Source organism: Gorilla gorilla, chromosome 23, assembly GCF_029281585.2.
Source record: "Gorilla gorilla gorilla isolate KB3781 chromosome 23, NHGRI_mGorGor1-v2.1_pri, whole genome shotgun sequence".
Taxonomy (NCBI): Eukaryota; Metazoa; Chordata; class Mammalia; order Primates; family Hominidae; genus Gorilla; species Gorilla gorilla.
This window is the reverse complement of record NC_086018.1, coordinates 24,859,632-24,919,469: the sequence shown is the minus strand read 5'-3', so window position 1 is coordinate 24,919,469 and position 59,838 is coordinate 24,859,632. Positions and strand designations below refer to the sequence as shown.

General features: G+C 42.5%; 1 long non-coding RNA gene and 1 pseudogene across 5 annotated transcripts; one reads left to right on the top strand and one right to left on the bottom strand.

The window, feature by feature from the left end:
- Nucleotides 1-7,712: 7,712 nt before the first annotated feature.
- Nucleotides 7,713-41,776, bottom strand: LOC109024560 (uncharacterized). Of its 5 annotated transcripts, none has more exons than XR_008675092.1 (7): nt 41,586-41,776; nt 40,249-40,372; nt 24,922-25,006; nt 20,027-20,148; nt 12,373-12,490; nt 10,507-11,757; nt 7,713-8,957 (listed from the first exon to the last, which is right to left on the bottom strand). It is a non-coding gene; the product is annotated as an uncharacterized lncRNA (long non-coding RNA). The 5 variants fall into 5 exon arrangements; XR_008675094.1 differs by having other exon boundaries at nt 10,507-11,449; XR_008675093.1 differs by lacking the exon at nt 12,373-12,490 and having other exon boundaries at nt 10,507-11,449.
- On the top strand, nt 14,726-15,359 carry LOC101144976 (large ribosomal subunit protein eL15-like; annotated as a pseudogene).
- Nucleotides 41,777-59,838: the final 18,062 nt, after the last annotated feature.

The following is a 59,838-nucleotide window of genomic DNA, read 5'->3' as shown; positions in this document are numbered from 1 at the left end:
TCCCAGCACTTTGGGAGGCCGAGGGAGGCAGATCACCTGAGGTCAGGAGTTCAGACCAGCCTGGCCAACAAAGTGCAACCCTATCTTTATTAAAACAAACAGGAGGCTAAGGCAGGAGAATTGCTGGAACCGGGGAGGAGGAGGTTGTGGTGAGCCGAGATCGCACCCACTGCACTCCAGCCTAGGTGGAAAAGGAAAGAAAGAAGGAAAGAAAGGGAGGCGGGGTGGGGGTGGGGAGAGAGAGAGGGAGGAAGAAAGAAAGAAAGAAAAAACAAAGAAGGAAAGAAGGAAAGAAAAAGAAAGAAAGAAAGAAAGGAAGAAAAAACAAAGAAGGAAAGAAGGAAAGAAAAAGAAAGAAAGAAAGAAAAAAGAAAAGAAAGGAAGGAAGGGAGGGAGGGAAAGGAGGGAGGGAGAGAGGAGAAAGACAGGAAGGAAAGAAGGAAAGAAAGAGAAAGACAGGAAGGAAGGAGAGCGAGAGGAAGGAAGGAAAGGAGGGAGCAGGGAGGGAGGGAGGGATTGGTGTTTTTTGAAATCAGAACAGCAAGGATGTATTCAGCTCCTGCTCCCTGCAAGGCACTGTGTGCCTACCACCTAAATGAAGGTATGTTGTTGACCTAGAAAAGACTCCAGGAGCATCTCTTCCAGCCTGCTTGCTTTTTTTAAAGACAGCGTCTTGCTCTGTCACCCAGGCTAGGGTGCAGTGGTATAATCACAGTTCACTGCAGCCTTGAATTCCTGGGCTCAAACAATCCTCCAGCCTCAGTCTCCTGAGTACTATAGGTGCACACGTGCCACCATGCCCAGCTAATATTTTTAAAATATTTTTTGTAGAGAGCTTTGTTTCCCAGGCTGGTATCAAATTCCTGGCTTCAGGTAATCCTCCTGCTTTGGCCTCCTGAGTAGCTGGGACTACAGGCATGTGCCACCATGCCTGGCTAATTTTTTTAAAAAAATTTTTATAGAGACAGAGGTCTCACTATGTTGCTGAGGCTGGTCTCAAACTCCTGGCCTCAAGCGATCCTCGTTGCCTGGGCCTCTCAAAGTGTTGGGATTATAGGAATGACCCACCATGCCAGGCCCTTGATTTTTTTTTTTTTTTTTTTTGTCTTTGTTGAGACAAGCTGTCACTCTGTTGCCCAGGCTGGAATGCAGTGGTGCAATCTCACCAGCTCTTGATTTTTTTTTTTTTTTTTTTTTTTTTTGAGACAGAGTCTCGCGCTATTGCCCAGTGGCACAATCTCAGCTCACTACAACCTCTGCCTCCCTGATTCACGTGATTCTCCTGCCTTCACCTCCCGAATAGCTGGGACTACAGGCACGCACCATCACGCCCAGCTAATTTTTGTATTTTCCGCAGAGGCAGGGTTTCACCATGTTGGCCAAGCTGGACTTGAACTCCCAACCTCAGGTGATCAGCCCGCCTCCACCTCCCAAAGTCCTAGGATTCCAGGCGTGAGCCACCGCGCCGGCCCAGCCTTGGTTTTAAAGATAGTTGAACCTATGTTCCACCACCAATGATGCATCCAAGGTCAAGCAGCAGGGATGGGCTGGAAGGCAGCCTCCCAGTCCCCCACCAGCCTGGGCCTTTCTGCTTAACATCCCTCGTTCCAAACAGCACAGCCTAAAGTAGCTGAGCTCTTCTGGCAGCCTTGTGCCTGCTCCCTTCAAGTGCAGAACAAAGCAAAATAAAGGCTTTCCCTAAACAGGAAGAATTGTGTTGTCAGCCGGTTGGTGCTGCTGCAGCAAATCTCCTGGATGTGGCTCCCCAAACAGAGATGGGAGGGGGTTGGCTGCCTCTGGAATCTGGGGGCAGAGCAGGCAAGGCGTCTAGGACTCAGCGTCGTAAATGGGTTTTTGAAAGATGCAAGATGTCGGACATTTGCTGGGGTGCTAACAAGCAGGGCTGTCATTCATTTGTTCGTTCACTTATTCGACCATCATTTATTCAGGAAATATTTATTGTCCATAGTGCCTGGGCCAGAGTGAATCCCAAAATATATTTCTGCCCACAAAACCAGGTAACCCACTTGTCTACAAGAAACCAAGATCACCATATGCAAACAGCCGTCTGACACCAAGTCTTTCCTGGTGGCCAAATCTCCTCCCTCCTCCCCCAGCAACCTGGCATCTGAATAAAGGACCTACATTTGGAAATCCCCATCATCATCTTGTTTCTTCATTTTCATTTCTGCAAAGAAGTAATATACGTCTGCGCGTAGTCCTGAGGACAGTTCATCCTGAAAGGCAGTTTATCCTGGAGGAGAGGATCTGGAGTCACGCACGGGTTCAAATCTACAAGCTTTGGCAAGGCACCACTTTCAAAGCCTTTTTATTCTCATCTGTAAAAGGGGTATCACAACCATGCCTAGCTCTCAGGTTGAAGGGGGATTAAATGGAGAAATGGGAAAATGTAGAAAATATCACCCTCTTTCTGAGATAAAAGCCTGTTCACAGAATCTCTATTGAAGCCATCAATTTCTCATTGAGGTTTCAAAAACGAGGATAGAAAGCCAGAATTCTTGTAAGTTTTTGGTGAGAATTTTGTTATAGTGGAGATATCTTTGAAGATAGTTTTTGAAAGCACTTTGATCTGGTCACTCTCTGAGCCTCAATTTTCTCAGTGCTAAAATGGGAATAATAAAATTAGCCACCTCAAAGGGTTATAGGAAGGAATTAATTAGGGAGGTCTTAGTACTATGTGAGTCACATAGTTATGACTCTGTGAATCTCAAAGAACATAGACATAGATACACTCAATTACACTAGGCAACGGGGAATTTTTTGAACGTCAATTAATTAATTAAAAGTTAGTTTCCCAGTTTCTCTATTAAGAAAAGTTTTTTTTTTCTTTTTTCCCAGACATGTAAAGGGTGATTTAAACAGAAATGTTGGATTATGTCTTTATTTCTATTTGAAAAAAAAAAAAACAAAAAACAACACATTTTAGTGATCATGGAAATTACTGAGTTTGCTTATTCCAATAGAAGGCAAATCATTGTCTCTGAGATTTAGCATTCAGTGAGCCTGTATATCCTGAGGTCCTAAACGCTCAGCTTAAGTAAACAGAGGGTATGGTCTGACCATACCCTCTATGGATATACTTAAGGATATATTCATACATCCAATGACAAATGCTAGGATACACGTGGTATACTTTATAATTTTATATAATTATAGAGCCTTCCCACAATGCCTTTCCATCCCCTCTGCTTTGAAATGCTATCATGTGGACAACAGAACGCCAGCCACTACAGATGGTACTAGGGTTCTAGCTCATCAGCAACAATCAATCTCACATGGAAATGTTGCTTAGTCCCATAGTGCAAAGAGGCCTCCTTTAGCACGCCAACTCCCATTAACTGGTAGCTGTGGCCTGAGGTACGGTGTTAAGAAGGATTCTGATGTCTTGTTTAAGCCCAGTGCCAAAGAGTGCCTAATTGATGAGTGATGTCCGCTACGGAACCAGGTGATGGTCAGTGCATGGGCGCCTCTTGTTTGCTAATCCCAAGCTAGTATAACCCCCGTGTGTGATAACCGAAGTAGCTGAGATTCAGAGAGGGGACTAGATTTGCCAGGGTCACCCAGCTATTTAGGGACAGAGCCAGAACTAGAGTAAATACCTCCTGGCTCCATGCCCAGGTCTCTTTTCTCCCCATCGGGATGCATGTGGGTTCTTAATCAAGGCTCAGGGGTATCTACGTAACAGTCATAACACTTGGCATTTGTCACACTATTTACCCCCATATGGTTCCAGAGAAATTTACAGTGATTACACACCAGAAATACACACGTTAGAGAGAAAAGAGGTCTCCCAAAAGAGGTCAGACTCACATATTCACCTGCTCCCTTGACCTCTCCATTTGGAAACTAACGGCATCTCAAGCTTCACAACCCCTCGCCAAAATCTAGATCCTATGCCACTCTTTCTCTAACCTGGTATCACCTCCAGTCCTCATTTCAGGAACAGGCACCATCATGCAAATAGGTGCTCAGGCCTAAAACAACTCAACCTTCACTCAAACGACCCAACCTTTATTCCTCCCTCCTTGTCACATCCAATGTCCAATTCATCAACAAGTCCTGGCAGCTCTACTCCAAAAATGACTTCAAGTGCACTCATCTCTCCCCTCTCTACCTCTTGGTCTTGGCCACCTTCCTTTCCCACCTGGATAGCAGGAATGCCTCCGATCTTGCTCCTGGCCCTACAGTCATTTGTCCAAACAGTATCCAAAACAATTATTTTTGAAATGTCTATCTGAGTAGGTCACCACCTCGTTCAACCCTCCCCTATGGCCTCCCCATCACCAGAAATCCAAGGTCTTGGCAGCGCGTGGCCTGAGCCCTGACTCCACTCCCCGATCCCCCCATCGCTCACTCTTCTGCAGTCACACTGGGCTCTTCCCTGTTACTTATGTGTGCTGGGATGCTGTCTTCTCACAGCCTCTGCATTTACTACTGATCTCTCCTCCTCAGAAAGAGATCTACCAATGCTCTTTCCCCAGACAGACCCTGGCTCACTCCTCCACCCCTAAAACAAAGGAAACACCTCCTCCTCCAGGGGGCCTTCCTCGACAACTTTATTTTAAATGGACTCTACATCCTCCCTCCCACCCCTTACCAGCCTCCCCTGTATCCCTGTAACTTCCCCCTCACCTCCCACCAGCCTCCCTTCCCACTCTCCAACAGCCTAGCTTCTCTCCCACTTCCTACCACCTTCTCTCTCACCCATTACCCGCATCTCTCCAACCTCCCACCTACATTGGCCTCTGCCTTACCTCCTGTGTGTAGAGGATGAGGTCTCTTCTCCACAACACTATGAGAGCAGAGATATTTGCTTCATTAGTTGACCACTGTATCCCCAGAACCTTGCACATAGTAGGTGCTCAATAAACACATGTTGCACGAGTGATACTCTCATGGTCTGATTTGTTCCAAGAAACTTCTTCGGCTGAAAACTCCAAGGGGATCGGCCCGTGGGAAGAGCAGGGTGGACTCTGAGCCCCTCAGTGGTGGCTGACATGCCTAGAGAGACCCACACTGAGGGTTTTGCCTTTGATGATGACACACGGAGTCAGGCCTGGCAGTCCCCTTGGCTGATGCCACCAGGGACACTCCGGTAGTTCTGCAGCTTTCCCTTAATCATAAATATCTCCCCTTGGTGTCAGCTGACCCCTTGGAAATCACCAGAGGAAATCCTGTCATCAAACCCCGATAAATTCCTAAATGCCCAAGCCAACCGCACCAATTTACAGCAGGTTTTGACTTTAATAATGTTTTGTCTTAGATTTGGCCCTAATTATAAATCATTTGCAACTGTGGTTTAAACCATAAGCAAATCTTACATGGCATTCTTATTATCTACTTAATATCGCAAAGAGAAAGATTTATGGAATCACATTCTGGGAATTAAGCAAACGAGGAAACTTTTAGGTGAGGGTGAAACACGTGAAAATTATAGTTTTATCATAAAACGTTGATTGATCAATGATTATTGTAAAACAGTGGTAACTGTGCTGGCGTCAACATAAATCTGTAATTGGCTGGATTTATTCTTTTTCAAAATACTATATTTCCTACAGTTTTGACCATCGTGTTAATATGAATCTGTCAGATTTACTGTGGTTTTAACTTAATTAACTCCATTTAGCTTATGCATATATGTGTGTGTGCCTGCGTGTAGGATGTGTGTGTGTGTGTATATATATACACACATAGATTTATATATGTTATACATATCCTTAAAATGCAATGTCCACAGTCACTTTTACTTTTTACATAATCGTTTGTGGTTTTCTTCAAATATAATTTTTTACACATTTGGGAAAAACCCATTTTGCGTATGAAGCCAACTCTTGCTGCAGAAATGGGTTCAAAGCACTGTTAGAGTTTTTTACCTGTGGGGTGACCACATCAGGTAATGATATTGCATCTTAGGAGACAGGGAAGACTGCAAAAAGATCCTGAGTCAGGCTCAAATCTTGACTCTGCCACTGAGTGGCTGTATCACCCTAAAGAACCTATTCTACCTCTCTTTGCCTGTCTCATGTGTAAAATGGGAATGGATTACTTGCCCCTACTTCAGAGGCTACCGTGAGGCTTAATAAAGTGACGAATGTTATGTGGTTGGCATGAGGCTTGGCATGCAGTGGATGCTGAGTGCATGTTGTAGATGGCCCTTCCTTCTGCTTCCCAGCCAGGGAGTGGACTTGCGATGTTTGGGGTAGCATGCCCCAAGGAGTGAGGTCAAGGGAGAATCCTAACCCTCAGAGGAACCATCTTAGGAAGGGCCAGTTCCAGTGCCAGAGGGAACCAGCCCAAACACCAGAATCACCTTCTAAACCCGATAGGACCAGGGAGATGGTGGGTTCAGATCAAAGCCATACAGGGACAGATAACCATACACTAAATCAAATTTAAAATAATAATAATAAAACAGTAGCTCCCACTTACCCAGAAACACTTTCTTTGCATCAGGTCCTATGCATTTTTTTAGTGGAGAGTAAAGGTCTCACTCTGCCACCCAGGTTGGAGTGCAATGGTTCAGTCAGAGCTCACTGCAGCCTCCAACTCCTGGGCTCAAGAGATCTTCCCCCTCAGCCTCCCAAGTGTCTGGCACTACAGGTGCTCGTCACCACACCCAGCTAGTTTTTCTAGTTTTTGTAGAGATGGGAGTCTCACTATGCTGCCCAGGCTAGTTTCAAACTCCTGGCCTCAAGCGATCCTCCCACCTTGGCTTCCCAAAATGTAGTATTACAGGTGTGAGCCACAGTGCCTGGCCCATAATTCTTTATAGACTTGATTTTGTTAAAGCTCAGCAAAGCCCACTAGCACATCAACCTTGAGATGAGAAAATTATGATTTCAGAAATGTGACTTGCCCAAGGTCACACAGCTAGTAAGTAGTGGAGCTGAGACTCCAGGCCTACATTCTGAGGCACGGAGTGTTACTACCTCTGACTGTTACTGGGCCACACATCCCTCCAGCAGCTGCCCTCTCTCCTGGCAGCATGCATTCTGAACCGATAATTCCTTCCAAGTCTAAGCCAAGGAAAAAGGAGGCCCAGTTCAGCCACTGCAGTCTCTTCCTGTCTAATTGCTAAGAACAGAGCTAAGAAGTCATTGCTTTGAAGCTGAAACTCTTCTCTTTCCGTGGAGTTTCACGTTTGTATTTAATCGTGCTTTATTTTTCTTGATTCACACTGTGGAGCCAGTCAAAAATATTTTCTGAGGGCCCATTCTGAGTCATTGATTCGTGGTGTCTGTTCTGAAGTTGCCCAGGGTCAAGTGAGTCAGCTGTGGGTAAATGAACCCAGACATTGGATTTCACTGAAAAGTAAACACTCCAAGCAATGGAAAAAAAATGTTGGTTTCACATATAACTTTCACATGCAAACTTCCCTCCAGTCTTCCCCTTCTTCCTCCACTTCTCCCCCATCTTTCTTCTCCCTCTCCCTTTCCTTCCTTTCCACATTGATTTTTCCCTTTTCTCATCTCTCTCCCTCTTTATTTTCTCCAGTCTTCTCTCTCCTTCTTTCAAACTTTTTTCTCCCGTTCCCTTTTCCCTCTTATTTCTCTCTCCATCTCCCTTCTTTCTTTTCTTTCATTTTTCTCTTCCTTCTTCTATTCTCTTCTCGTTTCCTATATTCTTTTCTATTTTGCACACAGGATTTTGTTTTTATTTAGGTGAGACCCACACAGCAGGAAGACAACTGCTATTGAAAAGATAGTTTATTACTCACAGTTCCCAAGAGGAGAGGGCGTAACACGTTACACAGGGCAGAAGAAGCCAGGGGAAAGCATAGGCCAGGGCCTTTATCATGGATTTTGTTTTCTCAGTTAATGGTGGCCAAAATAAAATAATAATAATAATAATAGGCTGGGCATGGTGGCTCACGCCTATAATCCCAGCACTTTGGGAGGCCGAGGCAGGCAGATCTCTTGAGCCCAGGAGTTCGAGACTAGGCTGGGCAACATGGTGAAACCCAGCCTCTACAAGAAGTACAAAAAATTAGCCTGGCACGGTGGTGCACGCTGTCCTCCCAGCTATTTGGGAGGCTGAAGTGGGAGGATCTTTTGAGCCTGGGAGGCAGAGGTTTCAGTGAGCCAAGATTGTGCCACTGTACTCCAGCCTGGGAGACAGAGTGAGACCTTGTCTCAAAAACAGTAATAATACTAATGATAACAATATCATGGATTTTACTGGAAAGAACAGGTGAGCCAGGGTAGGCAGACTTAGCATTGGCCATTTTGAATAATTTCGGCTGACTCTGGGCTATAGGGGCAGTCCCTAGTTGTCTGGTTCCTGGTCCTGGGGTGATTTGGAACAGGGGGATAGCGTCCTGGAGGGCAGGAGGTTGAAAAAAAGACTCAGGATTGGTTGGTTTGCATATCAAAGGCTTGCTCAGAAGAGAAGTGGTTTGCTATCTCTAGGAATTACCTAACCCTGGGAGGGGCACTCCCTCCTTGGATCCTCAAGACCTCCACAATTCCCAAGCATCATCAAAGACAGAAAGTTAAAAACATGATTTCTACATCTTTTTTCCTTCCTCTCTTTTACTCCTTCCCCTCTCCTCTTCTCTGTTCTCCCTTCTCATTCTCTCCTCCTTTCTGCCTCCCCAGGGCCTGGGAAGAACTCATCGCAAAGGTTCAGGTAAGCAGTAATAAAAGCCTAGGTTGAGTGGGTGACAAGAAGCCAAGAGAGGAACAGGCAGCATCACGAACTACTTGGGAGGTAGAACTCTCGTTTTCAGTGACTGGATGTGGCTCCGACAGCCCTGCTCAGCTCTGCCTGCTGGCCCGAACTCCGCACCACCACTTCTGGGAAAGCCGCCCCTTCCTTGCTCCAATGGTGGCGGCTGCTGTGTCCTCATCCTGCCGCTATCCCGTGGGTTGGTTGTTTTGCCCAGGCCTGGAATTACCCAAATCCCCTTAAATAATACACGGCTGCAAATGAGGACCCTGGAAAAAAAGGCAATAATTGTGACAGTAACTCACGGGGCCAGGCCTGACACGTCTCTAATTGCCTGCTAAAATTGTCGCTGTCTCCTAAAGTGCAAATTATCACCCGAAATGACAAGAATAATGAATGAGTAACTCTGATGTAATGCAACAATTAGTCCTCAAAGACACTGTCTAATATGGTAATTCAGAACACCCACTCCTTGTTATTAAGTGCCTGATAATTATTTAATTATCTATCTGCCAGCATGATTTACTTGGTTTATTTAGCTGCAGATGTGGGCAGCAGCATTCGGGTTTAAGGTCAGAGTGAGCTGGCCCCTCCGCTGGCTGCCACATCGGTTTGCTTGGGTGCTGGAGGCTGCTGCCCGTCTGACTTCCCTAATTGGCTTTGGCAGTCCTGACCCAAAGTCGGAAAATTGCCTCTTCTCCACCCCCGGCGCCGGCTCAGGGTCACTCCGGGGCTGAGGACCTTAAAGATCATGGATGAGAGTGCCTGCCTTCCCCTGCCCCTTCGGACCGTCCGACAGGTGATCAGAATATTTGGGGGCAGCAGCTGCCCAAACTGAGCTTGATGCGAGTGTTTACTGTGCTGGGCACGGCGCCAAGTCCTACACAAGTGTTAGCTCGCTTAATCTTCACAATAGTGCCAGGAGGTAGAGACAACTCGTGCTGGCATGTGACAGAGGAGGAAACTGGGACTTGGAGAAGTGAGGTCATTCGCCCAAGGTCCCACAGTGAACGAGTGGTGGGCCGGGACGAGCCTCCCTGTCCCCAGAGCCACTCTACTCTCCTGGACACTGACAGTTGCAATGTGAGGATGGCCCCAAAGCTGTGAGTCACAGCTCATCCCAGGCCAGTGCGTGCCCAGAAGGGTCTGGGCAGGGACTCAGGAGGATCAGTGTCCTGCTCTCCAAATCATAAAATCACTGATAGGGAAAGCAGAAAGAGTGGCTCTAATCTCTGTTGGCTCAAGGAATTAACCCAGAGCCAAGGAGTAGAAGGTATTACAGAGAGACAGACGAGATCTACAGAAAGGGCCGCTTGCTAGCTGAATGCACTTGGGCAAGTTCCTTACCCTCTCACAGCCTCGGTTTCCTCATCTGTAAAGTGGAGATGGTCAGAATTTGCCTATGATCACCTGTTGAAAGTACCCTCATCATCAGATACTCTCCACCTTGCACCCTGTTGGGTTTCCTTTACTGAATGTACCTGACTCTCTGATTATCTTGTTCATTTATTTACTTATCCCCCCTCCTACCTGCCCCCACCCCCACCCCCACATAGAACATAAACTCCAAGGGAGCAAGGACACTGTCTGTTTTATTCCTCCTTCATATTCCCCGCATTGAGCACAATGCTTGGCACATCATGATCTCAATAGTCTCAATAAATATCTGTAGAATGAATGAACAAATGAAAGAATAATCAGAAGCCAGGTGGGGTCCCCAGCCAGCTACCCCCTTGCCCAAGTGACTCCCCAGCACCTCCATGCACACAGCTCCCTACTCCCCATCTGTCCTGGCCATTAATGCTGATGACGCCTTACCTTCATGCCCGTACATTTTCACCACGCAAAAGGCCATGATGACCACTCCAGCCACAGTTGTCATTTCCTTGCTCTGGTCCTCAGCTGACCTGAGACTCCAAGCTTCCACCAGCTTCCTCATTCCACATTTCTGGGGGATAAGTCTGATTGGTGCAGGCCACCTGGAGCAGATGATCTTGGCATCCCACACACCCACATTTCCATAATGCTCCCCATTTCCAAGCACATCTGCCCAATCTCCACCTTCCAGCACATGACTGACTCTGCTGCTGGAGCTCTCTGTGGCTACACACAGGCCACGCTGAGAATTAACCTCCCCAGGAGTCACCTTCAGTAAGGGCTGCCAGGAGTTGGTGGGTAAACAGCCCAGCTCCCTCATCCCTCAAATTGAGATCACATAGAAGTGTGAATTCTAGATTGCCTCCCCCACTTTCCCAGTAGGATAAAGCTCTGTCTCTCACGTAGTAGATGCCATTGGTGCCCCACTCAGATCCCCTTTGAAAGGTCAATGCATCCAACCTCCTTGATGGTACATTAAATGTGCATTAAACTGGTGTTGTACATTAAATGTATATTAAACTGGTAATGTACATTGGTAAGTCCAGCCCCCTGCCGTGGTGAATGTTTGCTGCTAACACAGCAGCACCCCACAGCTAACATTGCCCTCCGCTGACAGGAGTTGCCTTACCTGGAAATCCTGGGGAGGGTGCACCGTCCCCTCTGCACCAGTTGGCTACACTGGTGTCACGTAGCCAATAATTGACTAACACAAGGGTACAAAAGGCCAGCCTCTTTACTCCAAGGCAGGACAACTCTAGGGTACAAGTCACACTCCAGAGCTCCTTGTGGGATCAACTGGAAGCGCAAGACGTTACCTGAAACCATGTCTTTTACTAGGTCAGGAAAGGAAGGGCCAAATCTCTCTTGCTCACTGCTGCATCTCCTGTACATAGCACAGTATTTGCTGAGTTAGTAAATGAGTGCAAATGAGTTCATTCATTCATTCATTCATTGATATGGGTGAATGAATGCATATACATGTATAAACAGATGTATGTACATATATGCACATCAATGAATACATTCAAGCCATGGTAATTCCCAAAGCAGGACCTAAGCACCTATTTTCTAAATTATTAGCATGTGCATTTAAGTGGCCAAAGATCAGCAAAAAGGGAGGTCCGGGCTGGAAGTCGGACGGACGACCTCAGTTTTCATCCTTGACTCACTGGGTGACTTTGGTTTTTACATCTGTTAAATCAGAAAAGCACATTTATTTTTCTCCATGCTTTTTTTCCCCAACTTAAACACTGTATAAGTTTATGTTGTGTGTGTGTGTGTGTTTTTTAAACTTTTTAATTTCGATATCATTTTAGACTCCCAGAAAAATTTTAAAGTAGTGTTTCTGGCCCAGTGCAGTGGCTCATGCCTGTAATCCCAGCACTTTGGGAGGCTGAGGTCGGCAGATCGCTTGAGCCCAGTTCAAGACCAGCCTGGGCAACACAGCGAAACCCTGTCTCTACAAAAATACAAAAACTGGCCAGGCACAGTGGCATGCAACTGTAGTTGCAGCTACTTGGGAGGCTGAGGCAAGAGAATTGCTTGAGCCCAGGAGACAGAGGTTGCAGTGAGCCGAGACCATGCCATTGCACTCCAGTCTGGGTGACAGGAGTGAAACCCTTTCTCAAAAAAACAAAAATAAAAACAGAGTGATTTCATCTGCCTTTCCCCCAGCTTGCCCTAATGTTCATGGTTTGTGATGTTGAAATCCTCCGTTTAAGTGTCTGGTGATCATTTTAAGGAGGGAGAGGTGAACAGAGCCGTAGAAAGGAAGTCAGTTTCAGAAAACACAGAATGAAAATTCACCTGGCTTAGCAGCCTTCAAAAATGAGGTGGCGGCAGGCAGACAACATTCCTGCCCCTCTCCCTCTCTCTCCATGCGTGGTGCATCTGCGGTTTTCTTTTATTTGTGGTCTATCACCTCCTATGCCATGGCAAACAAGAGACTTTATAAATATTTCAAACACTAATAATTTGTGCTGTCCCTACTTAGACTTTTAAATGAATCTAAGAGCATTTCTCTTTGAGGAACCTGCCAAACTGCAGGCTGGTGAAAGAAATACCACCGCCCCCTGTCTGAGCTGGGTACTTGATGCAGACATGGGAGCAGAGGCTATGACTGCAGGTGTGGGATGCCCGTCTCTCCCACGTACCTCCCTTACCCCAGCATCTGCTCTGGTGAAGCTCTACCTAGCAGGACAATGGCCAACCTCATCTTTGGATCCACAGGGTGGGGAGATTCTCTCTGCTCCCACAAATGGAGAAATTGAGGGCTGCTAATTTCATGGTTGCTGCTTTAAGAGCTTTGGATCTTTTTTTTTTAGATGGTGTCTCGCTCTGTCGCCAGGCTGGAGTGCAGTGGCGTGATCTCAGCTCACTGCAACCTCCGCCTCCCGGGTTCAAGTGATTCTCCTTCCTCAGCCTCCAGAATAGCTGGGACTACAGGCGCGCACCACCACACCTAGCTGATTTTTGTATTTTTCGTAGAGACGGGGTTTCCCCATGTTGGCCAGGATGGTCTTGATCTCTTGACCTCGTGATCCGCCCGCCTTGGCCTCTTAAAGGGCTGGGATTACAGGCATGATCGGCCCAGCTTTGGCTTTTAAGTCAGACATTCTTGGTTTAAATCCCAGCTCATTCACTGTGTCGCCTTGCGCAAGTCACCTCTGTGAATCTTTGTTTCTTTATCCATGAAGTAAATATTTTCATGATTAAATGAAATAGTGTGTATAAAGCGTGCAAGGCCTAACACAGGCCATGAGCTCAATGCACAGTAGCTAGTATTTTCCCTTTGAATATTTCCTAGTCATTTATAATGGCTCAGACATAATAGAAGTTAATTTATTATTCACATAAACTACCCAATGTAGCTCCAGCTTTGAAGCCATGGAAGATCCTCCATCAATTTGTTCCCACCCAACACCCAGCAAGCAGGAAGGAGAAGGACATGAAGCGTTGTCCAGGAGAGGTTCCTTCTGTCCCTCACAAAGCTCACAGTCTAGGGAGAGAAGAACTATGGAAGCGACAACCCATAATATGCAAGGTAGATCCTCAAGAGAGCAGGCACCAAAAACACTTTGGGAGAATAGAGAAGGGGGAAGTTGTTTTGAAAAGTAGAGAATATCCTGGCACACCCTGTCTGAAACCCTTCAATGGTGAATGGTGTCTCATTATTCTTAGACAAAATAATGATCTCCTTTCTCCAGCCTTCTATGTGGTCTAGTCCCTGCCAGCCTCTCCAGCATGGCAGTCCTGACACTCTAGGCTTTTTTTTTTTTGACATGGAGTCTCACTTTGTCACCCAGGCTGGAGTGCAATGGCATGATCTCGGCTCACTGCAACCTCTGCCTCCCAAGTTCAAGTGATTCTCCTGCCTCAGCCTCCTGAGTACCTGGGATTACAGGCATGAACCACTAAACCCAGCTACTTTTTGTATTTTTAGTAGACACGGAGTTTCACCATGTTGGTCAGGCTGGTCTCAAACTCCTGACCTTGTGATCCACTCACCTCCATCTCTCAAAGTGCTGGGATTACAGCCGTGAGACACTGTGGCCAGCCAGCTTCTTTTTATTCAGTTAGTCAACCATATAATTTACCTTCCAAACCAGGCCACTTTGGAGAAAGGAAGAGAATGCTATTAATCAATAAGCCAGGACAATAGGGACTGCCTGGGGTAGACCAAGATGGGCAGTCACCGTACACCATCATTCCTGCCACAGAACCTTTGCACATGCTGCCCTCCCTACTCCGCACTCACCTGGCTAACTGGACCTGAAGCTTCGGCATCCCTTCTTCAGGGAAGCCTTTTCCAATACACCAATTTAGTCAGATCCCTTGTTAAGCATTCTGCTAGAACTTGTTTCATTATGGGCACTAATTTAGATTTCTAAATACATACTCAATTGTGTCTGTATTTGATTAACTCTCTGTTTTGAACAGGATATAAACTCCATGAAGTTAGAGACTGTGTCTCTTTTTGTTCACTCTTTATCCCCCACATCTGGCACATAGTAAAGCATTCCACAAATGCGGCATTGGAATGCGTGAATAATTGCTGACCTCTCCCTGGAGAGCTCAAAATAGAAACCTTTTGATGTGAGAGGACATTTCAACGTGGTCTAGAAGACTAAGTAAAGAATGGGACTCCGGTCTGGCAGCAGCCATCAGGTAAGCCAAGATGGGTGCATACAAGTACATCCAGAAGCTATGGAGAAAGAAGCAGTCTGATGTCATGCGCTTTCTTCTGAGGGTCCACTGCTGGGCAGTACCGCTAGCTCTCTGCTCTCCACAGGGCTCCCTGCCCCACCCGGCCTGATAAAGTGTACTGACTGGGCTACAAGGCCAAGCAAGGTTACGTTATATATAGGATTCGTGTTCGCCGTGGTGGCTGAAAATGCCCAGTTCCTAAGGGTGCAACTTACAGCAAGCCTGTGCATCATGGTGTTAACCAGCTAAAGTTTGCTCGAAGCCTTCAGTCTGTTGCAGAAGAGCGAGCTGGACGCCACCATGGGGCTCTGAGCGTCCTGAATTCTTACTGGGTTGGTGAAGATTCCACATAAAAATTTTCTGAGGTTATCCTCATTGATCCATTCCATAAAGCTATCAGAAGAAATCCTGACACCCAATGGATCATCAAACCAGTCCACAAGCACAGGGAGATGCGTGGGCTGACATCTGCAGGCTGAAAGAGCCGCAGCCTTGGAAAGGGCCCTAAGTTCCACTACACTATTGGTGGTTCTCGCCGGGCAGCTTAGAGAAGGCGCAATACTCTCCAGCTCCACCGTTACCGCTAATATGATTAAAGTTTGTAAAATTCATACCAAAGAAACAATTTAGGACAGTCAAAAAAAAAAAAAGAATGGGACTCCATGGAGAAGCAGATGAACAGCTTTCAAGGTGGAGAGAATTGCAGTGAGCAAAAGGAAATGTTGGGCCACAGCAAAAGCAGTCATAGAATGGCGTGGAGTTGAATAACTGGAGAACCAAAGTGTGGGAGTGTGCTGGAGGGTGCAGGTCAGGTTGGAGAAGCCTTGAGTGCCGAGTGAAGGCCTGACTCTCAACAAGCAACAGGGAGCCACGGAGGACACTTACCACTGGGTGCCTTTGAGGGCCATGGTGCTGGAGGTACAATACAATCCCCACCTCCTCCAAGTAAACCTACAGTCTGCTGGCAACAGCAGCTTGTTAAGCTTTTCTTACTTGGAACACAAATCTATTTTTTATTTTTCTATTTTTTTAGAGATGAGGTCTCGCTCTGTCACCCAAGCTGGAGTGCAGTGGTACGACCATAGCTCATTGCAGCCTCAAATTCCTGAGCCCAAACGATCTTCTTGTTTTAGCCTTTTGAGTAGCTGAGACTACAGACATGCGCCACCATCCCTGGTTAATTTTTAACCTATTTTTGTAGAGATGAGATCTCACTACACTGCCCAAGCTGATCTAGAACTTGTGGCCTCAAGCACCCCTTTTACTTCAGCCTCCCAAAGTGCTGAGATGACAGGCATGAGCCACTGTGTTCAGCCACAAATCTATTTTTAATGGAGGCTGGGCATGGGGGTGAGCACAGCCACATCTGAAGCACTTCTGTTCCCTGAAGGGTAGTTTGAGAACCACAAACACAAACATGGCTATGTTTCAAAGCTCTATCCAGGGCTTTCCCCATCAGCTACGGCCTACAGAAAGTAGTTGATGTACTAAGGTCACCCAGCCAGGAATCAAGCCCTGATCCTCAGTCCTGTGTCCTCCCCTTGTGCTACTCTGCCTCCTGAGTAGGGCCTGGGAGAGGACACCAGTGGCCCTTCAGAGGGGGTCTTATCTAGCCCTGGAACCAGACAGAGCTATACCTGTCCCAAGTGATGGGCAGCTCTCACCATTCCCATGCACGCCAAGGGAGGGGGCAGAGCAATTGTCCTTGATGATCTGGTGTCCCCCCAAAAAATCACACCTCCCATTCCCGGGGCATTTCCTGTGATCCTTATTCCAACTGAAACCCACATCAACTCTTGGAGCTGGTCATCATTCTCCTGTTTTATTTTAACGGTAAGGGAACTGAGGCTCAGAGAGGTTTGGTAACTTGCCCAAGGTCACACAGCTTGTGAGTGGCTCAATCCAGATTTGAACACAGATCTGACTCCAGAACTTTTTAACCCTGCACTAACCATTGCCAAAAGAAAAATAAAGAGTGTCCTGGGGAGAGCTCCCTTTCTCTGTGGAGACTTATAAGAAAGAAAAAAGGCATCTTCCAATCTGAGATGAGCGGAAGAGGGTCCCACCAGACTCAGTGGAAGGACACGATGACTCCAATAGGTCTGCCATCCCCCAGATTCTATTTGCAGGGCTGTCCCTGTCAGGACAGACGAAGCATCATCCAGTTAGGCATGCTGTCCACCTGGCTGTCCGCACAGCATTATTTACAATGCCTAAGCCATAACCAGGCTGTGATGAAGAATTCAGCCCTGGCTCCTCGGCAGGGAACGCAGTTGACTTTGGAACCAGCTGTCCTGGCAGGCCCAGTACAGCAAATGTGGCTTAGACGTGAGCCCCAGTCTGAGGACTTAGGGTCAGCCACAACTCCTGCCACAGGCAATCTGGCACCGAGAGAGATGGTGGTGGCCAAATTGTTCATACGGGGCCATTTGTGTGTCTGAGAGCCGCAAGCACTTGTCCAGTAGTTCAGATGATGGAATGTGTATTTCTCATAATGGAAAGTGGAGTCCAACAAATGTATTCTTCATGACTCAAGACAGAGAATTGCTTTAAGAACTGGTCACTCTCTCACTGAATCTTCACAACAACCAACGAGGATGTCTTCTATGCCCCATGATCCCCACTTTGCAGTTGAAGAAACTGAGTGTCAGAGAGAGAAAAGGCCTGGTTGAAAACTCACCAGTGGTGGCCCAGAATAAGCTACCTTCCTACACGGCAACCCACTGCTCAGCATACGAGGCTGCCATAGCTGGAGCCTTCAGTCAAAGTTAGCCCCTTCCAGTCTTATTTCTGCATCAGGTTCTCCACTAAACTGTAAGTTCCTTGGGGACAGGGATCACATTGCTTTTAGCTCTCTACCCACCCATCCTGGGAAACCGTGCGTGTCCAAATGATTGTGATTCTCATAGTGTGTTGTACCCTAATTATTTATATGTATAAATTCATACTTCCACCAGATCAATCATTCGCAGGCTTATTTGAGCTAAGGAACCATAGTAAAATACAAAACAAATGGTGGTTATTTGACAATTATGCCAATGAAATTATCACAAGAGAGGGTATTATCCTATAAGGGATCCAGAGAGAGTTTTAAAATTTTCTGGTCCACAGAAGCTGCTGTCCCCAAGTCACTAAAAGAAAATGCTGAACAAGGAAACTGAGGGAAAAAAATATAGTAGGTATTTATGCATCCTCAATTATATGTCAGATATGGTGGTAAGTGCTTCACATGTGTCAACTCAATATTTATCCCCAGAACAGCCCTAGAGTCAGTAATACATCCCTCACTTTATGAACAAGGAAACTGAGCCCCAGAAAGGTGGTATGACTTGCCCAAAGGCACACAGATAGTAGGTGGCAAAGCCAGGAGTCAAACCTAGGTCCGTCTGTGGGCCTCCTGACAATCCTCCTCAGCCAGGTCCCCAAAGGGGATAAAACTCTACTGACCTCCAAAACTGAATAAGCTTCACAAACTTCTAGTCATTTATACATTTAAACTATATTTTCTTAATGCCCATCTAAAGGTACTGAAGGGAGATGAATTTGACACCGTTCCTGCCCCCAAGCACTCACAATCTAGTTCAGATGAGACCAGTAACTCCATAAAATAAAGTGTGAGGGTTCAGGGGCCAGAGAGGGGAGGCGGCTTTAATTCCTGAGTTTCAGTTACCTCATACACTGAAGAGGTTTGGAGAGGCTATGATTTCAAGAGTTCCATTAAACACGAATGGTAAACAAATAGACATTTTAGAGACATAATTTTGGTCTTCTGTCCAAAGTACCTTACCTTCCTTAGACAAAAGAGTTGTTGAAATAGTTTATTAAATTGCACTAGATTGAATTTCATTGGGTCGTGGGACTATCTTGTGCTGGGAGTTGTGCTGACTTGGATTGGCTTCTATTGGGTTGACTTAGGTTATAGTGGCTGAGAAGTGGTCTGTTGCATCATGCTGAAATGTAATTTGTTGGAATTTGTTGGGTTCAACTGGTTTTTGCTGAATAAGATCAAGTTGAATGGGGTTGTATTGTGTCGGTGGTGAGGTTGTACTAAGTTGGGTTATGTCGGTTCATTTCAGTTGAATTGATGTGGATTGAGTCGGGTTAAGTAGATTTTGTTGGGTTTAGTTGGCTTGGCTTGGCTTGGCTGGAATGAAACTGATTGGTATCCATCTATTGAGAAGGGTGTAGAACCATTTCCTGTCCAACAAATAGAACTGCTCTGGAAAGCTCTATATTTAGGGCCAAAACCCACAATGGATGGAGCCATTTTGCATTTGAGGAAGTGTGACCCAAATAAATGGTCTTTCCATCTCTGCTAAAATCTAGTTTACTGGCTGCAGAGATGGCAATGAGGTATTAGGGGGTGGATATTGCAAAGGTCACACGGTTTGTACGCAATTCTGGCATCTCTGTCGGTCCTATTCTATTCATCAATTTGCAAAGCATCATGGAGCTCTCTACATGTGCTGGATACTGAAGATCAAAGGATGAACAATGCCCCATTCCTGTCCTTAAGGACTTAATGATGCCACGCAATTACTGTTTACTATAATATTGTCTCCCTTGGGCAAACTCGTCATCCTCAAATCTGGCTACCAGCAAGACAATTGCCAACACTCTGACCCCAAGACATTGGAACAATAGAGAATATCCACAAGCACAAAAAATACTTTTGGTCAGGAGCGGTGGCTCACACCTGTAATCCCAGCACTCTGGGAGGCCGAGGCAGGCTGGTCACTTGAGCTCAGGAGTTCAGTACCAGCCTGGGCAACATAGTGAAACCCCATCTCTACAAAAAGAATACAAAGTTAGCTGGGTGTGGCATGCGCCTCTAGTCCCAGCCACTCAGTTGGCTTCAGCCTGTGAGGCAAAGCTTGCAGTGAGTCGAGATCATGCCACTGCACTCCAGCCTGGGCAACAGAGCCAGACCCTGTCTCAAAAACAAACAAACAAAACAAAACAAAACATACTTTTTAAATAAATAAATAAAGCCTCTAGCAAGTCTGATTAAGAAAAAAATGGAGAAAGGTAGTGAGAAGGGAGAGTTATACAGCATAAGTCTTTTGACTACAAAAACAGCAGACCTTTTAAAAATTATTTCAAAAATACTACAAGCAGACCGGGCGTGGTGGCTCATGCCTATAATCCCAGCACTTTGGGAGGCCAAGCCGGGCGGATCATGAGGTCAGGAGATCGAGACCATCCTGGCTAACACAGTGAAACCCCGTCTCTACTAAAAATACAAAAAAATTACCTGGGCATGGTGGCAGGCACCTGTAGTCCCAGCTACCCGGGAGGCTGAGGCAGGAGAATGGCGTGAACCCAGGAGGCGGGACTTGCAGTGAGCCGAGATCACGCCACTGCACTCACTCCAGCCTGGGCGACAAAGCAAGACCCTGTCTCAAAAAAAAAATACTAAAAGCAGCATACTTACCAATACATTTGAAACTTAAATAAAATGATTTGAAAGAAATAAAAATGACCAAAGTTGGCAGAAGAAGAAAAAAATGTTAGACTTAAAAGTCTAATATCCATTAAACATTGTACAAAATCTATTATTATCCCCTCTCCTGACCATCGCACCTCATTCCCTGGGAGCTTAACATTTTATAAACCTGTTATGTCAGACCTTTAATGTACAGGTAAATCCAATAGTCTATGCATTAAAGAATGAGAAAGGTGGGGCATAATTCAAATTCATTTGAGGCTAATAAGACCTTTATACCAAAATCCACTAAGAATAATACAAAAGTAAAGAAATCTATAGAAAAATAGACATGAAAGTGTAAAATGGAAAACTAGGAAGTCAGGTTCAGTAATATTTTAGAAAATACATTATGAAAGGATAGGGTGAATCTAAGAAATGCAAGGATGGTTCCATATCAGAAAAACTTATTGTATAATACATCACATGAAATGAGAAATTCGCATAATTCGCTAAATCCATTCTGAAAAAATTTTGAAAAAATTCAATCCTCATTTATAATTCAAATTGTCATTAAAAGAGGGATTGAAGGGAACTTTCCAGGAGAATTTATAGATAAGGTTTTAGGACTAATAAGAACACTCAGTGAGATTCCAAAATATAAGATCAGCATTCAAAAACCAGTAGTGCCTTCTGTTTCCAAGAAAGATGTAATAGGTCATGGTAAGACAGCATGTGTGCTGACAGCTAGAAAACACTTAACACAGAAATAGTATTTTTAAGGGAATCCAGAACTGTGAAAGCAAAGAAAAAAAGTATAAGGACTACAGTTCCAGAATAGTAAGAACCGTTCAGAAATGGGCAGACAATTGGCTACTGCTGTTTCAGCCTGGAACATTGTTGATATTGGGCTCAGGCTGAGAATCTTCACTTGCCCAGACAGAGGGTAACTGCCCGGGGAAACCACAACAGTGGAGTCCAAGGATGGGCAGTGGGAGTGGTCTGCCCCCGATGCAGCCAACAGAGGCATGCAGAGACTGTAGAGAACATAAAAGCAATAGGCCGGCGCGGTGCCTCACACCTGTAATCCCAGCACTCTGGGAGGCCGAGGCGGGCAGATCACCTAAGGTTGGGAGTTCGAGACCAGCCTGACCAACAAGGAGAAACCTCTCTCTACTAAAAACACAAAATTAACCAGGCGTGGTGGTGCATGCCTGTAATCCCAGCTACTCGGGAGGCTGATGCAGGAGAATCTCTTGAACCCAGGAGGTGGAGGTTGCAGTGAGCTGAGATCACGCCATTGCACTCCAGCCTGGGCAACAAGAGCAAAAACTCCGTCTCAAAAAAAAAAAAAAGATAAAACTAAACATCAATCTGCTTTTCGTTATCACCATGAGTTAGTAATTCTAAACAATTTCAGAGATGAAATACTCCCCCCCGCCAATTATTTTTTATAAGTTCTAAACAATTGCTGTACTTAGTGTTAAGGTTTAGTCATAAATGTAAACTTCAAATTAGCACATTTTTAAACTTATCTTTTAATAAATATTGTATTTTACACGGAAGCTAATTCAGAAAACTCAATTGTATAGTCAGCTTTGACTATATACAAATTTGACTAAAGACATTCATTCAAAATTAAGTTCATAATGACTTAGAGTCATCTGTGCTTATTTGGGGTGAACTTTGTGTCTCTCACCTCTACACTACTCCATATTCCTTCACTTAAATAACAGATTTCAAATAAGCCACGATAGTAAAGAACTTGAGTTACTTAAATTCCATCATTCTATATGAGACCACTTGGAGTTTTTACCTATGTTAAATTTTAAAACAGTTAAATTTAAAAATAGAGCATAGGCCGAGTGCGGTGGCTCACACCTGTAATCCCAGCACTTTGGGAGGCTGAGGTGGGTGGATCTCCTGAAGTCAGGAGCTCAAGACCCTCCTGGCCAACATGGTAAAACCCTGTCTCTACTAAAAATAGAAAAATAGTCGGGCATGGTGGCGCACACCTGTAATCCCAGCTACTCGGGAGGCTGGGAGAGAAGAATCACTTGAACCTGGGAGGTGGAGGCTGCAATGAGCCAAGATCACACCACTGCACTCCAGCTTGGGAGACATAGGGAGACTCTGTCTCAAAATAAAAATAGAGCATTAGCTATAAGAAGTAATAGTTTTGTTTAGTAAGTACGAAGTTTAGTTCACAAGGAAAATATTGAATGTAAAGAGTATTTTAAAAATGGAAAAACTTAACGATTAAATTTAAAAAAGTATTTATTGTAAAACCAAAATAATGACTATTCCTGATTGTTACATGGTTATTATTCAAATTAATGTTATCATATGAAAAAAGGAGGTGGTGTTAATAAATTATTCACTCTTGGTGGCCAATATGCGAGGCGTAGCACTGGAGAAACAAGCAAAGCTTTTGGCAGTTGTGGGACTTTGGTGATAAAATTTGAAATTTGAAAGGCCAGTTTTCTCTACCCGCAATGTGTTTTGTAATGACTTCCACTACCTTCCTGGGAGGCCAAAGAGCAAGGCCAAAAGCTTCTGAAAAGCAGAGTGAAGTTTCCCACAGGATCGCAATACAGTCTTCCCTCAGTATCCATGGAGCATTGGCTCTAGGACCCACATCCCGCTGCCCATGGATACCAAAATCTGAGGAAGCTCCAGTCCCTTACTTAATCTACATACACACCTCTTCCGGTATACTTTAAATCATCTCTAGATTAGGTATAACACCTAATACAACGGAAATACCATGTAAATAGTTATGGCTGTCTTGTCTTTTATTTGTGTTTTTAAAATTGCTGTATTATTTTTTACTGTTTTTCTTGTCTAAGTATTTGTATCCAGGGCTTGTTGAGTCTGCAAATGTGGAACCTGCAGATCTCAAGGGCTTGCTATACTTAAGAGAAAAGACCCTCCATGAAAAGGGGGATGGTAAACTAGAAACAGGAGAACCAGAGAGAAAAGTACCAAAATGAATGGGGCATTGACATGAGAGTGCCCAATTCAGCCTGGTTTGCCTGGGGCTATTTCAGTTTTAAAGCAGAAAGTCCTGTGTGTCAAGAATCCACTCGGTCCCAGGCAAACTAGCATGGTTGGTCACCTCCATGAACACAGAGGAGCAAGGGCTCTTTCCCCTGGGAGCATCTGCTTATTCAGGAATAGCTGGCAGCTCAGATCTCAGGACTGGATCCTAGGAGAAGAAAACTGTTGGGGAAGTGAGGAATCAGCAGAGATGTAGACATTCAATCAAAACAGCTGTAACCAATTGGAGACCGAAGGGTCACAAGCACACGGATAGATTCCCCCTTAAGACACATGTTAAAATTGAAGTTGTCTGGGTATAAGACTAAAGAGCTATACTGAAAACCTCTGAAGGGCAGAACAGAATCTTCCTGAGGCTGGCAAAACTGAGGATAAAAATATCCGCTAGACTTTCAGTTAAAAACATTAGAGGGCCATGCCAATGCCCCAGAAACAGGGCAAATCAAAGGTAGACTAGACCTTATTGAACCCGCAGCCTCACAACTGCAAATACAAGTGCTTGTTGGATTGAGGTGATTAGCACTCCAACTTGTCTAACAGAGTAAAGGCCATCGTGTTATCTTCTGGCAGACGATAATTTAGGAACCTCTAACATTCTATCATTTACGATTTCCAACATAAAATGCAAAAGTACTAGATGTGAATATGCTAGATGCTATGAAATAAAAAACAGACACTACAAGAAGAACCACAGTTGGTAAAGTTATTATAATTAGCAGACAAGGACTTTTAATAACTACAATTTTTAACAAAATAGATTAGAAAATAAAGAATTTCACCAAAAAATAATGGAGCCTATTTTTTAAAAGAATCAAAGGTACATTCTAGAACTGAAAATAAAATATTTAAAATTAAGAACTCAATGGATGCAGACTTTTTTAAATGACAGAGGAGTAAATCCTCCTACAGATAACAAATATAAACACTAGATAAAATAAAATAAAATCTATTTAAAGACACTAGAGATGAATTTGATCCTGAAAAATGCAATTAAAAGTGATAGAAATTAAAGTGATAGAAATTGCAGTTTGTGACTTTCTAACTTGAGGATACTCCCCAAACCTCAGAGCTATATATATAATACATATACGTATATATAATATATATAATACATATATAATATATAATATATATTATATATGTATATATAACAGACATATACATAATACACATATATTTTATATATATATAATTTGACTAATACAAATATCTAGGAGTTGAATGACCACTCGTGTTCATTCATATATTTTTTCATGTGCTTATTTGCTATTTACTGTATCTTCTTTGGACACTTGAAAAGATAGTCAACATCCTTAGTCATTAGGGAAATACAATTAATATCACAATAATATGCCACTGCACACTTAACGAAAATGACTGAAGTTTAAAAACAAAACTGACCATACTAAGTGTTGGTAAAGACACGGAGCAAGGGGAACTCTCATACACTGTTGGTGGGAACGTAAATGGAACAACAACTTTGGAAAAGAGTTGAACCACTTCCAGAAATTTAAACACACACCTACCATATGATATAGTCATTCCACTCCTGGATATTTGAATTAGTCAGGGTTTGCCAGAGAAACAGACCAATATATTTCCAACCTTATATTTATACACACATACACACATAGAAAGAGATTTATTATAAGGAGTTGGCTCACATGTTTATGGAGGCTGAGAAGTCCCAAATCTGCAGTCAAGAATGTGGAGACTCAGGAGAGCCAACGTATGGCTTCATTTCAGGTCCTAAGAGAGCAGATGTTTCAGTCTGAGTCCAAACACCAGTAAAAACCAATGGTCCAGCTCAAGCATTCAGGCAAGAGGAGTTCCCTCTTACTCAGTCTTTTTGTTCTATTCTCATCTTCAATGGGTTGGGTGAGGTCAACCCACATAATGGAGGGTGTTATGGTTAGGATATTTGTCCCACCCAAATCTCATGTTGAAATGTAATCTCCAATATGAAGGTGGGACCTAGTGGGAGGTGTTTGGGTCATGGGGGCAGATCTCTTGTGAATGGCAGGTGCCATCCCTACAGTAATGAGTTCACATGAGATCTGGTTATTTAAAAGAGCCTGGCACCTCCACCTCTCTCTTGCTTCCTATCCCACTATGTGACCACCTGCTGCCCCTTTGCCTTCCGCCATGATTGTGAGATTCCTGAGGCCCTCACAAGAAGTAGATGCTAGCACTGTGCTTCTTGTACAGCCTGCCGAATCCTAAGCCAAAATAAACCTTTTTTCTTTATAAATTGCCCAGTTTCAAGTATTCCTTTATAGCAACACAAATGGACTAATAGAGAGGAAAATCTGCTTTACTCAGTCTACCAATACAAATGTTAACATCATCCAGAAACACCCTCAGATACACCCAGAATAACATCTGGCTAAATGTCTAGGCAAACCGTGGCCCAGTAAAAAATTGATACATAAATTAACCATCACAGTATTTACCCAAGAAACAAAGCATATGTACCTACATGGATTTGTATGTAAATGTTCATGGCAGCTTCATTTGTTACAGCTCAAAACTGAAAACAACCCAAATGTCCATCAACATATGAAAGGATAAAAAATTGCGGTATATCTATACAATGAAATACTATTCAGCAAAAAAAAAAAAAAAAAAAAAAAACAGAGAGAAACTAACTGTTGATACATAAAACATATGGATGAATCTCAAAATAATTCTGCTATGTGAAAGAAGTCAGAAAATAAAAAGAGTACATACGAGTACTGTACAGACAGTATTTATATAATCCATAGTGACATAAAGGAAATCTGTGATTGCCTAGAGTTGGAGAGTTGGGGTGGAAAGATAGGAGAGAAAAATTAAAAAGAAGCAAGAGAAAAACTAAAAAGGAGCACAGGGAAAATTTGGAAATGATGAATATGTTCATTACCTTAACTGTGGTGATGATTTCACAGGTAAATAAATATGTCAAAACTTATCAAACTGTGCTCCTTAAAAATCAGTAGTATATTGTATGTCTGTTGTAACTCAGTGAAGTTATTAAGTAAGTACAATGTATTACAATATGTGGCATATTGGTAAAATAGTGGTTAGAGGGAAATTTGTAGATTTAAATGTTTATATTAGAGAGGGTTTAAACTCAATTATCTAATCTCTCACATTAGAATGCTACAAAAAGGAGGACAAATTAAATGTAAAATAAGAAGGACAATAATGATTAATAAAATGCAATTTAAAAAGTAAAAAAAAAATACAAAACAGATGAACACCAAAGAAAATCAATGAAACCAAAAGCTCATTCTTTGAAAAGATTAAGAAAGCTGGTAAACTTGAAGTCAAACTGTGTGGGGAAAAAAGAAAGATGGTACAAGTTACCAATATGGAGAACGTAAGTGGAAATATCACAACAGATCCTACAGACACCCTAAAGACTCTACTTGCCAAACTTGGCATTAGGAAAAAAATAGAAAATCTAAATAATCTTACACGTAGAAAAGAAATTGGATGTGTAATTTAAAACCTTCCCACAAAGAAAACTCCAGGAAAAGACTGCAAAACTGATTAATTTGATCATACATTTAAGAAAGAAATAATACCAGTTCTACATAAACTCTTTCAGAAAATGAAGGTTAGAAGAAACAAATAGAACATCATTTTATGAGGCCAGTATTACCCTGATATCAAAAGTAGATGAAAAAAATACAGAAAGAGAATAATGCATGCCATTATTCATTATGGACATCGGTGCAATGATTCTGAACAAAATATTATAAAAGTGAATGCAGCAATATACGAGAAGACAATACATCGTAACCAAGTGAGGTTTAACCCAGGAATGCAAAGTGACTTAATGTCTGAAAATTAAACAACACAATTCATGATTTTATAAGAATAAAGGAAAAAACTTCATATGATTGTCTCAACTGATACAGAAAATTATTTTCAAATTTAGCAGCCATTTGTGATAAAAACTTCCAACAAACTGTAGATAGAAAAAAGCTTTCTCAAATTTACAAAGAGCATGTAAAAAAATCCACAACTGACAAAAGTAATGCCGGAATAGTTATCATTTTCTCTAAGATTAGAAAAAAGACAAGAATGTCCACTCTTACCACTTTGTAATTTAACATTGTCCGAGCTATCACAGCCACTGAAATAAGACAAGAAAAAGAAATAAAAGGCATACAAACTGGAAAGGGAGAAGAAAAGCTGTTTTTATTTGCTGTCCTTATAATAAGTGAATTTAGCAAAAATCAATAGTATTTTTACACGCTATCACTGAACAACTAGAAAATAAATTTTAAAAATGCAATTTTATTTACAATATTACATAAATATGTAAAATATTTAATAAATGTAATAAATCTATGTAAAACTTACACTCTAAAATCATATAACATAATATATAAACTATAAAAGTAAAACTATGAAATTTATAAAATTATGTAATTTTAAACGTTTATAGTTTCATGTAATTTAACAGAGTAATTATTTAAATGTAAAGGAAATATTTCAAATAGAAGGCAAAGATTGTTAGGCTCAATTAAAAAGAAAAGTATATGCTGCTTATAAGAGACATACTTTAAACATAACTATATAAAAAGATTGAAAATACAGAAACGTAAAAAGATGTGCTATGCAAACATTAACCAAAAAGGAAGCTGGTTCAGCCATTCTAACATAAAAGTAGACATTAAAGGCAGAAAGTATAACCGAAAATATGGAAGAGTAAATCCCAGAGGAAGATGAGTATGTCACAATCCTAAATTGGTATGCATCTGGTAACATAGCTTAAAATATTATGCAAAATATATCAATAATGTAAAAATTGAATTAAGAGAGACATAGACAAATGCATAATAATGTTGAAAGAATTTAACACATCCTTCACAATAACTGATAGAGCAATAAAATAAAAGCTCAACAATGACAAAGATCAGAATAACACAGTTAACTTTCACTGGATTGACAAATAGAGAACATCACACCCAACAATGATACATTCTTTTTATATCCACGTATAACATTTATATGCCACATGACCAAATAAATGCTGGGGAGCCCAAAAGAAATAGGAATTAAATTAATACCAAATGGATTACCAAGAAATCCCCAGCTGCTTAGAAATTAAACCATATACTCCAATCTCTGCGTCAAAAATCAAGAAGAAAAATTAAAATTATTTTAATTAATGATACTGAAGCTATGGCATATCAAAACATGAGATCCAAGTAAAGCAGAGAATACAGGGATCTCCCTATCCTCAAAATGCATATATTGTTAAAAAAGAAAGACAAAAATTAATAATTTATTCTTCCATCTCAAAAAGCTAGAACAAGACTAAGTCAAATGCCAGAAAGCAGAAGAAAGGAAATAATAAAGATAGCAGAAATTTAATAAAAGTGTTCAAAACAAAACAGTAATAATACCAGAAGTTAGTTTATAAACTTGTTAATGTTAATAAACTTGACAAATTTCAGGCAAGAGCAATTAAGAAAAAAGGAGAGAGAAACCTGTCAATACCATAATCACTTCAGACTCTATAGATGTCTAAAAGATAATAAGATGTTGTGAAGAGTTTAAACCAATAAATTTGACAACCTGAATTGCAATGGACAAATTCCTCAAAAAAAATCCACCTTTGCAATGCTAACAAAAGAATGAATTGAAAATCTGAACAGTCCAAAATCTATCAAAAAATTGAACGTATCATTTAAAACTTCTCATAAGAAAACCTCAAATCTAGATAAATTCACAGTCAACTCTTCTTTATATTTAAGAAAGAAATAACACCGATTTTCCACAAACTATTCCAGATAATATTTTTTAAAACACTTCCCAGTATTGTTCATGGGGCCAGAATAACTCTGATGTTGAAACCAGAAAAGTACAAAAAATAAAAATTACAAACCAGGCTTTCTCATGAACTTACAGGCAAAAAGCCCAAATATAATTCTGTGAATCAAATCAGTGGTAAATAAAAGCTATGATACATCATGACTAATTGATATTTATTCTAGAAATACTGTGATCATGTAGTGTAATTTTCCACTTCAACAAGAAAGAGAACAATCATATAATCACCTCAGTAGATATAGAATATCATTTGACAAAATTCAATGGACATTCATGGTTAAAATCTTTTAAGTAGAAATAGTGGGGAATAATCTTTAATTTCGTAAAAAAAAATGAAATAAAGATCAAACATTATTATTATTTTTTTTTTAGATGGAGTCTCACTCTGTTGCCCAGGCTGCAGTGCAGTGGCACGATCTTGGCTCACTGCAACCTCCACCTCCCGGGTTCAAGCGATTCTCCTGCCTCAGCCTCCTGAGTAGCTGGGATTACAGGAGCCCGCGACTACGCCCAGCTAATTTTTCGTATTTTTGGTAGAGACAGGGTTTCACCATGTTGGCCAGGCTGGTCTCGAACTCCTGACCTCGTGATTCGCCCACCTCGGCCTCTTAAAGTGCTGGGATAACAGGTGTGAGCCACCACGCCCGGCCACAAATATTATTCTTAATGGTGAAACACAGAAACATTTCCCCACAAAATGGAAACTAGACCAGAATGCCTGCTATCACCAAGCATTATCTTCTTCTATTCAGCACATACTGAGTATTCTAGCCAAAAGAGCAGGAAAGAATAAGAAATTGAAGGCTTAAGAACTGAGAGTGAAGAAATAAAATTGTCTTTATTCACTGGTAATATGATTGCATATGCAGAAGATCCAAAAATATCTATAAACTATTAGCATTACTAGTTCAATTTAGTTCAATTTAACAGTGTTACTGGATACAGGATCAACATACAAAGATCAATTTTATTTCTATATATCAGCAATAAACAAATTGAAAATACAATTTTAAGAAAATCATAAAACTGTAAGAGCATCAAAAATATCAAATACCTAGAAATAAACCTAATGAACCACATCCAAGTTAACCACACTAAAATCTACAAAACATTACTGAAAGTGAGAGATGAAAAGAGGGACTGTTTCTTAAATTGTACTGGGAAAACTGGATGCATATACGAAAAATTAATAAATTAGATCCCTACCTCACACATTACACGAAAACAAGTTGATTGTTAATCTAGGTTGATTAACGACCTAACAGACAATACTAAAACCTTTAAATTGTACAGTAAATCATATAAATTTTCTGTAATAAATTATAGAAAGATATAGCCTCAGGATGGACTGTTAAACCAGACACAGAAGCACAAATCATACAATAAAAGATTGATAAATGCGACTAGATTAAATTTTAAAACTTTTACACAGCCAAAGACATCTCATACAATATTGAAAGACAAAGAATGTACTGGCAGAAAAAAAACTTCACTTTATATAATCATAAAGAATTAGTAACCAGAATATATTTTTAGAATTGATTTACAAAAAGATAAAAAACACTGTAGGGGGAAAGTGGCATAAGAAATGAATAGGTAATACATAAAAGAGAAAAATAAATGACCAAGGAACATAAATAAAGATACAATCTCACTAGTAACCAGGGAAATGCAAATTAAACCCACAAAGAGATATCATTTTACAAAGAGATATCACTTGGAAAATATTAAACCATCTGACAATATCAATTGCTGGCAAGAACTCTCATCTACTGCTGGTGGGAGGGTAAATTTGTACAATCATTTTGGGGAGCAATTTGGCAAAATCTAGCAGAGATTAATACATGCATATCCTTTCACCTAGAAATTCTACTTCTAAGTATATATCCTAAAAGCTGCTGCATATGTGTACCAGAACACGTGTATAAAAATTGGAAACAGCCTACATGTCCATCAATGAAAAAAGAATAAATTAATGTTAATATATTTATACAATGGAACACCATATAGAAATTAAAATGAATGAACTAGAATTACATATATCAACATGTATAAACCTTTCAAAAAAACGTAAAATGTATTTAAAAATAAAAGTTGTGGAATGATACATATGGTATAATATCATGGATATAAATCTAAGAATATGCAAAACAATACCATGTATTATTTATGGACACATATGTAGTAAAAATATTTTTAAAACATGATAAACACTAAGTTTGGGATAGGACTGTATTTCTGGAACAGAAAGCAAATGAATGGGATTGTAGAGGGTAATACAGATAGGACCAATTGCCTTTGTATTATTTTAACTTTAAAATAAAAGGTCTGAAACAAATATAGCAATATGTCAAGATGTCAAAGCTAGAAGCTAGGTGGTGGGTACACAAGTGTTTGTTATATCATTAATATTAGTCTGGTGGTATGCTGGTAATTTTTTTTTTTTTTTTTTGAGATGGAGTTTCGCTCTTGCTGCCCAGGCTGGAGTGCAATGGTGCGATCTCGGCTCACCAGAACCTCTGCCTCCCGGGTTCAAGTGATTCTCCTGCCTCAGCCTCCCAAGTAGCTGGGACTATAGGCATGCGCCACCATGCCCAGCTAATTTTGTATTTTTAGTAGAGACAGGGTTTCTCCATGTTGGTCAGGCTGGTCTCAAACTCCCGACTTCAGGTGATCTGCCCAACTCGGCCCCCCAAAGTGCTGGGATTACAGGTGTGAGCCACCGCACCTGGCCGGTAAATGTTTAACAACTGGCTTTTCTAGGAGAAAACCCTGATTTGTAGTGTTGGCCAATTTTTATGATGTAAATACTCCCACCATGGCCAATTCCAAGCTATCAATTTGATTTCACTGATTACAGAGTAGGGGAAAAGCTGCACGCAATCGGTTCTTTTTTTTTTTTAATTTTATTATTATTATACTTTAAGTTTTAGGATACATGTGCACAACGTGCAGGTTTGTTACATATGTATACATGTGCCATGTTGGTGTGCTGCACCCATTAACTCGTCATTTAGCATTAGGTATATCTCCTAGTGCTATCCCTCCCCCCTCCCCCCACCCCACAACAGTCCCCGGTGTGTGATGTTCCCCTTCCTGTGTCCATGTGTTCTCATTGTTCAATTCCCACCTATGAGTGAGAACATCCGGTGTTTGGTTTTCTGTCCTTGCAATAGTTTGACAGTTTGCTGAGAATGATGGCTTCCAGTTTCATCCATGCCCCTGCAAAGGACGTGAACTCGTCATTTTTTATGGCTGCATAGTATTCCATGGTGTATATGTGCCACATTTTCTTAATCCAGTCTATCATTGTTGGACATTTAGGTTGGTTCCAAGTCTTTGCTATTGCGAATAGTGCCGCGATAAACATACGTGTGCATGTGTCTTTATAGCAGCATGATTTATAATCCTTTGGGTATATACCCAGTAATGGGATGGCTGGGTCAAATGGTATTTCTAGTTCTAGATCCCTGAGGAATCGCCACACTGACTTCCACAATGGTTGAACTAGTTTACAGTCCCACGAACAGTGTAAAAGTGTTCCTGTTTCTCCACATCCTCTCCAGCACAATAGGTTCTTGTGAGCCAGAATGAACCAGCTTCAGCATTCCTCTGTATTAGTCTCTACCACTTTCTGTGTGAAATAGAGGAAAATAAAACACTAATTTTAAAAGCAAAACTAATTTTAAAAGCTCAGTTCCATATGGAAGGAAATCAGAGTGCAGGTGCTCTGTAAAGGCAGGGATGGTGGGCCCCCACCCTTCCTCTTCCTTCCATGAAAGCTACCAAGACACCAACATGTAGACCACTAGCCCAGACAATCTCTGATGTGCTATGATTTGCCAAAATGTTCTCACCCCCTTTGTTGATAGTGGCACTTCCTCACTCAGCAAGAAAGCAAAGAGGCATCTAGAAAGATGGCAACATAGGGACCTGAGAGTCCATGCACAGGACTTGAGGCAGAGGTAGGTTTGTGAACTGGGGGGAATTGTACAGCCATATTCCAAAGCATATATAAAACAAATGGCCAAGACCACTGTACCCGCTTAGCACTGAAATGCGTAGGTCAGAGATCATTGGGTTATCTCTTTTTAAACTGTACTTTATGGAACACCGGTGCTCATTGAAAGTACCTCGGGGACCAGAGTGGGGCGAGGGAGTGGAATCAACACCCCTACTCCCTCTCCATCCATAGCCACTCCTCTTGTATCTGACTTAAGTGTAAGGTTTTCTGATAATGATTTCATTAGAGTAGCTGGTTCCACTGCTTCAAAACAGAAGCAGTATGGAAGAGCCACTGAGATGTTTATCTAATGCATATATTTTTGCAGTTATCGAAACCAGTGTTTACAAAGAGAAAGGGATGTTCCCAAAGTCATACAGATGACAAGGCCACAACTCAAGCCCCTGTGTTCTGTCTCCTGGCCCAACTGTTCCCAGCCTCCCATACCCTCAATCCAGAAGAAACTCCTGCCCTTCTCTCTTTCTGCCTCACTAAGAAAGGAAGCCCATGAAGATCAGCAACAAGAGAGAAACAAGCAGAAGGCGGTGCATAAAATCCAAGCACCTCAGAGTCATCCAAGAAACATTGCTCCTTACCAGCACCTGACACAGACAGACAATGTCTCTACCTCCCTGACCAAGGTCCAAAAATAGGACAATGGTCAGCCAGGGGACTTCTCCCAGGTATTCTTCATTGAGCTTCTGGAGGAGGACAAGGAGAAGAGAAAGACATCACTCTCCCTTTTTGGCACTGCAGAAAAGTGGACAAACACAGGCTTCCCACTACTGTCAGGATGATTAACTTCTCTGAGATTCAGTCTCATCATTTGCAGAATGGAGTATTCACTGGCTCAGAGAATGGTCATGAAGGTCAAGTGATGTCACAAACAGAAAACCTTCAACACAGACACTGATCCCATAGTAAATGCTCATAATATATTGATCCTTGGCTCAACATATGCAAATCCATAAATGTGATATGGCATATTAAGAGGAGGATAAAAATCATGTTGTCATCTTCATGGATGCAGAAATACATTTGACAAAATTCAGCATCCTCTTTTAGGAATAGGAGGAATGTACTGCAACACAACAAAGCCCATAGATGAAAAACCCACCAATAACATAATATACAATGGTGAAAAGTTGAAAACTTTTCCTCTAAGATCAGGAATAAGACAAGAATGCCCACTCTCAACACTTCTAGTCAACACAACACTGGATGTTCTAGCCAGAGCAATTAGACAAGAAAAAGAAATAGGAGGCAACCAAATAGGAAAGGAAGAAGGGAAATAGTCTCTGTTTGCTAATGACATGATCTTACATGCAGAAAACTCCAAAGACTCCATGAAAAAAACTGTTAGAGCTGAGCTGACAAACAAACTCAGTAAATTTGCAGTGTGCAAAATCAATACACAAAAATCAGTAGCATTTCTTTACACCAACAATCAACTATCTGAAAAAGAAATTAAGAAATCTAACGCACTCACAATAGTCCCAAAAAGAAAAGCTAAAATACTTAGGAGTAGCCGGGCGCGATGGCTCATGCCTGTAATACCAGCACTTTGGGAGGCCCAGGTGGGTAGATTGCTGGAGCCCAGGAGTTCGAGACCAGCCTGGGAAATATGACAAAATCATATATCTACAAAAATATATATATATATATAAACTAGCTAGGCATGGTGATGTGTGCCTGTAGTCCCAGCTACTTGGGAGGTTGAGGTGGGAGGATCACTTGAGCTCAGGAGGTCAAGGCTGCAGTGAGCTATGAACCCACCACTGCACTCCAGCCTGGGTGACAGACTGAGACCCTGCCTTGAACAAACAAACAAATGTAGGAGTAAATTTTACCAAGAAGGTGAAAGATCTGTATACTACAAACCATAAGACATTGATGAGAGAAAATGTAGAAGACACAAATATAGTCATGTGTTACTTAATGATGGGAGTATGTTCTAAGAACTGTGTGGTTAGGCAATTTTGTTTCTGTGCAAACATCATAGAGTATATTTGTACAAACCCAGCTGGAATAGCCTACCACACACCTAGGCTGCAAAGTAGAGCCTACTGCTCCTAGGCTACCAACACATCCAGTACATAACTTCAATAAATACCATAGCCAATTTTAACACGATGGTATTTGTGTATCTAAACATAGAAAAGGTACAATACGAATACAGCATGAAAGATAAAAAATGGTACAACTGTATAGGGCCCTTAGCAGGAATGGAACTTGCAGACTGGAAGTTGCTCTGGGTGAGTCAGTGAGTAAGTGCTCAATGAATGTGAAGGCCTAGGACATTACTGTACACTACTGCAGACTTTATAAACAGTGAACACTTAGGCTGCCCTAAATTTAGGTTAAAACATTTTTTCTTCAATAATAAATTAACCTTAGAGTTATGGCAACATTTTTACTTCATAAAATTTTTAATTTTATTAACTTTTTGACTCTTTTGTGATAATAGTGTAAAATACACATTGTACAGGGTACAAAAATATTTTCTTTCTTTATATACTTATTCTTTAAGCTTTTTCTAGTATTTTTTTTTTTTACTTTTTAAACTTTTTTCTTAAAAACTAGGAGACACACACACACATTAGCCTAGTTATCTACACAGGGTCAGGATCATCAAGATGTCACTAGGAAATAGGGATTTTTCAGCTCCATTATAATCTTAGGAGACCACTTTTGTCTATGCAGTTCATTGTCAACTAACTGAAATGTCATTATGGAGTGCATGACTGGAAATGGAAATGTTTTTGTGTTCATGGATTGGGAATTAATATTGTTAAAATGTCCATACTACCCAAAGTGATGTACAGATTCAATGCAAGCCCTATCAAAATTTCAAAGTCATTTTTCAGAGCAAAGAAAAAACAATCCTAAAACTTGTATAGAACCACAAAAGACCTCAAATAACCAAAGGCATCTTGAGCAAAAAAATCAAAGCTGGAGGCATTGCACTACCTGACGTCAAAATCTATTACATAGCTATAGTAATCAAAGCATGGCATTGGCATATAAACAGACACATTGACCAACAGAACAGAACAGAGTTCAGAAGTGAACCCACACATTTATGGTCTACTCAGTTTTGACAAAAGCACCAAGAACACACAATGGGGAAAAGATAGCTTCTTCAATTAATGGTGTTGGGAAAACTGGATGTCAACAAGCAGAAGAGTGAAATTGTACCCTACCTCACACCATATACAAAAATCAACTCAAGATGGATTAAAGACTTAAACATGAGACCTGAGTCTGTGAATCTATGAGGGGACATAAGAGAAATGCTCCAGAATATTGGTCTGGGCAAATATTTCTTACGTATGATTCCGAAAGCATGGGCAACAAAAGCAAAAACAAACAAATGGAGTTACATCAAACTAAAAAGATTCTGCACAGCAAAGGAAACAATTGATAGAGTAAAGACACAACTCAAGGACTGGGAAAAAATATCTGCAAACCATACGTCAGATAAGGAGCTAACATAAAAAATATATAAGAAACACAACTCAATAACAAGAAAATAAAATAACCCAATCAAAAAATTAGCAAAGGACCTAAATAGACATTTCTCAGAAGAAGACCTACAAATGGACAAATGAGGAATTAAAAAGTGCTGGTCATCGCTAATCATCAGGGAAATGCAAATTAAAACCACAATGATATATCATCACAATTTGTTAGAATGCTATTATTGAGAAGACATAATAAGTTGATGTGGGTATGGAAAAAAGTGAACCCTTGTGCACTGTTGGTGGGAAAGTAAATTAATACAGCCATTAGGGAAAACAGTATGGGAGTTCCTCAGAAAACTAAAAATAGGATTACCATATGGGGTGTATATCCAAAGGAATTGAAATCCTATGCCCAAGAGATATTTCCACTCCTATGTTCATTGAAATGTAATTCACAATAGTTAAGATATGGAAGCAACCTTAATGTCCAACATCAGATGAATGGATTAAAAAAATGTGGTGTATGTACACAATGGAATACAGTTTAGCCTTTACAATGAGGGAAATCCTGTCATTTGCTTCAGTGAACCTGGAGAACATTAGGCCAAGTGAAATAAGCCAGACACAGAAAGACACACACTGCATGATCTCAGTTATATGTGAAATCTAAAGAAGTTGAACTCATAGAAGTAGAGCATAGAATGGTGGTTACCAGAGGCTGGGGGAAGCAGGTGGGTAGAGAAAGAGGAGAGAGTGATCAAAGGGTACAAGGTTTCAGCTGACAGAAGGAATAAGCTTCAGTGACCTATTGTATAGAATGGTGACAATAATAAACAATAATGTAATATATAATTTCAAAATTGCTAAAAAGACAAGATTTTAAATGCTTTCACCACAAAAAATGGTAAGTAAATGAGGTGATAGATGTGTTAATTAGCTTGATTTAATCATTCCACAAGATAAACATAATCAAAACATCTCATTGTACCTCATAAATATATATAATGGTCACTTGTCAAAAATACAATTTTTAAAAATATAGTTTAACATACTTTCGCCTTGAATTATTTGGTAATTTCCAAATCTCATTGAAAATAAATGTTGACTAGGAAAAAAAATACTGACTCATACTTTAATGTACAAAACTCTCAGTACGAGACCACTACAAGACAAGAGAGAACAACAGCCGACATGTATGGAGCACTGACTGTTGTGAAGCAGTAAACAGAGCTCCCTTGGAGCACCTCCCTTCCTCTTCACAACAGTTCTGTGAGGCAGGGGTGGTTATATCCATTTTACAGATGTGAAAGCTGAGACTGAAATGGCTTGCCTAACTGAAGCTTAGCGCATGGATTTAGTGGCAGAAGTAAGATCCCAACCAAAGGGATCTGACCCCATAGTCCATGCTTTCGGCCAGCCTACTAGACTGCCTCATTATCTCTTTCCCTGGTACCAACTGTTGTGAGGATTCGAAGGATGGTGCGGCAGGACTGAAGCCTTCTTGGAGGAGGTGACCTTGTAGAATGTATGGGAAAGGGTGATCTGCTGGACTGGATGAGCAATGTCAACACAAACAAAAAGCAGGTCAGGGCTGGGTTGCCTCAGGGGTAGTCTGACAATAGACTCATATACCAATGTGGATCACTTCTACACTGATCCACAGCATGCCAGGTGGGGCAAAAGAGCAGCGTCTTGAGATGGGGCACAATATATGTAAGTTCTACACACACAGGACCTGAAGTCAGAGTTTAACTCTGCTTTTTACCAGCTGTGTGTCCCTGAGTAAGTTACTTACCCTCTCTGTGCCTCAGTTTTCCCAGCTATATAAGGGGTTAATAACAGTACCTACTTTACAGTGACATGAAGATTAAATAAGGTGCTGCTACATAGTATTCCATCATGTATATGTGCCACATTTTCTTTATCCAGTCTATCATTGATGGGCATTTGGGTTGGTTCCAAGTCTTTGCTACTGTGAACAGTGCTGCAATAAACATACGTGTGCATGTGCCTTTATAGTAGAATGATTTATAATCTTTTGGATACATACCCAGTAATGGGATCACAGGGACATGGATGAACCTGGAAACCATCATTCTCAACAAACTAACAGAAGAACAGAAAACCAAACACCGCATGTTCTCACTCATAAGTGGGCGTTGAACAATGAGAATACATGGACACAGGGAGGGGAACATCACACACTGGGGCCTGTTGGGGGATGAGGGGCTAGGGGACGGACAGCATTAGGAGAAATACCTGATGTAGATGACAGGTTGATGGGTGCAACAAACCACCCTGGCATGTGTATACCTATGTAACAAACCTGCGCGTTCTGCACATGTACCCCAGAACTTAAACTACAATTTTAAAAAATTAGCAAAAGCAAAAAAATAAAATAAAATAAAATAAAATAAGGTGCTGCACATGAAGCACTCAGCACAGTGCCTGCATATGGTTAAGGTCTCAACAAAGCTTAGCTATTTCTGTGGTTATTGTCGATATCTTCCTAATTCTACTATACTTTTTAGCAGTCCTGAATATTGGACGGTGGGATTAATTTATCCTTAAAATCAAACACCTTGGGAATTTGGACTCATAAAATTTCAATATCTCAGAATCGTTAAACATTAGATTCCTAGAATTATACAACCTTCAAAACTTAGAATAAAAGTACAGTGTGAGGCAACAGAATTTACAATAGAAATTCCCCCCTAATGCTGCCCTCCTCCTCTCTCTTTGGAGGATTAAAACTATTATTTTGTCAGATGAATCCTTGACTTTTCTCCTCAGAAATATATGTATTATTATATTTGTTTTGTTTCAAGAAGACGCATTTATGTTCTTTCTCCTCCCCCTCTCCTTTTTCCTCTCTCCTGTACCGAGGATGTGATGTGCTGGGTAAAATATCAAGTGCCATAAGTCAAAATTTTTGACAGAAATAATACAGCCTGCATCCATTTCTAGCTGTTCTCCAAGTGATAACAATTAAGCCCCGGACAGTTTGAACTTTTTACAAAGAATTAATGATGCATGTGAACACAGAGGGGAGAACAATTGCTAATAATTTATGAAGTCTTCGCTGGCTCAAAGTAGTAAGTTTGGTAAAGTGAGGGAGAAAGCTTTGAAAGGTAAACACTTTGAAAAGCCATTCTGAGGATCTGCCCTGTCAATTGAGAATTTACTACATTCCATTAAACAACCTAAAATAACTTCTATGGTAATCACCCTTCAGATACAGGCGCCAGTGCCGACAAAGGTATTATTAAGTTAAATTACCCTAAAAGTGTTGGATTGACAGAAAGTTTCAGTCAATGGTTTGGAAAGCTGGGGTCCCTAAATGACACCAGCAAACAGATACTGATGTTCTGGGGTTGGAGAACTTGGCTTTACAAGACCTGGCTCTAACAGGATTTCAATTTGAGCTTTTAAATATCTCATGCTACCCCTGCAGATCTCAGGAGGAGGGCTGTGGGATTCACAGAGATGGAGGCCAGGGCCCCTCCTTGCCTCACCTTTCTCGGCCAGCATTTGAAAGGTACCTCTGGGTGGAAAAAAGAAAGAGGCACATGGCAAAGACGGCTTGTCTCTTTGAGGGGAGAAGGGAGCGGTGAAGGGGGAATTTACCAGCTGGGTTTGATTAGGGGAAAGAGTTAGGATTCTCAATTTATAGATAAGGGAAATGAGTCTCTTACCTGAGGCCATCCAGCAGGTCCACCGCATGAACTAGAATGTAGACCGCTCCGTGATGTCAATAACTCACTCTCTCTTGATTCTGATGTACATAGAATCTTGATTCAGTTTGTACATAGCTGGACCCTACAAATATGTTTAAATAAATTCAATTAATGTATAACATACATGAAAAAAGATGTACAAGTCATACGTGCATAGCTCAACAAATTCTCCCAAACCAAACACACTCCTGTGTAAACAGCAATGAGCTCAAGACATTCAACATTTCCAGCCCCTACCTCAGTCCCCAACCCCCAAAATGTTCTCACATTCCCAAGTCGACTCCCCAAGGGTAACTACCATGCTACCTTCCAACATGTAGGTAAGTCTCTCCAGCTTTTGAACTCTATGTGGATAGACTCACACAGTATGTATGTTTTACATCCGGCTTCTTTTACTCAAAATTATATTTGTCCATTTCATCTAGATTTTTGTATGTATTTGTAGTTTTTTTGTGTGTGTTTTTTGTTTGTTTTTGAGATGGAGTCTCGCTCTTCTCTCCCAGGTTGGAGTGTGATGGCGCGATCTCGGCTCACTGCAACCTCTGCCTCCCGAGTTAAAGCTATTCTCCTGCCTCAGCCTCCTGAGTAGCTGGTGCTACAGGCACCGGCTACCATGCCCTGCTGATTTTGTACTTTTGGCAGAGACGGGGTTTCATGTTGGCCAGGCTGGTCACAAACATACATACTGTTGTGTGAGTCTACCCACGTAAGAGTTCAAAAGCTGCACAAACTTATCTACATGTTGGAAGGTAGCATGGCAGTTACCCTTGGGGAGTCGACTTGGGAATGTGAGAACATTTTGGGGGTTGGGGACTGAGGTAGGGGCTGGAAATGTTGAGTGTCTTGAGCTCATTGCTGGTTACACAGGAGTGTGTTTGAGAGAATTCGTTGAACTGTACACGTATGACTTGTACATCTTTCTCCATGTATGTTATATATTAATCAAATTTATTTAATCACCAGGTCAGCAGTTTGAGACCAGCCTCGCCAACATGGTGAAATCCCGTCTCTAGTAAAAATGCAAAAAATTTACCAGGTGTGGTGGCAGGCACCTGTAATCCCACCTACTCGGGAGGCAGAGGCAGGAGAATTACTTGAACTCTGGAGGCAAAGGTTGCAGTGAGTGGAGATTGTGCCACTGGGCTCCAGCCTGGGCAACAGAGCAAGACTACGTCTCAAAAAAAAAAGAAGGAAAGGAAGGAAAGGGTAAAGGGAAGGGGAAGGGGGAAAGTTAAGAAGAAAAGAAGGAAAGAAAGAAAAAAAACCAAGACCCTGCTCCCAAGAAGCTTACGTACAGCAGTGTGTCTGTAGTTGGTTCCGGTGGGTTCTTGGTCTTGCTGACTTCCAGAATGAAACCACGGACCTTCCTGGTGAGTGTTACAGCTCTTATAAGCGGCACGCACCCAGAGAGCCAGCAGCAGCAAGATTTATTTCCAAGAGTAAAAGATCGAATCCTCCACAGCCTGCAAGTGGACCCCACCAGGTCGCCCCCGCTGGCTGGGATGGTCAGCTTTATTCCCTTATTTGTCCCCTCCCACATCCTGCTGATTGGTCAATTTTACAGAATGCTGATTGGTCCATTTTACAGAGTGCTGATTGGTCCATTTTACAGACTGCTGATTGGTCCATTTTACAGAGTTGCTGATTGGTGCATTTACAATCCTTTAGCTAGACACAAAGTGCTAATTGGTGCATTTACAAACCTCTAACTAGACAGAAAAGTTCTCCAAGTCCCCACTCGACCCAGGAAGTCCAGCTGGCTTCACCTCTTAGCAGCAGAAAAAGACCATACATATGTTAACAAATAGATAAGAATTCCAGAAAGATACTGAAAAGTGCTTTACTTATTTATTTTATTTATGTATTTAGAGACAGGGTCTCACTCTGCCGCCCAGGCTAGAGTTCAGTGGAGCAGTCTCAGCTCACTGCAGCCTCAACTTCCCAGGCTCAAATGATCCTTTCACATCAGCCTCCTGAGTATCTGGGACCACAGGTATGTATCACTATGCCTGGCTAATTTTTGCTTTTCCTAGAAACAGGGTTTCACCTGTTGTCCAGGCTGGTCTCAAATTCCTGCGCTCAAACAATCCACTGGCTTCGGCCTCCAAAAGTGCTGGGATTAAAGGCATGAGCCACCAAACCTGGCCTATTTATTTATGTTTTAGAGACAGGGTCTCGCTCTGTCATCCAGGCTGGAGCAAAGTGATGATCACAGCTCACTGCAGCCTTGAACTCCTGGACTCCAGCAATCCTCCTTCCTCAGCCTCCCGAGTGGCTGAAACTACAGACACACATCATCAGGCCCAGCTAGATAAATGCTGAAAGGAAAATTAAAAGGGTCGTCCGGATGGAGTGACTGGAGACTGGTCAGAGAGCCCTGTCTGGGGTGATAGTTGAGCTGGGAATTTAATGATGAGAAAAAAACTGGCCTTGCAAAGTCCTAGGGGAAGAGGGCTCAGACAGAGGAAATGCAAAAGCCCTGAATGTTTGTGGGTCAGAAAAGAAGGGAGAGTGGTTTGTGCACATTTGGTGAGGGGAGGTGGAATGGGAGAACCAGTTGGGTTGGGGATGGCCATGGTCATAAGTTACAACTGTAGGGGGAAAATATATCCTATTTTTATTTTATATGATAGCTTTTGCTTCTGTGTGGAGGGTAGATTATAGAGTGCGAGGGGACCTACTCAGAAGTTGTTATAATAATTTGGGAGAAGGATGGAGGTGGCTCAGGATATGGTTCTAAAGGAGGTTGCAAGCAAAGACCAGAATGATTCTAAGGGCTGGAAAAAAACTGTGAAAGATCAAGACATCCATCCCCCTGTGGTTATGCAAATCACATTCAAGCCTCCTGGAGACAGGCAAAGCCAAGATGATGATGTTTCTTACTGCTGTAAAAACCTTTCATGGTAGATCATTCCTGCCTTTCTGAAACCACAGCATCCTGGAATTGAAGGGATCTTCTAGACCAATTCCCCCTGAATTTCCCTTCCTCTTTGTTCTGACCATGCTCAGAACATCCCCAACAAGGAATTAACCGAGTTACACTTGAATATCCCCACGACAGGGAACTCTTTGTCAGAGCACTCCCTACCACAGCTTTTCGTAGCCATCCTTGGACTGAGCTAAACCTACCTCCTGAATACTCTATCCCCCATTTAACCCTCCAGAAAAACAAAAAAATGAATGAACTTGTCTGGACCGTTCATGTTGCCCAGGAGAGCCTTGGAGAAATTGAGAGCATCCCTTCTGAGGTTTAACAGAAAAATCCTCCATGGCTGTATCCTCAATTCCTCACCTGTGTGGGTAGCCCATACAATGTAGGGCATGAAGTCATTCACTATATCCCAGGAAAGAATGAGCAAGATTTATTTTCAGCATTTCAGGTGAAGTTACCCATGTACAGTGCCTGAAAGAGAGTAACCTCTCAATGCATGGTAACGGCTGTTGCTATTGCGGTCATTGTGATTATTGCTTTTGCCGTTATTGCCATTAGGAGTAATAGTATTGTGTTATTAAAGGTTGTTTTGTTTGGGGATCTGTTCCATGTGCCCATTGGAATTTCCCCAGGCATCTGACAAGGCGGATGACACTCATTCTCATCCTTGTATCACTTTGCATTGATGTTCCTTTTATCTCCGACACCCTTCCTCCCCCTTTTCTCTTGTAAACTGCTATCTACCATTCAGGACCTGGCCTAAACACCAGCTTCTCTGTGCAAACTTCTCATCATACACACACACACACACACACACACACACACATGCACACACAGAAGAGAGAGAGCAGAGTGAGGCCCTTCCTTTTCTGTGTGCTTCCATTTCACATAGTGGGCTTGCATTCTTCTTTGTCCCTTGGGCAGTGGTTTCTAAGTCAACGATAGGCCTTCCAATCTATGGGAACTTCACTTCACATCGAGGGACTATGGCCAAAGCCATGAAACGATGGGCACTGACTATGTACCAGACTCCGTACTACTCATTTTCACCTGTGTCATCTCAGTTTATCCTCACAAATATCCTGGAATGTAGGTGTTACTATCATCCCACTTTACAAAGAAGGAAACTGAGGTTTCAAGGAGTGAGGTGACTCTTCACCTGGTCATCTTTTGGTCCTGAGTGCAAGCATTACTTCTGCAGGAAAGCCCTTCCTGGCCAACCCTGGACCAAGCTCAGGCCCTGCTACTGGCTCCTCTAGAATCTGTGCCTCCGTGACTTAACATCCAACCCCTCAAGTAAATGTGCCTTTATTTGTGCCAGCATTTGATGATGTCTGTCTTCCCCCACTAGACTCTCAACTCCATGGGGTCAGGATCTGCATGGTTCATCTTGGTATTTCCAGAGCATGAGATATAGAAGGTGCCTGAAAAAAATTAACTGTGGAAGAAGAATCGTAAGAAAGACAAGGAGGAAGACCACACAGAACGAATAAGCATGATAGAAACAGGTTTTCCTGTGGCACCTCTTCCAGCTACGTAATTTTAGAACTGCACAGGGGGAAAGGACATCAGCTTCTGACATCTTCCTTCTAGGGGAAGTGAGGTCCTCATGGGCTTCGCTACCTGCCAGGAGCTGTTCTCAGCCACATAGTTTCCTCTGATCCTGTGCTACAGAGGCCTGCTCTCTGCCACCTGTGTGCCTGCCCCTTCATCCTTAACCAAGCCAAGCTGTTACCACACCCCGCTTCCCTGCTGGAAGCCAGAGAAGCAATTAATCCTACAGGCACCCCCAGTGCTCTTAGGATCCAGAGACTCTCGGAAGCACCTGACAGCTGTGTGTGTTCCCATCTGGGAGCCATCAAGGGCCCCCCGAAAGTCTACTTTGAGTGCAGGCTGACCTGTCAGGATGCTCAGGAGGGGGTGCCCTTCCCCAGGGGGCAAGGAGTGGAGAGTTAACTCTGTGAGAAAGCTCTTGTCTTTCCTCCTCCCATGATTGTCTAGTGAGGTTGGGAGCCCGCATGCCTCCCTCCAAGAGAAAATCAGTTAACTAGAGGCACGGTGAAGCAGACAGTGACCAACCTGGAATTACAAAGACCAGGGAAAGAGGCTTGCTTTGACCTCTAACGTGCCATGTGACCTTGGGCTAGTCACTTAACCTTTCTGAAGCTGGGCAATAATGGTAAATCAAAGAAATAAGAGTTCTTCTCAAAACTGTTGGGGACATTAAATGTGATATCTCATATAAAAGGCTTAGCACAGTGGCCAGTACATAGAAACACTCAATAAATCATAGCTATTATTACCTTATAAACATTGTTATCTATAGCTCTTAGTGCCGTCATTAGGATTAAGTGGGATAATGTGTCTAAAGCGTCTAGATAGCACAGAATAGCTGCTCAATGACAATTCCCATCCCAAATTTGGAGTGCCAACAACGAAAGAGGACTCAAATCTATCCATCATATCCACCATATGGTGCAGTTAGCCTTCAGAAGGTTCCTGATGTTGGATGGATGGATGGATGGATGGATGGATGGATGGATGGATGGATGGATGGATATAGGTAGATGAGTAAATCTTAGGTAAAATGATGTACATCATAGTGACATCATGAATGGTTTCTAGTCTTGGTGAGTTAGCAGATATGGGCTTCTAGTTGCAAAATGTTGGGTACCATGACTGCTGGGGGAGATAGTTTGAGACCAGATGAGCTGTGTCTCATCATATCATCAACTTCAGTGATGCTTAGGGCAAATCCTGCCAACCTTCCCAGCGTGCTTTGGACCATCCTTCTTTGGAAATCCCCATTGGCCCATGTTGGTCCTGATGCAGCTATTATCTGAAATTAAGCATCCTCCCACCAGGCAGAATCCTAGAACACTGGGGCTTAAAAAAGGACTGCAGAGATTTTGGAATGTAGCTTACTCATTTACCAACAGTAGCTGCTACAACTATTTACAGAGTTCTTCCAACTTCTAGGCACTGTGTTAATTATTTTATATGTATAATTGCATTCAATCTCACAGCATTCCAAGGAGCAAAGCATATTCTATATATAATGCACACCCATACATTCCATATATAATTTTCAATTAAATATATTACGTACTTTTAAATTATTTTTCAGAATGACATGATGCTCTCATAATGCCAAAATTTAAGCAGCTTTTGATTCTAGACGTCCTGATTATCTCACACTTTTTCTTCCCCTGGTACTCTACTTTTCTAGTGCCCCAAACATGTGCTTAGCCCTTCTTTAAGGTAATTTGGCACTGCCTAAAGATATAGAATATTGCTGTCACTTACCAGATGAGGCTACATGAGTCCAGATAGGTAAGGTAGAAAGGTTAAGGAAAGCCCTGCAGTTAGCAAGTGGTAGAACCAAGATTCCAAGTCAGTTTGATTTCAAAACTCCCTCCTCCTCTTTAATAAAACTTCCACCCTAGATGGGGAAATTAGGAGGCAGCAAAGGGGGCCTGCCCAAGGTGACACACGTTGTTGAGGTCAGAGCCCAGGTTGCAATGCCTGGTCTTTGCTTTTTTCACCAGCCAAATTTCAGAGCATTCTTTTCAAAAATTCACTTGGACTCCTGTCTCCCTGGTGCAGCACCTCTCTCTCCAGCCACAGAGGCGCCCTGGGTTCACTTTGCAGCCATCAGTGACATAAAATGGGTGAAAATATTTTAGTTGGATTTTCTCCTCTTGATGGGTGAGAATTTTCCAGGCCCAGGCACCTTTGAAATCTCCCAACGTCAGCCATCATCAGCTGTAACTGGCACCCCTGCTAATAAATTGAGAATGTCACATCTCCCAAACTGCATTATTACCATTTATAATTTTGATTGTTCATTTGCATACGAAAATTAGTCCTGTGACATGCGTGAATTTTATTTTATTCTTGAACTAATTATAAACAAGAATGCCACATTATTTACATAACTAATTATTGTTCCTTATGTTCCCCTGTTTTTAAATGGGGGACCCATTCTTCGTTGGTTAACTACGGAGATGAAAAATCCAAGAACATTTCTAAAGTTTAGGAACTTGTTCTATTTGCATCAAATACAAATTCCTTTGAATGAGAGATAATATGCTTTCCATTTTAATAGGCCTAAATTAGGTTGATCTTAATTTATAGTTAATTTGAATGAATAATTCCTGTCTACCTGAGTCTGTTTTTTCAGGAGCTCATTGTAAATGTTTATTAACCCATAAATCTGCTGCCTTCCTTGAGGAGATTTTAAGCCACCCCCCAAACTGGAGGGAGTTTGCAGAGGGGAAAAAAAGCACAAAAGCAGTTAAGAAATTCTGGAATAAGTCCCTAACTCTGTACGTCATATGCTGTTTGCCTTTGGGCAAATACCTAACCCTCTCTGAGCCTCAGGTTTCTCAGTCATTAAATGACTGGGTTGAATTAAATGGTCCCCAGGACTCTCTAATATTCTGGGGGAGAGGGAGGGGTCTGTGTATATTCTTCATTTTGCCTTTTACTGTATCTCCTCCCAAATTTCTCTTCTTTCTCAAAATTCAGCTCTTCCTTTGCTTAAGATCTTAAGTGTGTCTCCACTCATGGGAAACTGCTTTATTTTCTTGGCTGTCATAAAATAGGCAAAAATGGACCCTACCAAAAAGAGGACCAAAGAGCTGGCTAGCTAATGGTGACATTCCAGGCAGTGCTCAACCTTTGGAAAGACAGGAGTTTGCAGATAGTGTTCTGAGATTCAGTGGAGGCTCCCACTGTCCATCAGGCACACCACAAAGGTGTAAACTACATGCTGTGTCTACAGGGGAAAAGGACTTTGGAGTCCCAAAGACCTGGATTTTAACCCCAGTGTTGTCAGTTCCTCTAAAAATGCTTGAACCTATCTGAGACTTAGTGTGTCAGCGAAGAATAACAATCCTACCTACTTCCGGGGGGGACTGTTGTGATGGTTAAATGAGATAATAATGTGAAAATTGCCTGCCATATAGCTGGTGCTCAAATGCTAAATCCTGCCCTTTCCTGCTCATAAGTTGGCCTCTGGTGGTGAGGAAGAAAGGGATAATGATGGTAATTAACGTTTATTGAGTGCCTACTAGGTGTCGCTTCTTCAGATGTCAGCCTAAGAGTGACACTTCAAGAAAGAATTCTCTGACTTCCCTTATGAGGTTAAATTTATCACTGGAAACTGTCAGAGAACAACGTGCACCCTCCCTCCACTGCAGCAATTACAGCTCAATTCCACCTTTCTTTGTATGATGTCTATCTATACCCTCACCCCCACCATCCTGCTTCCAACAGAAATAAGAATCGTGTCTATTTTTGTCTCCATTATGTCCCTCAAGTCCTGGCCAGCCCTCAGTATTTGAGGACATAGAGACTAAGCCCATGTCCTAGATTGCCTTATTTAATCTTCACAAAATGGGCTCTGCAACTGTCATGCCCATTTTACAGATTAGTAAACTGAGGCTCAGAAAGGGAAAGTCCAGCTGAGACCAGAAGAACCATCCAGCCTAGCCCAGCTTACCTGAGCCATAAATATTTATTGCCGTACACTGCTGAAGTGTGTGGTGGTTTCACAGCATTATTGTGTCAATTAATAATGGATATGTATTTGTATATCATTCTACACTTCACCAAGTGACTTCTCATAAATTGATTCTTCTGAGACTTCATTTCCTCATCTATTAAAAAATGAATAAATTACTTTCTCTAACTTCCAGAGTTAGCAAAGAAAAGAGCCTTTGTTCTCTTATTCATTCATTCCACACTCACACATACAATAAACAAGTAGTTAGTGATCATCGTCTATGTACCAAGCATTGTTCTAGATGTTGGGTTTTCAACAGGAAAAAAAAAGACATAAAGTGTTACCCTCACTGGGCTTAAATTCAACTTCCTTTTTAACATTCATTCATTATTAATGTATCCATTCTATATTTTCTGAACAATTACTAAGTGTTTGACAGTATACAGGCAAGTGAGGTAAATACTCTGCCCTCGAGGATCTGAGAGTCTCATCGGGTAGATACTATTTTGGTTACTGCCCATCACATCCACAAGACAACATTTCTAAAGACATGAATAACAGAGACGTGAACCCCAAATAGATCACAAATGTGAGCTTAAAATAAAACAAGATTGATTAAGGCAGAGGTGAGAGCTGCATTCTTATTATCCTGGCCTGGGAAGGGCTTTGCATTTGTACAGTTATTCTTCTGCTAAATTGATATATTAATCTGTTCAAACAATTGTTTCTGTAATTAAATGAGAGTGAAGAGAACCTACAAAAAGGTCTTATTTAGCTATGTGAGCTGGAATCTGGTGACCTCTCACCCAGACTGTTCACTGATCAGACAGTGGGAATATGACCATTAACTGGGTGTTTTAGGTACAGACACAGTTGTCCAAGCAATCATAGAGCTAACTGGCCCCAACATTGCCAATGAACTGTGGTCTGCAGCTTTGTTAATGACATATTCTTTATTTTTCTCAGTCTCATTATCTATTTATTATTCAAAGAGGTTTGGAGTTAGAAGGACCTTAATTGGAATGAGCAGCAAATCTCACTAGTGCAGACAACCTTTCTAGGGCATCCCTGAGAGATGAGTGCCCTCCAGGCTTCTCAAGAATGTCCATCAGTATGCAGCTCGCCAGCTTACAAGGAAATGCAACCAAAAAGCAATGCCTTCTGAAATGCTCACGTGAGGAGCTAAGCTCACTTGATCTTGGGTATTGATCGACCACTGCCCTTCTTTCCCAGCATAGGTCAGCTAAGGGCGTGTGGGCGGAGCTTATGTGTCTCTGTCCATGGTCCTTATTACCAGGGCAAAACGAAGGAGGCAGAAGGAAGAGAAGAAGGTAGAGGAAGCAGGGAGGAGGAGGAGAGGGGAGAGAGAGAGAGAGAGAGAGAGAGAGAGATTGGGAGACTATTGGAGGCACATTATTGTTTTGACATGGTTTTCAAGTAATTGCAGTTACCAAGAAAGAAAATTGTTTTCCTTTGGAAAGTCAAGAGAGCATTTACTTTCTCTTCACCTCCCCAACTCCATCCTTGTGAGATCAAAGCTGGCAGTCAGTGGATTTGTTATGTTCCAGTTCCTGTGTTTAGACTCTGCCCTGCACAGCCGTGGGTTGAAGAGAATGTTAGGAATCCGGCTTTATTTTTAAGGAGAGGGGCTGCTCCTCATCTCCCCACTAGGGCTTGGACTGCAGCCGTCATTGCCATCTTCACCTAGAAAGTGCAAGAGGGCAAATAGGAAAAGTGAATTCTAATCCTGCTTCTGCATTCCCATGCTATGTGGCCACAGACAAGCATCTTTTCCACAACTAAGGGACTCAGGCTAAACAAATGTTGAAGTCATCCATCCCTCTTCTAGTATTCTGAGATTCCTCGGCCAATTTTTTTTTAAGGAGTGAAAGAAATGACCACATTTCTCACTTAAAATTGCCAAAAAGGACATTTGTACACTATTAGGGAACTACTGGGCCAAAGAGCAGAAATTCAAAAGCATCAGAAATACTTCTCTGCCTCCCATAAGATTGACCATCCAGAGCCTTCTGTGCTCAGTACTGTACTCACTTACTCTTCACAGCACCTCAGGGAGCTAAATGCTGTTGCAACCCCCAACTTACAGATAAGGAAACTGAAGCCCAAGATGAAGTGACTTATTTGAGATCACCCTGGGGAGGTGAAACGCTGAACCTTAGCTGCTTGAGTCCAAATTATTTCCATTCTACTGGGATGCCGTATCAAGGGTGGTTTTAAACATACAATCTGCCCTGGCCAACCCCACCAACCAGGCGAAAATGCCCAGGCTCCCCTAATCCCTCTGAAGAGCTTCTTTTCTGGCTTCTTGGGTACTAGATTCCCACTTAGTAATCTGCCAAATAGTCTTCTTTCTAGGATGCAGGTGATGCCAAGATCCAGTCCCAAGCAGAGAGACCTAAAGCTGGCTTTTAATTATGAGGCCCATGATGGTTTGTTGTGACTTAGACAATAAGCATTCTGAGACAGGTTCCAAGACCTGGGAAAATCATCATTAAACAAACAAAGAGGCAAGACTTGTTCAGGATTTATATCAGAGGACATAAGGAGGGAGAAGAAGGGATGAGAATCTTTCCTAAATAATGCACTACTTCTTCAAGACCCATGCCTGAGACAAACAGGATTATTAAGGTGGGAAACTAGCCTGTTTCACCTCTCTCTAATTAGAACTCCCTACACCTCCCAAACAAGAGAAGGGAAAGCAACTCTGTTTTCTGTCCATGTCTGCCCAGCCAGGGAAAGAATATTAAGTCTCAGAGCAAGGGTCGGGCACGGTGGCTCACGCCTGTAATCCCAGCACTTTGGGACGCCAAGGCAGGCAGATGATCTGAGGTCAGAAGTTTGAGACCAGCCTGATCAACATGGTGAAACCCTGTCTCTACTAAAAATACAAAAATTAGCCAGGCATGGTGGCAGGTGCCTGTAATCTCAGCTACTCTGGAGGCTGAGGCAGGAGAATCACTTGAACCTGGGAGGCAGAGGTGGCAGTGAGCTGATATCATGCCATTGCACTCCACCCTGGGCAAAAAGAGCCAAACTCCATTGCAAAAAAAAAAAAAAAAAATTCTCAGAGCAGGAAGGAACTTGAAGAACCCCCAGTGTAGGTCACCCCCTACCCACCCTAAACTTGTGCTAGCTCTGGACAACTCTAAACTTGAGAATGGTTTTCTTTGATTGAGGCAAGATCTGTGTCCCTGAACCTTGAGAGCTTCACCCATCTTAGGTGTTCTTCTCTTTCAAAATTCACTGGGCACATATTTCCTGAAGTCTATATTGTGTGTGTCAGACACTGGGCTAGATTCTGGGGACAGGATGGTAAACGGGAACAGTCCTTGTCTTCAGTGGCACACTGGTACTTGCCACATTCCCCAAGTCTTGTCCCTTCCAGGTTAAACTCTTACAGTTTCTTCAATTGTTTGTTTTAGGCTATGGTTCTGGTCATCTCAAGATGAGCAATTTGTCCTCTCAGAGTCACACACCTGATACATAGGTCAGTCCCATGGGAGCCACAGTCGTTTCTCAGCCCTCACACATTCCACACCCAAACTCACCCATTTACAGTTCAACCATTCAAAACATAGTTACTGAATACCTACCGGCTACTGAGGGTCCAATTGGGAAGAAGAATAGACATGGGGGCTTTCATACTGTTGAAAGTAGGAGACATTCATCAAAGAGGCAGAAGAATAAATCTATTAGTGCCACTGGTGTTATGTGTGATGCTGGAATGAACAGGCAATGAGGAAGAGTCACATATGGGGGTGGGAACTGACCCAGCTAGGGGATGCAGGGGAGGCTTCTGGGAAGAGGTGCGCTTCAGATCAAGACCTGAATGATGAGAGGTTGAGCACGTGATGCCCAGGCAGAAGGATGAGCACTGGGGAGTCCCAAAGATGACCATGAGGATGCTCCATGAGGATGCTGTATCTGAAGACATGAAAAGAGGCCTTGAGGTTGGAGCAAGAACAAAGGGATCTATGATGGAGCCGAAAAAAGAGCCAAAACCAGGTCATATGGACCCTTCTTTGCCAAGCAAAGGCCTTTGGAATTTTTTCCAAGAGCAATTGGGAGCCATTGAAAGTTAGAGGCAGGGAATGGTGTGAGCTGTTTCATATCTTAGTACATGGAGGGGAAGGAGTAAGTGCAGAAAAGAGGGTGCCAGAACGGAGGTGATTTTAATGGGCCACACCCCACATTCTCACATGCTCTCATTCCTCACCCACTTCCACACATACTCCTAGAGTTTCAAGACGAGATGGGCAGACATAAAGGAAGGAAAGCTAGTCTGTGTGAGTGCCAGGGCATAGATGGGGCGGGAGCGGTTGGGGTGCCTCATCTCCCATCTTTCTGCCTGGTCCCTCGGCCTCAGCTTCCTCATCTGTAAAATGGGAGCTTGAGGAGAAGGCATCACATATAGATGGGACTTCAGAAAATCTCTTATATAAAGATTCTATGTGTGTGTGAGGCTTCTATGCCCAATAGAAATGAACATCCTGAAAGGTAATGAGTTGTCCATCACTAGAGGTATTCAAGCAGATGCTGGGGAACTCAAAAGGGAAGAATGAAGCTAAGTAGTGATTTTCCCCTTACTTTCTACCAGTTATTGGGACAGATGTTTTTACACCTTATGACATGCTTTTAACAGAAAAGTAAGGTCAGGATTATCAACCCTCTCTCACAGAAGAGGAAATTGAGGCCTTATACAAGCAAAGTGACTTGCCCAAGGTCACTCAACTAGGAATAAAGAAAGCTATGACGTTTCAGATGTGTACTGCATGCCACAGACTATGATAAGTTCTTAACATTTGTAATACTGTTTAATCTCATAATACTGTGAGGTCCATTGTTGTCCCTATTATATGGATGAGAAAACCGAGACAAAGGGAGGCTTGATGACTCGCCCAGCACTATGAAATGAGGAGCTAAGAATGTCTGAATCTTATCTCTAGAGCCCTGATTCTGACCCTCAACACCAAATTCCCTCTTAAAACTTCAACTCTCATGTTCCAAGTCAATGCTGACTGACCCTGGAGTCCATCCTCTATGCCTGCCGACGCAGCAGCCCCTCAGCCCTCTGCTCACCTGTGTGTTTCCTTTTGTATTCATTTCATCAGGCTACTGGAACAAAGGACCACAAACTGAGTGGCACAGAACAACAGAAATATGCTGACTCGCAGCTCTGGAAGGCGGAAGTCTAAAATCAAGTGCCGGCACAGCTGTGTCCCCTGAGGATGCTCTGTTCCAGGCCCCTCTCCTAGCCTCCAATAGTTTGCTGGTTTCAGCAGCATAACTCCAGTCTCCACATGGCATTCTCCTTGCGTGTGTGTGTGTCTGTGTCCAAATCTCCCCTTTATATAAGGGCACCAGTCATATTGGATTAGGGAACACTCTACTGCAGCATAATCTCATCCTACTTAATAACATCTGCAACCACCCTATTTCCACATAAGGTCACTTTCAGAGGTACTGGAGTTAGGGATTCAGCACAGGAATGCTGGAGGGGACACAACTCAACTCATAACTCCATCCAACGCCATGCGTCTTTTCCTGTAGGGAGCAGGTAGGAAGCTCTCATTGACCCTGGGTTCCTAAGGGCCTCAAATCCCCTTCTTCCATTCTGCAGCACCCTCCAGCCTCACCGCTCTGTCCCAGTCCCCAAGGCCCTACATTGGATCCTGGCATCACCTTGCATTAGTGACAGCCTGCAGCCTGGCTTCCTCTGAGGTGGATCAGTCAGGAAATGAAGAAGAAGCCCGCATCCCTTCCAGAGAAGGCAGGTGAATATTTCATACAGTGCAAGAGAATGGAATTCCATACAGCCACCTCCTGCAAATGCAACATGACACCTCGTAATGGGCGATATCAGTACAAATCCAGTCTTGTGGCAGCCCGGAGCCTCCTGGTAATTCCTCACATATTGTGCTCATGTCACTGTAAATACAATCGCCAAGCTCTGGCTCCCAACACAGCCCCTGGATGAAAGAGGATCATTCCCATTTCTGCAGCTGAGTAGACTGAGGCTCATGGAAGGTAATTTGCCTTTAATCACACAGAGGGTGAATGGTGCTCAGGCAGAAGCCAAGGATGCAGAGAAGGAATGAGCAAGGTTGGTCCCCCAGTGCCATGTCTGCAAAGAGCAGGAACCAAGATAGGGGTGTTTAGTGGGACAAGAAATAGGGAAGTGAGGATGGGACAGGAATGAGGAACAGAGATGGTTGGACAGAAAAAGAGGTAGAGACTGGAGTATAAGCAGAAAGGAAATAGAGCCCAAGGAAATCACTGGAAATTGGATGGGCTTGGTCAAGAGGTTGAGTCAGCAGCTGAGGAAAGGAGAAACCAAAGTCAGACATCTATGGGTGGGCCCTGACCCATCCTGGGTTTTGACAGAGAGGGATCCCGGGTCAGATGGAGAGTGCCTTCAGCCTTCTTCTTGATTGGGTCGTTGGAGGGGGGCCCAGCCAATGCCTGGGAGGATAAAGAAGACTGTTCAGTCCCTAGGATGAAGATGGAACTTCAAAGCAGTCTCCAGTTTATTTTCTGCAGGAAACCTGCAGCACCAAAGAGGGAACCAAGACTGGAGCCTGGATGTGTTGTGGGGAGATGGGGAGGATGCTGGTAATTCTTCTTCCTCCCCAACCCCCAAGTCTATTCTACTTTATTCTCTGTTCTGCTCTGGGTCCTGGGAGGCTGGCCCCTGAACACTATATCACCTAGTCTTCTAGGTTGGGGTGAGATAATGAAACTGGGTGGAGGGGGGATGTGGTCAGCCAGATACCAAAGAGCAAGTAGAGGTCTTGCCTCAATGAAGAGAGGAATCACTTGAGGATGAAGCCATCACAGAGGAAAGAGAGGCTGGAGAATAAATGCCTATGTACTTTATTCAGGCGCTTGGATTCAGCCATGCCTGAAGGCCTACTAATGATCAAACAAGTTTTCTTCTTCCCTTAAACCAGCCTCTGCATCTGAAAGAGTCCTGATCCACCCAGGCAACCTTGCAACATTGTAAAAGGAGTAATTAACTTGTAATTAGACCGACCAGGGTTGTAACCACAGCTCTGCATGACCTTGTGCAAGATACACTGCTGCTCTCTGAATCTATTCTTTCACACCTGCAATCTCCCGGAGACAAGAACAAAATAAAATCATCCCTGTAAAAGCCCCTAGATTATATTAGGTACATCCAAAAATGAGAGTTTATCTTGAACTCTCTCTCTTTTCTGGGTCCCAGTACCATAATAAGAAAAATGTGATTCTTAGCATTGATGAGCTTATACATTCCATGAGTCAACCCATATGCTGTCTTATACCATCACGTTTTCTTCCATCCCCTGAAATATTAGTAAAAAGCTATCAGCCTGTGATCATGTGCAAGTGGCATAATTTCCTTGTTACTCACTTTCCCCAAATGTATAATGAAGACATTAATATTATTTACCATATGGAATTGTTGTGAAACTAACCTAGTTCATGCATCCAAAGTGTTAGAACTGGGTGTTGAATGTAGTAAGTACTCAATACATACTGGTTATTTTGTTAGTGGTAGTGGTTTTCACAGTAGTAGTAAGTATTGTTATTATAGAGAACCTTCTCTGGCATATACATCTATATCTCCGCCATCTCATTTACACCTAGACAACATAACCCTGTGAGATTGCTAATGGATACTGTCCCAGATGCACAGATCAGGAAACTGCCTTACAGAAGTTGCATTGCTTACCTGAGTCTTGAGCAGGGATTTGAATACAAGTGTGTCCAATTCCAAGCCCTGTGTGTTTAAGGACGACAGGGTATCACCGCCCCACCCAAGTCCAGCCGGCCATAACCTCTGCACTTAGAAACGCAGTTGGCCTGTGGGTCCTTTGGATACACTGCAAGCATAAATTCTCTGGAGAATGTTCCCAGAAGTTTGCTTCTGAAGCCGTCTCCCTCTGCAAGTACACTTTCTGTTCATCTGAATGAAACCCACTAAATGGTATGGTGTCTGCTCTAATTATAGGCTCCCCAGCCGCTGCCAAGAGGAAGTTGGTTAATGTACACTTGAGTAGATTTCAAATCGGATTTTGTGAGTCCCCAGCAAGAGGGAAGGAGGCCAACTTCTCCCCCGGAGGAGAGTAACAGGAAATGCTGTCAGCACAGGAGTCTTCCCAGTTCGCCTCCTGCCAGAGCAGGTGATGCCCTCTACTTCCCAGGTTGCAGAGGCCTCTCCCTGACTCCTTTTCCTCTGCCCATGGCCTGTCCCAGAAGCTGAGAGCCTGGGGGGAAGGAATGGGAAAAACAAGACGAGGTGCTAGGATGGAGAAGGTATGGCAAAGCGGAAACAATCCTTTGGAATCAGATGAAACTGGATGCTAAGCCCAAGTATCACATTTCAGCTCAAGTATCACATGTGGGTGCCAGTATTTCCTCATGATGATTCCAGGTAGCTGTGTAGAAACATATGTCATAGTGTTTATTCCACATCTCTCCAATACTTATTCATGGCCTACTTGGTGCTGCACTGTACTGCCATGAATAAGATGGGACCCTGGGCTCCTTGGAACTCCTAGTCCAGCCTGGACGGAGTAAGCCGTCTATGTGCATCCATTTCACACGTCGTGATGAGAGAAGGAGAACACGCCACAGGAAGGAGGGGGCATCTGATCCACAATGGATGCATCAGGGAAGACTTCCTGGAGGAGGCACATCTAGGCTGGGACCTCAAAGAACTCGAATGAGCCCAAGGAAGGGCGGGAAAAGGAGCCCACTTGGAAAAGTCCACGTAAAGGCTCAGAAAGAAATGAAAACAGTGCATTCCAGGAACATCATTTAGAATGGCTGAAAATTGTAAAGAAGAGGCCAAAATGGCAAAAATACAGAAATGCATTTTTGAAAATCATGAAATCTAACACAGCCAGTCAAAATAATATTAACAAGGGATATTTTACAGTGTAGGGATTCAGGAGTTATTGGGTGAGTTTAAAAATGATATTGCCACATGAGCCCTACTGAAACAAAAAAAGAAGAAAGTAATATACGTGTGCATGTGTTCTAAAAGACTCTGGAAGGATATACATAAAAATGAGAATAGTAATTATCTCCAGGGGATGGAATTATGGATGAGTTTTCTTTTTTTCTTTTTTTTGAATTTCCCAATTTACTGCAATGAGCATGTATTGCATTTGTAATCAGAATATAGTTTTTTAAATAGAAGGAGTGTTATTAGTATAGATCATGATCTACAGATATAGATCTGCTTAACCTCGTTGCAAGCATTAAGTTTGATTGTTGTGCAGAGTTTCTTATAGAGCAGTGCAGTGTAGACGTCCCTTCCATCGAAATGCCCATGTTCATTGTGGGAGCTCCTTGGAGCAGGGGCCAGAAGTCCTTTTCTCCCATGCTTTCACCCCTTCATTCCACATATACGTATGAAGCAGCATGCCAGGGTCTACAGAGACAGAGTTTCACCAGACCCAACTTCTACCTTCAAGGGAGACCGGCAAAGAAAGCGGATGATTACCATTTGGCGTGTGGCCGGAGCTCTGCACAAGAAAGAGCCGTCTAACCAGTGCTTCCAGCAAACCCAGTGTGCACACATATACACTCAGATACACTTACATGGAACTCACACTCTCTTCCTCACACACACCCACACACTGAACTTACCTATCTCCACCCACTCATCAACACACTCAAACACACTTGCACACTCCACACACATAAGCTCACCAGCAAGACCCCACACACACACACTCACATGCACATAGTCTTGTGTCAAGTGTGGTCAGAGCTCTCTACATCAGATCTCTCGTTTTCATCCATGCCCCTGATGTTTCCATCTCAACCCCAACCCCAGGCAACTCTTGCACACTCAGCTCCAGATTCCCCACCTCCTCTCCAGCCCCTGTAGGCTACAGAGGGGTCCTTTGTAAAGGATGCTTTTTTGTCAGCCCCCACGAGAACTTGCACAGCTCCCCACGAGATCAAGTCAAAGTCCTGGCTGTGGTTGAACTATTCATTGATTCTCTCATGTGGACACACATTCACTCATGCCAGTGGCTCCAGCACTGTGCTAAGTGCTGAGCTGCCAGTTGAGATAGCCTCACCACCATTCCACAGAGTGGACAGTCATACTACTCAAACCACCTCTCCCTGCCTTCCATTCTTGGCCCTGCAGTCCTCCCTTACCTGAGCTTCCATAACTTTCTAATCAGAAAACCATTTAACAGCTACATTATAAATGTGCCAGACTACATGGCAGGCATTTTGCCCTCATGATACCTCATTTAAACTTCACAGGAACCGTTTATACGAGAACAAGTGAAGGAGAAAGAACTTTTTGAAACTTGAAAGATGAGTGTGGATTAATCGCAGCTGAATTGAGCAAGTATTCTAGCTAAACACTGATAAGTGCTTTATTTGTGTTATTTTATTTAAGCTACATAATAGATCTATGTTTTTGTCATTCCCATTTTACAGATAAGAAAGGTCCAGGGAGGAGAAATTACATGCATAATGAGTGTAATAGTAAGGACTCTTGGCAACTCTTGACATAAGTCCAATTCAAAAAAACCACCTTAAGCCAATAAAAGGAGCTTATAGGCTGAAATAACAGAAAAAGTCTAAGGGTTCAGTCACTGTCTGCAGAAGAGCAAAAAGAAAAAAACGTATAAGGGAACAGCATCAGGTATGGCTGGATCTAGGTTCTCAGGACTCTGTCTTTCTCCATCTCTTGGTATCTTTCTTTTGTGATAGCTTTATTTTCATGAAGACTTTCCCCTCATGCAGGTGAGATGACAATAAGCAACTAACTCTAGGTGTTCTTCAAACCAATTCAGCAACCACAGCAGAATCCCAACTCTTATTGGACCAACTGAAGACCATATAACCATCCTCCCTGTTCTGTATGGACAGAAGGATTGCAAAGTGCTGGTTGTCCAGGCCAGGGTTGCATGCCCATCCCTGAGGCTTGGAAGGGGTGCAGAGTATAGTGGGGGGACCATTTCCACAAGGGAAGAAGAAGAATATGCTATCAAGCCCCTAGAACATTCATAAGGCAGCCAAGCTGCAAGTGCCCACTACCTGGGGATCAGACCGAGTGCCACCTCACTCA